The following is a 72,089-nucleotide window of genomic DNA, read 5'->3' as shown; positions in this document are numbered from 1 at the left end:
ACAAACGTGATGCGGGTGAGGTGGATGAAAATCGTTGCCGTTCGTTTGGTCGACAGTCATTTGGTCGACAGGACATTTGGTCGACAGACATTTGGTCGACAGACAATGGTCGACAAGACATTTGGTCGACAGGACATTTGGCTGACAGGACATTTGGTCGATAGGACCATTTGGTCGACCTCGACAGGATTTTTTTTAATAAACAAAATTCTTTTTCGTTTTTATTTCTCTAAAATTCTTTTTAATGAACAAAACATTTTGTAAATAATACGTTCTACTTATACATAATCATAAGTTGTGCGCGACGGCACGTAACCGTAAGTAAGCAACATGGTCATGAAACACGTTAATGTTAGCAACTGGTTTGGAAGGTCTCAAAACAGACCATACCAAGAGGAAGCCGCAAAGAATACATACCTGGTCTCACAACTGAAAGCAAAGAAGTGTATGAAGAATACCTGAACCAATACAACCAGGATCCTTTCAGCCAAGAAGCTCTGAACCTTGGCGAAACAGTCCTTAACAAACTCGATGAAGAAAGAAAAACGCGCTGGAGAAAAATGATAGAGTCAACTGACCTTCGCCACAATAGCAAGAAAGCATGGGCTACCATAAAAAAATTAAATTCTGATAATCAACTGCAAAATAACCTCGCAGCAGTCACACCAAAGCAAGTCGCCCACCAACTGCTCCTTAATGGAAAGACCAAAGCCAAGCACAGATACCACAAACCCACCAGGTACAAAAACGATACTTTACTAAAAAGGGAAACCAACGATCAATTTTTCACACCAGCAGACCTTCAGGTAGCCTTCAAACACTTGAAAAGTGGTAAAGCAACTGGCCTAGATGGAATCATTACTGAACAGATCCTCCATTTTGGTACGAAAGCTAACTCCTGGCTCTTAAAATTCTTCAACAATTGTCTGGCCGGTGCAACAATCCCAAAGATCTGGAGAAAAGCAAAGGTAGTAGCTCTTTTGAAACCCCAAAAAGATCCCTCTTCCCCAAAGAACTATAGACCAATATCACTTTTATGCATCCTCATGAAAGTATACGAACGCCTCATACTAAATAGGATTTCAACGCAAGTAGATGACCAACTTACACATGACCAGGCAGGTTTTCGACCAGGGCGCTCTTGCTGCGGTCAAGTATTAAACCTAACTCAATATATAGAGGATGGATTCGAACAGAAACTCGCCACTGGAACCGTTTTCGTAGACCTATCTGCCGCTTATGATACCATCAACCATAGGACCTTGCTTCTAAAACTGGATCAAGTCTTCAAAAACCCCACAATCAACCAAGCTATTCAATCACTTCTTACAAATAGATGATTTTTTGTTGAGATGAATGGTCGAAAAAGCCGTTGGAGAACCCAACGTAATAGCCTGCCGCAAGGCTCTGTCCTTGCACCTATCTTATTTAACATATACACCAATGATCAACCAAAACCCCCCAACGTACGTCGTTTCATTTATGCCGACGACCTCTGCCCAGCTACCCAATCAAAAAACTTCTCGGTGATAGAAAAGACCTTAACAGGAGCACTCTCCGAGTATTCCACATATTAAAAGTACTGGAGCCTAAATGCAAACCCTTCCAAAACCCAAGTAACATGCTTTCACTTCAACAATCATAAGGCTAGCCAAAAACTTATCATCAATTGGGAAAACACTGCTTTAATACCCCCTTTCCTGTATACCTTGGCATAACACTGGACAGGACCCTTTCCTATAAGACACACCTACTGAAGCTTAAGAAAAAATTATCTGCTCGCAATAACCTTTTGCAAACGCTGGGAAACTCAAACTGGGGAGCAGATGAGCACACACTGAAGCAAACAGCACTGGCTCTCTGTTATTCGACCGCTGAATACTGCGCTCCAGTATGGGCTAGGTCAAGCCACACCAAAGTAATTGACTCTGAATTAAACCAAGCATGTAGAATCATAACTGGCACACTCCGTCCAACACCAATCTCCGACCTCTATAACTTAGCAACTATAGCTCCACCTCATATCCGAAGAGAAGTCGCTACAAAAAAGGAAAGAATAAAACAAACATCCGACCAACGCCACCCTCTCTATGAACACAAACGTATTCCAACAAGACTCAAATCACACAAAAGCTTCATCATAGTCGGCCCATTGGAACACACAAGCGTGACAGCTGCACGACTAGAAATGTGGACCTCTGAGCCTGATAGGACACAACATCCTGCCATCCCAAGTCCTTCCGAAAGTCTATAACAAACTCCCATCCTTGAGAGAAGAGAGTGATGCTGCCTAAACAGAGCCCGCTGCGGAGTCGGGAGAAATAAAAGCAATCTTTTCCGATGAAGATGACTCCTGACCCAACGTGTGATTGCAGCCTAGACAATCAGACGATAAAGCACATCCTCACCAACTGCCCCCTTAGCCCTTCATGTGACGGCAACGACCTCAAAAACATCACAAACAATGCTCTTACCTGGCTCCGACACTGGCGTGACAAGCTATGAATGAAGTCGGTCGTTAACGATCTTGTAACTTTTATTCACGGAAACAGGGCGGATACCGGCTACTAGTTGCTCTAGTATGAGTTCATTCTGGTCCTGTTCTTTAATGATTTTGATTACTAAGCTTCGAATAGTCGGATGGGTGACTCCTACGCGCTTTGCGAAAGCATGGTGCCACCCTTCGATGGAGTTGTTCGTTCGCGGAAGATCGTCCACTACTCTCTCGTTGACATTCCAGAGGGCATGTTCGAACAACGAAAGGCGTCGCCGTCCCCGTTGCATGACACCGATCCAAATAGTCTCAAAGTAGACCAGAAACTCCTCCAGCACTGCATCAGTATCGTCGTCCAGGCGACAACCACATCGTCCGGTGCCACAAATGCCAGAGACTGAAACATTTTAATTGTGAGTGAATGACTCGGGTCTTACCAGGCTTTGAGACCAAGACCTTGAATCTTACGCCAAAGACACTGTCCAAAATGAAACAAACATCTTCGAATGTCCGCGGTTAGAAACGCGGTTCTCAATGCCTGGTAGGCAGCCACTTCAAAATCTAAAAGGACTGATATGGGTGCTAAAGTGGCCCTTCGATTTTTCAAGTAATCGAAAATGCGGCGATATGTATCACGGTCCTTATTCCGACAAATACAATACACTAGAGCAGGGGTCACCAAACTACGGCCCGCGGGCCGGTTCGGCTCGCGAACTGATTTCATCCGGCCCGCCACGTGCTGCGGAAATAATAGCTGCACTACAACTGTTAAGGAAAAAAGTTACCGAACTTTTTGTAAAGGACTGACGTTGCTGTTGAGCTACATGCAACCTGTTAATGATTTTTCCATATTGTTTCTTCTTATGACATCACAATTTTTTTGTTCAAAACACCAATGTTTCATCAGTGCGATATCTCTGTTTAGGTAAATCATACCAGCCAGACTAGACATCATAAGCAGAAGGATTTGGACAGTACCAGTGCTAAATAATTAACTTTTAAGTTGTGTTGTATATCTTTTCGCAATTTGCATCCGGCCCGCAGCTGCTAATCTCGTAGCAATCCGGCCCTCAGAGAAAAAAGTTTGGTGACCCCTGCACTAGAGGCACAGGCCACGAACCAACTAATAGTCAAATATATTTGTTCGTTCTTTATGAATAGCAATGTCATTGGAGCAATGTCTTGATTTAGTTTCTTTGATTCGTTATCTCGTTCAATTTCAGTTATTATGGACATATTAGCGCAACTAAATGCGATGGACGTTTCGAATGTTGGAAAGGTGAAGATGAATGTGGAGCTGGCTGCCCTGGTGAGTTGCAGACATTGACAATTTCAACAGAAATTCGAAATTAAATTTATTTGTTTATTAAATTATCACTGAAATCGCATAAACCCTTTTGAATGAATGTTTGTTCAAGCAAGCAAAAAATCATCAACTTGACCATTGACTAACATCATTAACTTCGTTCTGCGTAAGCAATGGTCCAATAGACACTCTGGTCTAGACCAGAGTGTCTAAAAGTCTTACTTCATGTCATGACGTGATGATTGTTTTTCAATTTGAGTAAAAAGATTAATATTTTAAACGATATACAGACGTAGCTGAGCAACACCACAACATTTAACATCATAATATACAAAAATTAATTAGAAAACGTTTTTGGCTATGCATATACAGGTTCATCAATAATTAACGTTACAACTTCAAACAACTGTATTTATCAAATGGTAGACAATTTTTGAGTAATAACCATTATAATATCATTGTGAAATAAATAAGCATTCAGGAAAAAACGTTTTGCTCAAAGTATCTGCCATTTGCGTCGATAACAAGTCGGAGACGCTTCGAAAAGGACCTGCAAGAGTCATAAATAACTCTTTGAAGGATTTTGGACCATTCTTTTTTCAAATTAGCCTTCAGCGCTTCCAAACTTTGGTGGTGTTTAGTCGAAACTTTGTTCTCAAGGTAACACCAGATGCCAAAGTCTAAGAGGGTTCAGGTCTGGGGATGAAGGAGGCCATTCTTCCTTGGAAATGAAGAACGGCACATTGGCTGAAAGCCAGTTTTGCGTTCTCTTAGCTCCATGTGAAGTGGCAGAAGCTTATTGGAATGACCAATTACGTTTTTTGAAGAGTTTCTTTGCCCAAGGCAACAATGAACCTTCAAGAATATCATATCGATAGTTTTCTTGGTTCAATTTCACGCCTTGGTCCACAAAAATCAATGGACTCTTTCTTGATTCGTTGACTGCGGTCCACACCATCACTGATGCCACCCCTTGTCTCCCAATGATTACCCGGGATTCCATGTCACCATCTCTTGACCAAACACGATCACTCTGACTGTTGAAATGATGCTGGACATCAAATTTTTTCTCATAATTGAACACAAGGTTTGTCAGCGTGCCTCTTTCAATTCGTGAGATCATAATTCTGGCTCTGAAGAGACGTTTCTCAATGGTATTGGCATTTAGCAACTGCTTCTTCATGTGTTTGAATGGGCTCATCTTCAAATCCTTCTTGAAAACTGTGAGCATGGTTCCATAGGCCACGTTCTTTTGCAAGTTTTTGTATGGATCTTTTGGGATTTCTTCGCACCTTTACTCTGGTTGCTTTTATCAATTTTCAAGTTCTGGCGCTTCGAGTGCGACTTTGGCCAGGTCAATTGTTGACATTTCCAGTTTCTTTGTGCCTTTTGAGAGTTCTCCAGACTAACATTCTGTTCATTTTAAGTCCTTGCAAATATCACTCCTTGACTTGCCTGATTTGAAGAGCTCTGCAATAGCCATTCTTTTATACAAATTTTCACTCATGGCCTATAAAATTTAAGCCTAAAGAATATGAGAAATATTCAATTTATTAACATTGCAACGCTAAATATTGATGTTAAATACAGTTGTTTGAAGTTGTAACGTTAATTATTGATGACCCTGTAGTCAATTTCAAGTCTGTAAAAGAAAATAGTGGTGAGCGACAAGTGGCCTTTCGTGCCCCATCCTGTGAGTACTATCTGCACACTAGCAGATGAGAAACAAAACTTGCCAACAAAGAGCCTCCACACGGACGGCACAGCTGCAAGGGGCAACTGATAAGTTCAGACCCCCCACCATCTTACAGCTTAACATAGAAGGCTATACAATAAGCAAGATCAAAGTTGTGGAGCAGCTTGCCCATACCAACCGAGCACTCGTCATCCTCCTCAAGAGATATACTGCACCTCTACAGACAATAAGCTAGATATTCCCAACTACACGGTAGCTGGGTCTATCTTAAGCAGGAAGTACGGCATTGCCACGTTTGTGCATGAAAGCCTGAAGTGGACCTTTGTCGACCAATCTTCAACTGATGTCGAGATTGAGTGGGTGTGCATTTTTATTTCAGACGACAACATTGTCAACATCTACAAGCCCCCACCCTAGCGAATGTTGCCACCATCCTTCCAACGTTTCCCTCCCCCAGTCTCTACGCTGGCAACTTCAACTGCCAGCACATCGACTAGAACTACAACAACACAAGCAGCGACTGAGAATTGCTGACTGACTGGGCCTCTACAAACCATCTTGCCCTCCTATTCAACCCAAAGGAAAAAGCCAGTTTCCACTCCGGTCGCTTAGGAACAGGGACAAATCTTAACTTGGCCTTCGCCAACGTCGACAACTTTCTTCCAGACAGAAGTGTGATTGATAGTTTCTCTCGATCCGAACACCGGCAGTCCCTCATCATCGCCCAAATTTTGTGGCTCCTGTCCCGAGTTCACCGGTGAAGCGATGGAACTTCAAAAAAGCCGATTGGAATCAATACAGACTCTTGATCAATGCGTCTACTGCAAAGTTACCATCACCTAAAACATGCAACGCATACCAGGACTTTTGCAATGCCACCATAACTGCGGCAAAGGCCACAATACCACGTGGCCATCAAACCAGGTATATACTGTACTATGCTGAGACTATGAGTGTAAGGCTCTCTATCGCTCCTACCCAAACGTCACACCTTGTACTGCTTCTGATACCACCGCCGCCAGACTACTTGAGCGGCTGGACGCAAAGAAGCTTGAGCGATAAAACGAAGCTGCCCTAACTATCGACTTTTCACACTCATGCCACAAAGCATGTCGAATTACTAATAACCCCACTGGGCGCTCAGCAAACTCCCCCGCCAGCCTTCCGTTTCTGCAATTGCCATTACTTCCCAGCTAGTGCAGAACGGGGCCTACAAGACGGTACCCGGGCATTTTGCAGAAAGACATTTTGCCGAAACCCAGTTTGCTGAAAGACATTTTGCCGAATGGACATTTTGCCGAAACTCATTTTGCCGAAAGGACTAATTGCCGAAAGGACTAAATGCCGATTGGACAAATTGCCGAAATTATACAAACGTATTATGTATTATCATACCCTTATAACACATAAATATCATTCACAAACAGATTTCAGTACAAATTATGTGCTACAGTGCGTAAGTATCGGACAGAAGTGTCATATGTATCGATATTCTCAACAATGTGTTTTAGTCTATCGTTCACAACCTTACATTTTTTATTTGTTGGCGCCAATTGAACGCCAGCTGATAACTGCTCCAGGATGTGGAGACTGCATATATACTTATAAATGAGACTTGGTGTCACTTCAAAGTAATACTGATTTCCAAAAACTGTGAAGACTGTATATGAAGTAATTTTTAGGCAAACAACAATGGCAAAGTAATTACTATTTCAAAGCCACTGCTTGCACAGTAACGAGATTTGTGTCATTTCAAAGTAATTTTTTTTCCAAATTGTTTCGGCAATTTGTCCATTTGGCAATTAGTCCTTTCGGCAATTTGTCCATTCGGTAATATGTCTTTCGGCATAATGTCCTTTCGGCAAAATGTCTTTCGGCAAAATGGGTTTTGGTAAAATGCCTTTCGGCAAAATGTCCGCGCACCGGCAAGACAAAGAAGCGCAAGGCATCCCGCCTTGTCACCAAGGAAGTATCTGCCCTGTGGCGAATGGAAACACCACAAGAAGAAACAATCTCTGGATATTTCACTCCAGACGAATTCGTCATCGCCTTCCGCCTAGTGAAACCACGTTTCCGCCAAGTCCCCAGGACCGGATAAGATCTGCCCTGAGCTTGTACTCCATGCTGGCCCTGCCCTCAAGTCTTGGTTGCGTAGATTCCTCTCTTCCTGCCTGCACCACCTCACAATCTTAAAGATCTGGAGAATAGCTTTATTAGTTGCGATCCCCAAGCCTCACAACCCACTAGAAGACCCAAGGAGCTATCGTCCGATATCCCTCCTCTGTGTTCCTTTCAAAATCCTCGAAAGGCTGATCTATCCCCGTGCCAACTCAATCATCGATCCGCTCCTTCCAAAAGAGCAAGCTGGATTTCGGCGCGGAACATTCACCGTAGATCAGGTCACACTCTTGACCCAAGGCATCGAGGACTGCTTTGAAGCAAAAAAGAAGGCCGATGCTGTCTTTCTAGATCTCACAGCTGCCTATGACACAGCATGGCATCGCGGTCTTACTTGCAAGCTGCTTCGCCTGCTTCCTGACCGACATGTGGTCCACATGATTATGGAACTTGTCAGGAATCGAAGCTTCACCCTCACCACCGGTAACTCACCGCAAAGCAGACTAAGACGCCTGAAAAACGGCGTTCTACAGGGATCGGTCCTGGCTCTACTTCTTTTCAACATCTACACCCACGACCTGCCAACCACGGTCTCCGCAAAATACGCTTATGCGGATAACCTGGCAATTTTCCACTCCACAAAGTCGTGGGAAATCTATAAGACACCTTGAGCCAGGACATGAAAACTCTCTCAGCTTATCTCCAAAACTGGCGACTGAAACTCAACGAAACTAAAACTGTGGCAGCAGCTTTCCACCTAAACAATCGGGAAGCTGATCGTGAGCTACATGTCCAGAACAACGGAAAATCTCTGTCCTCTTGCCCCGAATCAAAGTACCTTGGGGTGACATTAGACAGATCGCTAACATACCGCCACCATTTGGTGTAAGTGCTCAAGAAACTGACATCTTGCGCTGCGCTACCCAAGCGCCTGGCAGGCTTCAGCTGGGGGGCGATAGCTGACACTTTCCGTATAGCAGCTTTAGCCTTTGCGTACTCTTCAGCAGAGTACTTTGCACCTGTTTGGTGCCGCAGTGCTCACTGTCATAACATCGACAATGCCAACAGCCCCCTGCGCACAGTGATCTGATGCCTGCTTCCTAAATCATTGGACAATCTCGCCATTCTCGCTGGCATCCAACTTGCTGAGCTTTGTCGTGAAGAAGCCACTCTGTCTCTCGGTCGACCGGCACTGGAGCCTAATCATCTCCTCCACCACCAGATCTCTGCACTCCCAAACGAGCACCCCCGTCGACTGAAATCAAGATATTTGATAGAATAAAATTTAAGTTTAGAGGAGAAGTGTTAAAGCAATTTATGCAAGATCGACGGAAGCACAACACGAGATTATTGCAAAAAACAAAGTACAATACATGAAGCAAAACAGGTGACAATGTAATCACGGTTAAGGAGTAGGAGGCTCCGCCGGCAAACAATTGCCTGTTAAGCTCTTGGTTGGAAAATTTAATAATTAGTGACTCATCTTGGTGTTGAACTCGGACAAATAATTACGAACAATCAGGAAAGACTCCAATGAGGGTTTATTATTTGAGCACGATCGGTTGTTCCGAATATGATTTTTAATAGCACTATTTTTACTAAAATTAACCCAATTCAGATGCGCCCCCACACTCGTGGCCAAATGTCGTGTGGTCAAATTCATACCAATGTATGTCAAACTTGCATCATGCGAGCAAGTGAACTTATACACGACGTTTGAACCTAAGCGGAACAGCGTTTCAAATTTCAGCTGAAAATAGTAACCAACTTTAAATGCTTTATAGACGAGAAAAATCTTGACGTTAAATTTCGAAGCAATAAATCTGGACAAACTTGTGGCAAAATGTTTGGATTCCTTACAAATAAACGGGATTGCTAGAAAGTTCTTGAAATCAGGCTCCTCAACCAAAGACGTAGTGGAACTGAATTCAAAACCCTTCAAGATTCTAATTGCAAAACCAACTCAGATAATGATTAGCACCAAAGTATGAACGTAAATTATTGATTTCATTATTTGAAAGAGTCATCGTTTGAGCAAATGTCACGAGCTCGCAAGACAAGGCGTTTGAATAAAGCAGATTTATAATTTATTTATGATGTACAGCAAGGATGCTGGGGGGGGGGGGAGAACAAGCACCTTCTCGTGGTCCTTCTCGTCAGTACCATATCTTCAAGACAGAAAAGAGATATGCGAAGCAAAACTTGTCAGTTGTCACACCCGAAGAAACCAGGCCCGGGTTTAGCGCAGGGTGGATAGAGAAACGCCCTTCTCAGAGCGAGGCAGCTCCTCTGTCGAAAAGTACCGACGACCGATCGTACTGCAGCTGAACACCGAAGGCATTACGGCCAGCAAGCTCAGCATCATCGAGTAGGCTACCTGGCCACAAAACATCAGGCCCTCGTTATTCTCCTCCAGGAGACCTACTGCACATCTGTGGATAAGTTGGTATTTCTCAACTTCACACTCGCAGGCGCAACCATCAGCAAGAAACACGGCCTCGCCACGTTTGTCCATGAGCAACTGAGTTGGACTCCAATAGATCAATCCAACGCCCAATCGGAGATAGAGTTGCTATGCATAGAAATATCAGGCTATAAGGTGTGTCATATTATTTGATTTTTAGAATCTGTATAAATATTCTCTCGGCTACCCCAACAAATGGTGCAAATCTATGCCTAGTACTGGGGAAAAAAGTTTTAGCAATATTGAAGTTTGTTTACCTACATCATTTTGCATCTGAAATTTCGAGAAAATTTGAAGTTTTTTCAATTTTTTTAAAAATTAAAAAAAATTGAAAAAACATTTAAAACACAGCAACACATCGTAAAACACGTAGATAATTGTTGCACAACTACAGAAACACAACAAGAGTTGGCAAAATCGATATTTAAATTGTTCCGAAACTGCCAAACTGGATCAACTTTGCTATGTCTTGTTTGGAATGATTTCTGGACATCAGCATACGGCTAACCTGCTGGGGATTTGATGTACCCTTCCCTTCGTTCTTGTGTAAAAACAGTTGCTGCTGCTTCAGACACCATCTTTACACACCTCTCAACACTTTGTGTGTGGCTAGACCACATGGGAACGTCCATAGGAACAGCATAAAACTTTCTCAGTTCACTGCTTGTAAGAGAACATGTAAGAGGTGGCTCATAAGCCGATGCTTCCCACTTTATCATGTCTGAAATCTTAGTTGCATCGATATTAATCTCTTCTACCCGTCTCACTCGCAATGCTTCATTTCCGACATTGCTTTCTCCTTCTCCTCTCAGTTCAATGATCTTGTTAACGGCCCAAACCCTTTCACTTTCATCCTGGGAACAAAGCATTGCCTGCAAAATTGTCTCGCTGAAGGCGTTCCAAGCTGATCTTTGCACTGCAGGAATGACCAGCTGCTGCACTTCGGTCTTTTGCTTTCTTATCTGTTCTAGCATGAACAACAAATTGGCGGGACCTTCTGTCCATTTATGTTTCACTTTAATATTAAACCAGTTAGGAAGATAGACCCCCAAGATAAATTGAACAATGCTTTGAAGATTTTGTAGCTTTTTTCCCTTTAAATTATGCTTGGAAATCCAAATTCGGCAGAATCGAAGAGCGGTAGTGAGCCAGCGAGCATGATTTACAGGGCCAATTTCCATGCGAGCGAGAGATGGTGAGAGGTTACCAGTTTTTATAGCTTCATGGATTTTGTATGCATAGCACTGATCTGTAGACAGATCTTTTATAATTTCTGGTTGAAGATTAAGAAGTGCTGGACCACCACTAATCGTGGGAAAACTTGGATTTATCTCCATCTCCGTCGCATTGTCCAACATCTTGCCTAGGGATCCAGACCACTTACTATCAGATACGGTCTTTCCATCAAGAGCAATTATAAGATGCCTCAAAAACAGCTCTCCAGTGTGCAAGTCGCAAACTATCCAAACCAGTTTTCTGTTCAATTTAGTTTCCAAACAGTGCATTACTCCTCCTTTCCAACCTGTGTTTACGTTAGTTGAGTCACCGCCGACCACCAAGATAGTTTTGTCCAATCCTCTTTCGACCAACCACTCGAATATCTTCTCAGCAATGATTTCAGCATGTTTCTTTTCTTTAGTTGCAGTGTTTGGTGTAAAATAAAATAAAAATTTTCCTCCTGGCTCACTACACACCGAGTAATGTTCCTCCTTTAACATTCCTGGGTACTTTTGTCTAGATCATTCAACATAGAAACAAGAATTAGTATTGTCTACCTTTCCATCAAAAAACACACAGGAAATTCCTTCCGTTTTGATCTGCTTTTCAAGCTTGGATTCGGTGCTTTTCATCACTTCTGTTTGTGCTCTTCTGAGCTTGTTATGGTCAATCACCTTAGATAGGTCATCCTTTGTTATAATCCCAGCACCCAGCATCCATCCAAGCTGCACTGGCTATTTCAGCTGCCTCTCGTAAGCCTGTGTTGTGTCGTAAAGTAGCTAATGCAATGTTTGGTATTTTTTCTGTGTTACACTTACGTCGCTTTATAGTAGAAGGCCCAGCAGAAGCTTCTGTAACAAATTCATTATCTTGTGGACTTTCATTTGCTTGATAGTCATCTTGTTCTTCTTCTTGAGGTTCGAACATTTCATCCTTCTCTTCTAGTCTAAATTTTCTTTTCTCGCTGGCTTCCATCTTCCTTTTTTGATTTAAAGCACTTGCAATTTGTTTTCTTGTTTCAGGAACATCTTTATGAGACATTTGATGGGGCCTCTTGCTGCTATTTTTTTCCCTTTGTCCCTTGATGTACTCTAAATCCATAACTGGAATCTTGTGTTCACGGGTGCAGGTACAGAAAATATGAACCACTTTTTCACAACCCGAACCACATTGGCATTCATCACATGTTTTTATAACACAGTTGCAATGAAGGATGTCAAACAATGAGTCTATGCTTCCTAGAAACTTTTGGCGTGCTTCGGTTTTTCCCTTACCACTTGCAATCTCATTTGCTCTTTTCCACAGTTTTTTTAACCGGTTCATAATGCTTTTTTCTGCAATAATGACAGGGAATTTGAATAGGGCATTAGCTTTTTGCCACTGTCACAATCAATGTGCATGGTCTTGCGACGGGCTGCTTGTATCTCGATCGAGCGTGCTGTTTTGATTGTAAAATTCTTATGCTATAGGTTATCATCGGTCATTGTCTTGAAGTAACCTCTGATTACGAAATCTGTATTATGTAACGTGTATTCTAGATCATTCAATTGCTACGTGCAAATCTAGAGTCTTCTTTAAACTTGCTTGTTTACGCCGCTCAGTGCAACGTGACCGAACGATGAGTTCGTGTGATGCAACATTACGTAACCTTCTCGAAGTTACTAGACCGAACAAACCTTTTATAAATAGTGGTGTAATTTGCGTAATCATTATTATTATGATGAGTTGATTATTCTTAAGTTATGAGTTATTGATGAGAGATCATTGTTGTTGTAGTAGCAGCTGTTAATAGACGCAAAGATTATTGTTGATCGAGAGTTGAAGTATTGAATACGAGTAAAGCAAAGTTGATGCTAATATAATTTTTGATTGAAATTAGAATCGTATGAGAAGCTGTGAGTGGATCACGTTAGACTCGATCAAAAGCCGCAAGCGTTGGAATATATTGCTGTTTACCATTACTTTGATTAATTGCTGGAAGTGGTGAACCATTCGTTGGAGTCCTTCAATCGTTTTCATATATATATCATTTCACTAGTAGAATTATCCGTGAATTTAATTGACTGCTTTTCGGTTTAACCCATTAAACTGCGTCATTGAACCTTTCCAAGTCTTTTTCCTGGTAAGAGGTAGAAACAAATCGTGACAGCCACTGAGCATACACCTGGTTGTAGATATCTGTAATGAGCTCATTCTGTGTATAATTTCTGCGATTAGTCTCACTTGTTTCTCGTAAAAAGATACCCAGCTTCAGCACATCTCTGACAGTTGGAAGTTCTGATGGCAGCATCTTGCTGCCACATCCTATCATATTACTTAAATGACAGCTGGAAGCACTTCTTGTGTTAGTAGCCATAATGACTGTTTCATTAAAACTGCAGTCAAGTTTTACTAACAGTAAAAATGATCTGGATACAACAAAAACAAAACAATGACTAAACTTTTTGCAGTAGCCTACCTGTAATAGCTTGTGCTTAGTATGTTACTTTGCATGGTAAACCTTAGCTGAATGCTTAGCTTAAGTTATAACTTATATTGTACGAGCACTGTATATCTGGTTAAAACAATGCCTGATGAATCTAATCAAAAAGCGATCTGGATAAGCTTTGAATGACATTGCAGACATAGGCTACTGCAAAATTTAACAATCTTAGGCTACTAACTGACCACTGAACCCAGTGAACAGGTTAGACCAATCTGAACTAAAGCTGCCTTTTGTTAAATCAGCAATCTTCACATTGATTCTATACATTGGTGTTGGATATTGCTCAATTATCTTTGAAAGCCTACTATTTCCTTGGTTTTTCATTCCCAAACAAACTGGAAAACCAGCAACCTTCAAGCTACCATTATCCAGCAACCAGAGTTTATTATTGCATCACAAATGATTTGATGCACTTGGAGAAGGTGTTTTAATCACTTAATCACATATTTTTCTTGTAAACTTTTGTTTATCACTTTATTGTTAATGTTGTTTTAGAATGTAATCATATCCTTTGATATTCTGCAAAACACAAGCATGTCAGGATACTCATTGCCCTCAAATCAGAAAGTCAATAATGTAGACTATTCTTGGCTTTTTTTTTCAAAATTCACTGGTTATTGACATTATTTACAAGAATGTTTTTGGAGGGTAGAGCCATTTAACCACATTTAGGAGGGAAAGTGTAACTATTTTGAGCCATACTGGAGTCGAAAAAGCTGAAAAAAATTGTTGGGTATCAAATTATAAAATCAAGAAAATTTTTAAAAAATGCAAATTTTGGCCAAAATGAAGATTGTCAAGTAAAAATCGATGTAAGTAGACCTTCTTCAAATTCTTTCAAATTATAAGGACTTGCTATTGTCATTAAAATATCACCTTTTTTAGCATAGCCAATAAAATATAATTTTTTGCAAAAGTATGACACACCCTACTATCACATCATCAATGTCTATAAGCCACCACCCTCACGCTTAACACCAACAGCCACTCCAGTGTTCCCCCAACCCAGCCTCTATGCTGGCGATTTTAATTGCCACCACGTTGACTGGGGCTACAACACCACCGACGGAGAAAGCCTGGCCTCATGGTCAGCCAATAATAACCTCACCCTATTGTACGATCCCAAGGGTGCAGCGAGCTTCTTTTCCGGACGCTGGAACACTGGTACAAACCCCGATCTGGCGTTTGTGAATGATGACCCCGATAATTGCCAACCGGACAGACGTGTGCTAGAGAAGTTCCCCCGGTCCCAACATCGACCCTCGATCATCACGGCTCCAACGCTCACAATGCCTGTCCCGAGCAAGCTTGTTAAGCGATAGAATTTCAGAACGGCTAACTGGGAGTAATATAGCCTCCTCACCAACGAAGCCACACATTATCTCTCATCCTCACACACCAACAACGTGGAAGAAGCCTACCAGGACTTTTGTGATGCAATAATATTAGCGGCAAAACAAAGAACTTTGCCGTGTTTATAGTTTTCAATCCCTGCCACATTTTTAGCATAAAAGTATTCTTTTACGCTGATCTATTTATTACTGATTCAATTATTCGTTAATTCAAGTCTTGTGGCGGATGCTGATTGCCAATTTAACTATTTTGTGAACGTGCGTGAAACAAATCGGAAAGATTGCCCAAAAGTGCATTGTGAATGACATCACCCTACCCACTACAAAAAAAAATCGTGGCATAAATCCTTACAGCTTAATTTATGTAAAGGCAAATAGAACGCATTTTGTCTATAATGCAGCCACAATGGTGGAACGAAGAAAAGAAGCAGCCTTTTAGTTGTCCGGTTTTAACATCTCAGATCGGTTGTCCACAATTTCAATGATATTTCGTGCATTTAATAGTTTCATAATTTCGTTAGAGCTGATCTTTCCTTACTCAAAAAAGTTCAACAATGGCGACCTAGAGATGCTGCCTGATTTGTCACAGCAAGTAGGTTTTTACGATCGTTGCTGTCTGACTGAAATTTTCTAAAAATCAGGTTTTTTTGATTTTTTTCTGACCCGTAACAATATGAAAGTTTTTTGTCGCCTTGAGGAAGCAGAAAAAAACGAGAAAAAGTAAGCAAGTGGTAAACAGTCTGACTGAAATTGAATGGGTCAAACTGTTTTCGTTTTTCCAACCCATGTGACGTTGAAACTTAGTGTCAACTGGAAAAAGAGCTAAAACATATAATTATTAAAATTTTCATTCAGACAGTTGCCAAAGTTGGAAAATATGGAAAAGCCTTACAGAATGTAACAAATCAGGCCGTATAAGAGAGCTGCAAAATATTCATTCGCCAAATCTGAAAAATAAATTTGTCTTGAGTTTTGCTGTTACTTTTGTTGTATGTGTTTATTATCCAAACAGATGTACAAGATTCTTCAAACGTAACATTCTACTTGCATTTTACTAGCTGGCGAAAGTTGTCCTCTTTTTAGGAGATGAAAATAAGGTAGGCCTACTGCACTAGTCCAAATCTCCAAGAAATGTGGTTGAACAGCCACAATTTTGATCAATCACGTGTAAAACATTTCCACTTTATGCAAGTCCGTAGCTTTTCACCATCATCTAGCGCAGTGGTTCTCAACGGGGGCGGTACCGCCCCCCGGGGGACGTTTTGATTTTGCAGGGGTGCGATATGATTACCTCGGCTTAAGGGAGGCGTTTTGATTATAGGCATGGCTACCTAAAGATACGGCCTGATTTGTCACTTTTTGCAGATAGCCTATTTCCAGGTTTTGCTAACTTTTTGCGAAATAAATTTTTCTAAAAATTATATTTTTACGCTTTCTGTAGGCTACTGTTTTCCCCAAATGACACAATAGGTTTTAACATCCTCAGATGTGAAAAAATAAAGAAATTTTGATTTCGAAGATTTTAGTCAAACTGGTAATTTTTCAATGACAGTCTGATTCAGCGTTTTTCAACTTACTTTTTTTCATTTTCTACTGCTTCCCCAAGGCAACAAAAAGCTTTTATAGGCTATCATCAGGAGACAGCAAAAAGTAAAAAAATCTCAAAAAATGTCAGTCAAACACTAGCAGTAGTTGATCAAAATGTGACAAATCAGGCCGCATCTCCAGGTGGCCAATGGCCATGTTAGAGGGCATTCTGGTTTAACTCATCTACCGCCCAGCGTAACGATTTCATCAAGAGCTCGTATCTTCGTGGTAGCATTTTCTACCTCATACCTGGAGGAAAAGGGATTCAGCTGTGTTGTTCTGCTACATACCAAACAGCGAAACCCACTTGACATATCCAATTATCCATAAGAGGTGATCTTCGAATGTTTCTCACTGGCTTTATACCGGATGTGAAGAAACTAGCACTTTCTCACCAAGCCCAAGGTTCACATTGACTACCAGTAGGCCTATACTATAGGCTACTGTTTTCATGCTCGCAAATATGCAGTATATTTGCTTTTCTTCAAATATAGTTACTAGTCTCTAAAACCCTTACAGCCTGTTTTACCCTAAAAGGGGGATCATCAAAAGGTTCTTATTGTAATAGAAATAGAATTCTGTTTGAATAAGGACCTTCTAATAACCCCCATTTTAGGGTAAAACAAGCTGTAAGGGTTTTAGAGACTGGTAACTAATAGCCTATAGCTTATTTGATGTAATTCGCTCTGCTTGGCTTTTTGCTTGGCATTGAGCATTTTTTGTAGTATTAATAGTATTTATTGTTTTATATTCGCTTTTCGTAATTAATCATTTTTGTTGGGGGGGCGGAGACATTTTGCCAGTTCATGAAGGAGGCGTTGGGCCAAAAAAGGTTGAGAAACACAGATCTAGCGAGTGGTGAATAATAGATAATTTAAGCTAGTTTGTAGTATCGAATCGCACTTTACAGGAAATTACAATCTCAATTAATACACAATATTTTGACTATTTTTTAAATATCAGTAAAAACGTTGTTTGCAAATATCTTCCAAAGTAAAAACCATTGACAAAAACTAAAGAACCAAATTCGGCATCAGCAACCCCAAAACATGTAGAAACACTGAATAAGATAAATAAACAAAAAATTGTTGTCTTGTGTTATCATTGATTTTGCAATGATGACCCAGTAATGATTCTAATTTTACTCGCCTGCTTTTGTCTGTGAGAAAGCAATTTTTATCATTGTTTTCTTTTTTTTAAAATGCCAGTTGAATTGGTATGATTTATGTGTGTCTCCTGGCTAAAAATAACACATTGTGCAACAACAGGCGCGGGCCATAAAAAAACGTATCTCAGTTGAATTTGGCCCGCGGGCCCGACTTTGGATACCCTTGGTCTACACTTTATTAGAGATTAGCTTGCTGGTAGGCTTGCCATCTTGATAACTTCATAGTTAAACACATTACCAAATACACTGTGACAGAAGCCAACTGCTGGCGCACTGTCAAATAATTACAGACTTTGACCCGAGATTAAATCAGGTCATTGTCAAATAATTACAGACTTTGACCCGAGATTAAATCAGGTTGAATTTTGATTGGAACAAACCAACGCCGACTGATTAATTGAACCAGTGCGCGTCATAAATCTGAAGCAACACAGGGGATATACTGTAGAAACTTCAAATTTCACTGCAATAATGAAAGACCGACGAGAGTTGCATTTATTTGGATCTGATGTGAAATTTGCCTTGCCTGCAGTTCAACAAAGCAAAAACTTGTAGTTAACATAAAAATCTCTATTTATAATAATAGCAGTATAGCACCAACGGCTGCTGGCTGTATATGTCGGCATGCATAGTGGAGTGGTGAGAGCCACCGGACGGCAATCGAATGGGCGCCGGTTCGACACCGCTCAAGAGCATGTGGCTATGTCTCTGGCAGGACACTTAAAGGTATGCCTGAAGGTGGACATTCAACCACCGGGTGTAAACCTGGATACGACAAACAAAAGCACCAACAAACCAATAAAAGGCCAAACATGTTACCAGTTAATTTGTTATTCATTAAAAATGTTCCAGTCGATAACAAGGAAATAACTCAATAAAGTTTGTCTTAATTTCACAATACCAAAAGTCAAAATAACTCCTGATTGGCATGTTGGGAAGTAAATAGATTGTGCATCCTAGTGTTTAGCTGACGTTGTCGTTAGTCTCCATTGTTTTCAATCATGACGTTTCAACGAAGTAAAGATGTATTCCTTTGCTTTGTTGAGTATTCCAACATTTGGTATCTAATTAACCATGTGTCGCTTATTGTTTATTCTTCTTTATTACGAAACTGAACCAAAACCATGAAAATGTAAAATCTCGTCATCACGCGCTTCGGATGACGTCATTGCTTTGGTTATCATTGAGAAAGAATGCGTTTAATTGTAGTTTATTATATTAAATATTTATTCCGATGGTTTAAACGTAATTTTTGCTCAGTAACTTTATGAAACCAAATTACGATATATATACAGTATATTTAAGCAAAAGAATTTCAGTTGAATGTTATTTAATAATCTTGAAGATGTGAAAAGTTAATTATGCAGTTAACAATAAATCTTTATAACTATTTGGAGAGAAAACTTTTATTTATTTTTTATATTTTATAATAAAATGAAACGAATGAACTTCATTGTGTGTTTGTATTACAGAGGAATCACCTTACTGCGATTGGCAGAGTTGCTTTCTGAATGTTAGTCAACCAAACCCACAACTACGAGGTAAATGTGGTCGTCGTTGCGGGCCATCACTCCGGCATGCATGCGATAAAAAGGCAAACTGCCAAGACGAAAGCGATGAAATTTTTTGTCCTCTTCTGAAGCATTGTGACGAAAACGATTCTTCATCACCAATTTATCATGATCATTGTGTGGGAGGCAGGTGAATAGAATAGTGATTGAATTGTGAGAAAACAAATTGAAGTTGTATAATCATAAACAAACAATAACATTTATTGCGTCACATGCACTGTATTGCATTGTAGGTGATGTCAAAGTTGCCAGTTTTGCGGTTTCCCGCAAAATTGGGCTAGTTTTGTTTCGGAGTTGCGGGATAAATTCAGTAGTCGCGGGTTGTGTTTTTGGGCTAGTTTTGATTTGGTTGCGGTTTTTGGGCTGGTGTTTCATATTGCGTATGTTTTCATCGTTTTTTATTGAAAGTGGTGAGCTTACATTTCACGGCGTCATAGGCAAAGCTAATTTCATGCAAAGCTATTATTCTGTGTGATGCAATTGTTTAGCTTTGCCCGTAGTTATGCGCATAACGACAAAAAGCACACCGTTCACTGAACATGAGCAATGATTGCCTTACTCGGTGTCTATAATAATAAATAATTTTTGTAAAGTAGGCCACTCAAAGGTTTTATTTGTTGCTAAAAAAGTTCACAAAATTAAAATCTTTGCCCTGATTTAATTTTGAATTTGTTTAGGATAGTACAGTTATATAACTAAACAAACTTAAAATAGTTAGAGAAGCTTTGGTGATGCGCATAACATGATATACTTGCTAACTTTACAGGCTGCTGGGTTTGAAGTTCACTGGTTGATTGTTTGAATCCTTATCCTCGAACTGAAAGATCTCTCTTGAGTCCTTGATCCTGGCAGTTTCGCAAACTTGTAGTGGCTTTGAACCACCAATGCAGGGCCGGTTACCGACATTGACAGAATGAAGTTTCCGATTGTTGTTGAAGTGTTGTCTGTAAATTATTCCATTCACTTGGTACCTCTGAAAAGAGAACTGTCCTTGAAATGCGTTGCTCAAGCGCATACCCCGAGAGTCGAACCAACACCATTTGATCTTGCAGATTCTTCGTTTGTGAAGTCAAGCGCTCAACCAACTGAGCTGTCATTTTCAATTCGAAGCTTGTGAAAATCCGCAAATATTCCTTTTTTTTTTAACTATTTTATAATGAAGAGATTGGGATATTTTTGGGTTAGTTTTTGATGGCAATTAGGCTGGAAATTTCATAAAATCTGGCAATCTTGTGTGAAGTAGAAGTCAATAATAAGTGGCAAACAGAATTTATGAGAGAATTACTTATAATGGCTCGTCAAACAGAAAGTTTTTATGGGAGGTTTCAATTCATGTAATTATTCTGCTTTCTATAATAGAAATAAGCAAACGATTCCAGAAAGGTGAATGGAATAGTAATTGAATTGTTGTGTAAAACTTTTATTTTAATATTGATGTATTGCGATCTTGTTTATGAACTAGAGTAACTGACAAAGCAGTGATCTAGGAAAGACCAATGCGCCACACCATTCTTTTCAATATGAACCTAACAAACAAAATATCTCTGAGGCTAATTGGCTAGACCATGAACGGATATTAAGTACCACAGACTTTGTCCGGCTGGTAAAGGTTGGATTCTCAGCCGAAAAGCTCAAAAGAAGAGGAAGTGTTAGACACTCCTTATTGGCTTGATGTCATACAGTGTGTTGTGAAATCGCGTTATTATCGCGTTATGCGTCAGTGTTATTGCTCTTTGCGTTTCTCTTATTTTGCTTATGGCTGCTTGATTGCTGCATGACTCTGTTTCACCAATGAGTCTTTCTTACGTTGTAGCGCAGTCGCTCGGAAGTGTTGCATACTGTGTGTGTAATATGAACCGTGGACGACCGATATAATTGCATCTGGACTGAAAGCCAAACGCCGTCCAAGATGAGGCCTGAATAAGATTCTCATGTTGGTGGTTTAACCCTTTGAAGGTTGGGGAGGGGCTGTCAATTCAACTTTTTTGTATCAACAGTTGTATCTCTAAAACCACTGAGGCTGCAACTATGAGATTTCTTGACTTTTCCTAACTTTTATTCCCCTCTGTTGAGCTGAAATTTTGAGCGAATAAAGGTTATGAATTGAGAGATATAAGACATTTCTCAGCACATCCTCTGAAATATTTCATATTCTATTGTTCAAAATTTTCCCACCAACTGGATGAAAGTAATTAATTTGGCCTCGTTAATCAAATGATTCAAATTGAGATTATGTAAAAAAAAAATTTAATCACAACATTGCAATGCATGTTCTTCATTACTCTACAAAAAATACCAAATAATCCAAACGTCATAAGTCACCTCAACATTTCAACGTATATGAGCAGTTCTAAAATTCACATAGTTTTAATTTTCGGATATGCTCAGCGTGAATAATTTTAAAAAGTGAATCTCAAATTTTGAAACCGTGCCTTAAAAAATAACAGAGATATGACTCCTAAAGCATAAGAAGAATCGACAGCCCCTCCCCCAAACTGAGCAAGACTCCAGGAGCCCAACCTTCTTAGGGTTAAACGCCAAATTTGAGAAATTTGGCGTTCAAGCGGATTGGATCATGTTGTAAGCTTTTACCTTTGTTTCCGATTCTTATTAAATTGACCTGAATTCATAAGACAGTGGTTTGAACGTTGTTCTAATGTTTTACAATGTTTAAAAAACATAAACGCTGTCGTGATAAAAAGTTTATCTCGTGATGAAACAAGCCTTTTCAGTCATGACTAGTTTTTCCAACAAAATATTTTGTCAAGATTTCATTTGCACAGCACACAGTGTAGGCCGGCAGGCACTTCAACGTATTCCGCTTTTCTAAAGCAATAACGCAATCATGCGTAACATATGACATATGAAACAATTTTCACGTAAAACCACCTGATTGCAACCAAAGATTCTTTTTGCACTCAGCTCAGTTACAGAAGAAAAAAGTGTAAAGAGAGGAGGTGGGAATTGAACCCAAGCAATCGAAATGACTGTATCGCTTGCTTAAACTCTAGCAAACGTTTACTAATTATTACTAGCCTCTGTTTTGAGTGGCCGGCTAATTCTTCACGGACCTGCATCGGGCCGCGGCCTGGTGGTTGCCGACCCATCTATAAAGTAGCGCTAAGGATTGCAAACGCTCGAAAACCACACACTGTTGGTGAAATATCAGTGAAAGACTGTTTGTGAATTTGCACATGAGGTTTGACTTGGTAATAACAGTTCTTAATGTTTCGTTTGGAACGTGTGAACCGGTACGCCGAATGACGATGATACTGCAGCCAAGACGCGGTATTATAAAGTTCGAGTAGCAGTAGAGTAGACTACAATATTTGCTGAATTTGTGCTGATGATATGTGCAGTAGCGACTAAGTTAGCGATTGAAACACCAGGGGCCACATACTATGTTCTTCGTACAAATACGAGTATTTGTGATTCGTCAATGTGGTATATTATGGTCTTCGCTACGAACAAAACTTACGAATATTCATAGGAAGATATTTTTGTAGGTCATAATTTTTCAAAAATTTTCGTAGAAGCCATTATTTTTGTGGATTTTCAATGATTGGTCAAGACCAAGTGGTGTAGAGAGTAGAGTGGTGTAGAATCATTGTTTGTTTGTTTGTTTTTCATATCTTTATCCTGCATTGCGGGAAAGCGGACTTGAGCGCTATGCATCGGTGTACGCCTTCCGACGTACACCTGACCCACGCTGCAGCCGACAGCAATGTCTGTTTTCCGGTTGTCTACTCTACTTATGACTTAAATTTGGAACTACTCATTACTCGAAATCGATCACTGAGTAGAGGCAATTATCGTAAAGTTTCTTGCCCAGAGAAACAACAGCAAGTGCGGGTGGCTAGAGTCGAACATGCAGGCTCTCGACTGCGAGCCCAACGCGCTAACCACTCGGCCACTGCTGCCGAGCGATCATTAAAGGGATAGTAAAGGAAAAACCTGACTTGGCGATTGCACACGTTCTTTGTGTTTAACATGCTACCATAAAACGATTTTCAATAAAATTTTGCCCCATTGCGGTCTGACCAACATTGCGCGCGTTCTTTTGTCAGAGCTTTCAATACGGATTTGGGTTTGAGCAGCGAAGCGTGCGACTGTACAGTCTACGTCACTATAGACTAGCAATCAGCTTCTTCTTCGTCGTATGAGCTGTTCTTCTGGACTATATGTTTTGGCATGATGTCATCAGCCACTCGACAGTCTCGTTATCCAGGGCCTTCAGTCCAAGCGTTTCATGTGGTGGTTGATGGATTTGGCAGTCATGGACGACATGGTCTACTGTCTAGTCTGTGGAGCCACACTTGCATCCCGGTGAGTGAGCCAGGCCCCATCTGCACATGTCTGAACGAAAGCGACCGACGCCGGTTCGTAGGCGGTTAAGCCGGACCCACGCAAGTCTTGCGAGGGACATTCCAAGAGGGTGGGGATCGACGTCGGGTAGGAAATCACGGAGTTGGGGGTGTTGTTTTGCCACTCCATGTTCCATGTGTAGTTTGTCCAGTGTGCCGCACTTATTCCAAGATCTTCAACGTTGTTCAAAAGCTGTCGTGCGGCGGGCACAAATGGGCGTCTTGATTTCAGTCGCTGCTGTTCTCTAGGTAGGCCCTGGAATCTACTGTGGAGGAGGTGGTCGGTGTCCACTGTCCAGTGCGCAACGAGCAAGGGAAATCATGGCTCCTTTACGGCAAAGCTCAGCAGGTTGGATGCCTGTAAGGATGGGCAGGCAGTCCGTTGGAGTGGGACGCAGGCATCCAGTCACAGTGCGTGGTGCGTCATTGATGGCAGTGTCAATGTGGCGGGTGTGAGAGCTGCAGCACCACACTGGTGCGCAGTACTCAGCGGTAGAATGGACGAGGGCCAAGGTAGCTGTGCGAAGGGTTTTCGCGTCAGCTCCCCAGCCGGAACCCGCCAGCTGCCTCAAAAGTGCAACGCGAGCAGACAGTTTTTTGTGCAGTGACTCCAGGTGTCGTCGATACGTGAGTGACCTGTCCAGGGTTACGCCGAGGTAGGTGGGTTCGGCGCAGTAGGGCAGGTGTTCGTCATCGGTGGTAATATTGATTTCACGTTTTGCTTCCTTGTTGTTTAGATGGAAGGCCGCCGACACTGTCTTTGCCTTGCTGAGCTGTAGCTTTCATTTTTAGAGATATGTTGATATGGTTGACATGTCCTGGCTTAGGTTCCTCTCCATTGACTGCCAATCTCCGGCTGGATGCAGGAAAGCCAAATCGTCTACGTAAGCATACTTCCTGAAGATGGTGTCAGGCAGGTCATAGATGTAAGTGTTAAAGAGGAAGGGAGCCAGGACAGAGCCCTGTGGGACGCCGTTCCTGAGTCGACGTAGTCTACTTCGTCGGCCGCTACCGGTGGAAAGGGTAAAGCTGCGGTTTTGCACAAGTTCCATAATCATATGGACCATGTGCCTGTCAGGAAGGAGACGCAGTAGTTTGCAGGTGAGGCCGCTGTGCCATACAGTGTCGTAGGCAGCCGTGAGATCGACAAACACGGCGCCAGCCTTCTTTTTTACCCTTACTTTTTGTATTGGCATGTTTCTATACAAATATAAAGGGAGTGTTTCTATACAAAGATAAATTGTACAAGCAGATTGACGGAGTGGCTATGGGTTTGCCTCTGGGCCCCACAATTACCAATTTCTTTTTAGCGCATCTTAAAAACAAGATTTTTTTCTGAAACTGATTCCAAATTCTTTTCCAAGCTTTATCTATGCTTCATTGACGACATTTTTGCCATGTTTGACAGTGATGATTCTTGTTCACAGTTTCTTCTAGTACTCAATCCGCAACATCATAACATAAGTTTCACGTTAGAAAAAGCAACTCAAACTATTAATTTTTTAGATGTAGAAATTAAGATAAATGGTAATGGATTCGATAATTGGGCCTGGCGCAAACCTATTTACACTAATCCTTTTCTCAACTTCAGTGGTACGTGGTACTGCTATTTTGCATTGATGAAATACTGGCATTTGCACAACATTCTAACCATTTAGTGTAATATATTAAAAATCGATTTCGCTATAGTAATAGCATCTTCAGCTAGCACATGTAAAAACTAACATTTGAAAAATACGTAAAAGGAACAAAAACAGCAAACTCCGATATTATCAACACGCATAAAAATTCTATTTTAAATAGATAGTGCAGGCCCTTAGGGGCAAAAATGAGCATCTTTAGGCTAAACGTGTTACACGTTGTTTTTTTGCATTTTTATGTAGTTGATGAATCTAACTTCAATTTTAGTAGGTGCCGCAACTTTTTGGGTCACGTGATCACCCTCAAATCGGGGATTTCCCCTAAATCAATTTTGAGATCTTTTCACGGCATTTTTATGCAATTAGATACATTAATTTTTTACATTTGGATTGACTGCCACTACAAACTACACGAGATAAAAATCACACAAAATAATTTGATTGATGACGTCATTGTGACGTCATATATTAATTAATTTTTTGCTTGTTTTTTTCTTATTGTAGTCGCTTGTTTGTTGTTGGTGTTACTTTTTTGGTTACAATAAGTTACTAATGCTAAAGTAATTACCCCCTTCAAACATGACGTCAGCATTGCATCATGAATAACATCATAGTTTTGTTATGTGATTTTTTTCCAGATGTTTTTCTTATAGGTTAGTATGGTAGGTAGGCAATAACTATAGGTATAGGGGCATATATGGTTTGACCCCAAAAAAATTGCAACAAAAGGTTTTTCAACTGATTTGATTAGTATTGGGTGTCAGTACTAACATATTCAAAATCTTAAGGAATCCAACTTCCGGAAAGTGGTTATTTTCAAGATAGCTTCCAAGATGGACGCCAAACCATTGAAATAACAGTAAATTGACCGTAACTCGATCCTCACATGACCAAAACATGTAGTTTTGGTGTTTATATCTAGGCTTTTATACCCTGTGAAGTCAATGAAACCATTCTCAGAATTGTTAAATTATCTGATAGCCTATAATGTCAATATCGCAATCCAAGACGGCCGCCAAACCATTAAAATAACAGTAAATTGACCATAACTCGGTCATCATATGACCAAAACATGCAGTTTTGGTGTCTATATCTAGGGTTTTATACCCTGTAAAGTCAATGTGACCATTCTCAGAATTGTTAAATTATCTGATAGCCTATAAATTCAATATGACAATCCAAGATGGCTGCCAAAACAATTAAAAATGTACAATAGCAATGTATTGTTTATTAAAAAAAACGGTAAATTTCTATTATATTTGGGTAAACTGAGCAGGCATAAAAAGTTTATACGATGTGGTCATGTAGACTCTTGACATAATCAGCGTAAAGAAAGCAAATGGATCAAGTATTACTAATACTCATCGCTGTCACTCTCGATGTCATCGTCTGTAATTATGTGATTGCTGTATGGACACATGAATCAGTTTGTCATGGTCCACATCCAGCATGGTATGGTAGCACATATCTCCAGCAACTGTAGTGAGGTAGACACGATTCGCAATTGCAGTGTATCATTTTTAGTAGGTTGTCCGGGGCAGCTTTCATGTCTGTCATGATTGGAACCATCTGATTATTGTCTGTTTTCCATCCCCAGTCTAGAGCATCCATGCCATCGTCAGTAGCCTACCCATCCTGACATAATCTGGTAGTAAACTCTGAGGCAGTGAAATTTGGAAAAGGATGATGTAGGTGGCAAACGTTCAGGGTGAACAAAGGACTTGGCTGTTTTAATTTTCTTGACCAATGTATTGTATCGCTGTGTTTCTAGATTACTACTGCCATCGTTGCCAAACATAACGGTCCTAGTCATATTAGGGTTTGACCCGGAAAAAATTCGTAACTTAACAAATTTGGTACCAAAAGAAGCGCAATTTTATGTAGATCATCATATTCAAAATCCTCTTCAATCGACTTTGAGCAAATGGAATGGGGGGCATTTGAAATTTGCGTCTAGCGCCCCCTAACGGAAATTAACTATAATCATCTTTTCTAATACTTCCATACTGATTTCTGATTTGTTTTTTTTAAATATCTCAATCTGTAGCTTTGTGAGAACATTTTGGTAAAAAATTCTGGATGTGACGTCATGATGACGTCACAAGAATAATTGGAATATCGTAATTACTCTTCAATACTAGTGGATGAATGGAATGCAAGAATACTCCCAGTAAAGCCACTTTTTTTTTCGTTTTTTACTTTGTTGAATACAATAAGTTTAATGGGGAGTGGTGGGCTACTTAAAACACATGTTGCGCCATCTAGTGCAGAAAATGTAAATGTTGACAATCGAGAATTTCCAGTGAATGCAATCGTTGGTTTGTGCATATTGTTTTGTGTTCACTTACTTGAGTAAACCTTTCAGAGCATTTAGAAAATCAATGAAAAGTAGTAATACTTGCAGTAGCAATGGCGTCATAATGCACTGGTTAAAAGGAATGCTTTATGGACGATCACGAATATCACTGTTATAAGGTAAATAGTAAAATTCAATATCAATCTTTGCAAATGCTTATGAACAATAATCTACATGTCAAACCAAACATATCATATCAGTAGAAGGCGTTTAAAATTAATTAAAATTGTTTCAAAAGTTTTGTTTTCATGATTTCTTTTCCTGACTTGTAAATCGCTTTTTTTTGCAACCAACGCTTCAAAAAGCTAGATTTTGAATAATTTTGACCAAATTTAGATCTGATATTTATTTTTCAACATCAAATATCTTTCTATCCGCTTCCTCGTCACTTCCAACGCTGTCTTCGTCTGATGAAACATCGTCTTTTTCATAATTTTCACAATCTACTCCATTGCAATTACCACACGCAGAAACACATGGTAGCCCGTGCCGCCTGCAGCTGCAAGCGTTGGTACTGCAAGGACTTTTCTTAGTGACGTTACAGTTACATCGTACAAAGCGGAGAATCTTATCAGGAGCCGTACTCAAATCTGTCAGAATAGGATCGTAACTCCGATTGGATAATTTCCAGCCCCAATCGAGCGGATTTAGTTCAACGCTCATCAGTGTTTTCCATTCAATCACCTGCAGATGGATTCGAAGAAAATGATACTTTGCAGCATTTTTGTTTGGAGCGAGAGACTGTGGCTTGATTGTCGTTTTAGATGTTGCTGCTGCCTTCCTAAACTGATGGTAGCGCAAATCTTCCATCGCCCAATTTTCTTTCCCACCATAGCTAAAAAGATAAAAATTGTATATTAAAACTGAACACACTTCTTAAACTTTTATTGATGATTTGGTGGTAGGAACTTGACACTATCGTTATAATACTAATGTAACTTTTTAAGTTACCTAAACATTAACAATTTAAGTCCTATTGTTCTACTTCCTCTGCAGTTGCTGTTTCGTCTTCGAATACTTTAGCAGTTTCTTGGAACACTTCCCTTGTCCCAAACTTCTTCAGGGTAGGCTACTAGTTTTTCCTGACATAAAAGATTATAGATATAAGTAGCCTGGGCATAGCTTAACCGAAAAATTAGTAAAGAACGAAGGCAATTTCGAATATGTTCATCGTGTACAATTATATTAAAAAGAGTACGATAAGGCTTATCTAAATACAATATTTCGTAAAGTAACATTTACATCATTCAAGCAAGTAAAACCAAGTTTATCATGAAAGTTCCTAGTTGCCAAAAACAAATTGTAGGTTACCTTGTCCAAACAATGCACACGTAGTATCGCAACCCGACCAAGCATGGATGAACAAAATATGACTTGTAATGACATCTCCAGTTGATTTGACCAAATCTTCAATTTTCCAGATTTCTTGTCAACTTTGTTGCTAGCATCAGAAAGCATGTAGCGATGCATATCATTTTTCCAGTGAAACATCAACAACACTAGAATATCAGTGTCAGCCGCTACTACAACCACATTTTTGTTGTTATCTTCTGCATACTCCAATGCTGCTGAAACGATTTGAGTGTCCGCATCTCCCAAACTGTTTCGAACATCATGACCTTCTCTCCGCAGCTCGTCTGATAGGAAAGATATGAACTGTGATTTACTCTGCTCGTTCTTCAAAAATACTTCTTGGTTGAATGTTGGGATCATTTCTAAGTTATCCAAACTTACAAAGGCACTCATTTTCTCTGTTCTTCGTTTGTGTTCATGATCTTTTACGTAGCGACCATTAATTATCATATCCATCAAAAACTATACACGATGGTCCATATTTCTTGTTTACATACTTTGTGTATTGATCCAAAATTGACCGATATGGACGATTTTTGAGCCACTTTACTTTATGCAGCAGAGCACCTCCCTCCAGTATATGAAATGATTGATCCCATACGTAGGTGGAAGATGTGACATCTTTCTTTAACCCTTTGCTTTTCAACGTTTTTTTGGAAGTTAACTACTCAAGGGGGGGCCGTTTTTGGATCAAATTCAATCAACTGTTACGTGTGATCCGCTGGTGCTATTTCAACAGAAGTTGCACTGGTTTGAAAAAAAATTATTTGTCTATAAGTTTGAAAAGCCATTATTCTAAAATTTCATATGTTAAACTTGATATTTCAACTTTTGCCAAGGTACCCAAAAACGACAATTTTGTCTTATCTTGCCGCTGTGTAATTACCGCGCTAATCCGATTTCATGCAAAGTTTGTAGAACAAAGAGCTTGATCGGCCGCACGAAGTGTGTGTGCGGTGTGCATACTCATTGCATTGATAAAGGTTTACGACTTTCGAGCAAATCTTATTGTAGGCTACTCATTAATTCTAAAATAGTTACAATCAGAGTACTATTGCTACACGAAATTGAATATTAACAAAACTGCGTTTGTTGTTTTACATTTTTGTCCTAAACTAATGCTTTCCGAAACTCATGGCCAGCTTCTAGTTTTATGGAACCAAACTTCTCATAAGTAACACCTTAGCCTACTTGAATAGCTGTTTACATCTTCGTTTGTGTATTTTAGGTCTACACTCTACAATATTGAGTTTGTAGCATGAACATTTTTAGTAGAGAGAAGACAATTGAACAAGCTGTTGAAATTATCTGAAATTTCAAAGTTCAAATTAGGCGCTTTTGGAATTGTGGATTTGTGTCAAGTCGCATCACAAATATCATGCAGGCCACATCATAAGTCATTTTGCTTACCGGTGTTATAAACATGACTCATAAATTACACCCACTAAAAATACAGCATTTACATCAACAAAGCTAAGTTCGAAGCTCACTTTTTACTGAAGATTGTGTCAATCAATTTGAAAATGCATTTTTAGTCCGCCAGCGTCGAAACAATGCAACAGCGAAGTAAGGAACATGGGTAAACAAAAGAAATGTGAAATAAACCCACAGCCAGCAAACCTACATTAATTTAACGTTTACAATTGTTGAATCAATGTAAAAGGACTGAATTGCTGACTGGGTCGTCATTGTTTGAAACACAAAAAAAACGCGTAAAGACGACAAAGCGATACAAAAGCAAGGCAGCGATTATGTTTCTGGCCAAAAAAAATTAACTTTTCACTTCAAAGATAAAAATGATTACAACGAAGCTTCAAAATTTGTCGTAAAAAATATTGCAGAGATACAATAAACATAATCATTTTCTGCCAGATTGTGAGAAGACTTCCTAGATTCTTTTCAAACATTTGCAGGATTGCAAATTATGTTCTAGAACTTTATATTGCCGAAAAATGGCTTCTTGGTTGAAAAAACGTGGCTACAATTCTAGAAATAATTCTTAGGCCTACTACATTGAAGTAATGAAATGTTTTTTGTTCTTTTTTCTGATGACGTTTTACAACATCCGAAAAGTAAAAAATAATAATGATGAATAATTTCACATAACCATGGTTTGTAAACGCTTCACAAAAATTGTTGCATAGACTTTACTGTTAGACGTAAAACGTTTGTAAAAGAAAACTGTCGGGTTACGTGTTTATAATGTTTATTGCGCTGTTATCCAGTTATAAACTGCCTTTGTTGTCTACTTTTGTGGTTGCCGGCCAGCTTAGAGCAGCATGCAAACTACGCGTTTATGGCATTTGCATCGTGTTATGATTCCCGCAAATTTCCCACAAGGTCTTTGTTTTTATCGTGATATTTTTGTGCCTTTTCTGTCCTAAACTTGAAGTCAGTGTGCTCTACAATCCACATCGCTTTTTAGACTCAGTGTTCATTGAAAATCTTTTGTATGGTACATCATTTCAAGTAGTATCTTCCCCTGAACTGTTACACAAACCGCCCAGAACCAGGTTGATTATTAATATTATAGCCGTTGAGTGGCCGTTATTGTATGTGTGGATTTATTAGATGTCTGACTAAATTCATACCAAAGTCGAGCAAATTCTGCTTTCGGGATCCCTGCGGTTATTTACGGTATTTTTTGTTAATAAGTTTAGGCAGCATTTTTCCAGGATAAATGAAGACATCGGTATTGTTCGTCACTTAGATTTAGTTTTCTCAGCATTGTTTATTCATTCTTTGATCCATTAGTTTATCCCACTTTTGGTATAATCGGATCGTTTATAAATGGCGGGTCTTCACAATAGCCGGCCTCTTATACATTGGCTCAACGTATTCAGATGTTGAATCAATGATCAAGAAAGCTGATTTGTTGTTTGTCTTATGTGACGGTGAGCATTATGCCTCATCTACATTTTAAAATATTTTGTAGTGAAGACTGGGCATTATCATCTTTATTTTGCGCTCTTTGAAACAACACACAGTGCACTGTGAAACAAAAATGCAACACATAACAACAAGTAGGCGACATAAAGCCGCTAAGGGACATGTAGTCATCAAGTAAGCTGCTACGTGATCTCATAATTTTGAGTATACAGAATCTCACAATTACTGTTAGCAAAAACGCCATTTCTTCAGCTTCTTCTAAAAGCATTTGCAGTGATACATTTCCTCAATTGCAAGTTTTGTCAATGAGAGCATTTCCATAGAACGTTTATTTCGAAACTAGGTTTTTCGTGTCATTACCTAAGGGAAGATTTCTTATTGTAACGTTTTTTATTTGTCAATGGATATTTGCTGGTTGAAACAACTGTTTTGAATAGTTTGTGGCCTACATAGCATACTATTTTGATCGTGGATTGCTATTCTTCGTAGAGCTGATAACGCAAAAAACGTTTGCTATTATTGTGTCTAATTAACAACTTTGTGATCACTGGCGTTTCTTTTGTAGCATAAGAAATAACGCGCTTTGTGTTATTGAGGTCAAACCAAACAATGGAAAACAAGAGGATGTTTCTCTCTGCTCGCGCATATCGATGCACGAAGCAATTATGAGCTTATGGCTTGTTATCGCAATGTAATCCATTTCACGCTTTGCTGGAAGTTAGCTAGAAATAGCAAAAATTCACCAAAATCTTGAATTTACAAGAAAACTACACAACTTTCAGCATCAAATTTAATATCATCAGATCCGCTTGGCAATTTTAGGAAAAGTCAAGAAAAACCAAGTGCATGGCGTTACTGTGCTTCAAGTAATCAAAGAAAAGATGAGGGGGGGGGCCAAATCTGGCCTCCCTTTGAGGAGCAAAGTGTTAAAGCCTGCCCCAGTTTTGCTTTGCTTGATTTTCGCATCATCGAATTCTGAAACAGCGAGGTAGGAACAGCTGTCAGCTCATACTGGAAATAGCTTTGTATATCCTCTTCCCTCTCAATCAACACAAGCAACCTGGAAAATAGGAGCAATGGGTCGACATGCACTTTCTCCTTGTCGATTCTTACACCAATCTCTAGTGCTTCTAGCGTCTTGATCTGATCTCTCTTCTTAATTTTTGCTTCTGAATACGAAACACCGTCTATTTAGTTGATGCTGGATTGCTTCACCAACACTTTCTGCATCATCACAATTGATTCTATCTCCTTCTGTTCCTGTAACTCCTGTTGGAATATTTCTCAGTACAGGCGCACTTTCATAGAAGGGGTTATGGCTTTCAATCCAAGATCGAATCTTCACTAAATCATCATTGTCTCGCTTCATACGGTTTGTTCCTAATTCTGAATGTTGATTGCTTGTTTTATGTGTGTTCCCAGTTAATGTTGTCATAGCGTCATGTATTGAAGCGCAAACATGCATCGTGTGTAGGCCTACCCAGGTCAGCATTACATTTTCTGTCATCCCTCTTCCACGGGTTAACACTTTGCTCCTCAAAGGGAGGCCGGATTTGGCCCCCCCCTCATATTTCCTTTAATTATTTGAAGCACAGTAACGCCATGCACTTGGTTTTTCTTGACTTTTCCTAAAATTGCCAGGCGGATCTGATGATATTAAATTTGATGCTAAAAGTTGTGTAGTTTTCTTGTAAATTCAAGATTTTGGTGAATTTTTGCTATTTCTAGCTAACTTCCAGCAAAGCGTGAAATGGATTACATTGCGATGACAAGCCATAAGCTCATAATTGCTTCGTGCATCGATATGCGCGAGCAGAGAGAAGCATTCTCTTGCTTTCTTTTGTTTGGTTTGACCTCAATAATACAAAGCGCGTTATTTCTTATGCTACAAAGAAAAGCCAGTGATCGCAAAGCTGTTAATTAGAAACAATAATAGCAAACGTTTTTTGCGTTATCAGCTCTACAAAGAAGAATAGCAATCCACGATCAAAATAGTAGACTATGGAGGCCACAAACTATTCAAAACAGTTGTTTCAAGCAGATAATATTCATTGACGAATAAAAAACGTTACAATAAGAAATCTTCTCTTGGATAAAGACACGAAAACTTGGTTTCGAAATAAACGTTCTATGGAAATGCTCTCATTGACAAAACTTGCAATTGAGGAAATGTATCACTGCAAATGCTTTTGGGAGAAGCCGGAGAAATAGCGTTTTTGCAAACAGTAATTGTGAGATACTCAAAATTATGAGATAGGCTTCATTTACACGTAGCAGCTAACTCGATGGCGTCCCTTCACTGATTTATGTCGCCTACTTGTTGTTATGTCCTGTATTTTTGTTTCACAGTGCACTGTGTTTTGTTCCAAAGAGCGCAAAATAAAGATGATAATGCTTCATCTACATTACAAAATATTTTGTAATGTAGGCCTACAAACAAAATGTACAATGTACACAATGTACATTACAAAATATTTTGTACTGTAGACGAGGCATAAAGTTAGGCGTCACATAAGACAAACAACAAATCAGCTTTCTTCATCATTGATTCAACATCTGAATACGTTGCGCCAATGTATAAGAGGCCGGCTATTGTGAAGACCCGCCATTTAGGCTATAAACGATCCGATTATACCAAAAGTGGGACAAACTAGTGGATCAAAGAATGAATAAACAATGCTGAGAAAACTAAATCTAAGTGACGAACAATACCGATGTCTTCATTTATCTTGGAAAAATGCTGCCCAAACTTATCAACAAAAAATACCGTAAATAACGGCAAGGATCCCGAAAGCAGAATTTGCTCAACTTTGGCATGAATTTAGTCAGACATCTACAGTAATAATTCCACACATACAATAACGGGCTCTCAACTGCTGTAAGATAACACGATGGTTCTGGTTCTGGGCGATTTGTGTAACAGTTTAGGGGAAGACACTACTTGAAATGATGCACCACACAAAAGATTTTCAATGAAGACTGAGTCTAAAAACCGGTGTGGATTGTGCTGCACAATGACTTCAAGTTCAGGACAGACAAGGCACAAAAATATCACGATAAAAATAAAGACCTTGTGGGAGATTTTCGAGAATCATAACACGATGCAAATACCAAAAACGCATGGTTTGCATGCTGCTCTAAGCTGGCCGGCAACCACAAAGGTAGACAATACAGGCAGTTTATAATTCGATAACAGCGCAATAAACATTATAAATACGTAAACCGACAATTTTCTTTTACAAACGTTTTACGTCTAATAGTAAATTTTCCCTCAACAATTTTTTGTGAAGCACTTGCAAACCACGGTTTTATAAAATAATTCATCATTATTATTTTTTACTTCTCGGATATTGTAAAACGTCATCAGCAAAATCACAAAAAAAATTTCATTACTTCAATGTAGTAGGCCTAAGAATTTCTTATAGAATTGTAGCCACGTTGTTTCAACAAAGAAGCCATTTTTTAGCAATATAGAGTTATAGAAAATAATTTGCAATCATGCAAATGGTTGGAAAGAATCTAGGAAGTCTTCTCACAATCTGGCACAAAATGATTATGTTTATTGTATCTCTGTAAAATGTTTTACGACAAACTTTGAAGCTTCGTTATAATCATTTTTATCTTTGAAGTCAAAAGTTATTTTTTTTTTTTTGGCCAGAAACATAATCACTGCCTTGCTGATGTTGTCGATATTACGCGTATTTTTAGTGCTTCAAACAATAAGGACCCAGTCAGCAATCCAGTCCTTTTACATTGATTCAACATTTGTAAACGTTAAATTTATGTAGATTTGCTGACTGTGGGTTATTTCACATTTCCTTTGTTTACGCACGTTCCTCAATTCGCTGTTGCATTATTTCGACGCTGGCGGCAATTCGCTGTTGCATTATTTCGAATTGATTGACACAATCTTCAATAAAAAGTGAGCTTCGAACTTAGCTTTGTTGATATAAATGCTGTATTTTTTGTGGATGTAATTTATGAGTCATGTTTATAAACACCCGTAAGCGAAATGACTTATGATGTGGCCTGCATGATATTTGTGATGCGACTTGACACAAATCCACAATTTCAAAAGCACCTAATTTGAACTTAGAAATTTCAGATAATTTCAACAACTTGTTCAACTGTCTTCTCTCTACTAAAAATATTCATACTACAAACTCAATTGTAGACCTAAATACACAAACGAAGATGTAAACAGCTATTCAAGCAGGCTAAGGTGTTACTTATGAGAAATTTGGTTCCATAAAACTAGAAGCTAGCCATGAGTTTGGGAATGCATTAGTTTAGGATAAAAATGTAAGACAACAAACGCAGTTTTGTTTTTTTTTCAAATTCGTGTAACAATGTTACTTTGATTGTAACTATTTTAGAATCAGTGAGTAGCTTACAATAAGATTTGCTCGCAAGTCGTAAATTCTAATCAATGCAATGATTCGGCACACCGCACACACACTTCGTGCGTTCGATCGAGCTCTTTGTTATTCAGAAGTTTGCATGAAATCGGATTAGCACGGTAATTAAATAGCGGCAAGTTAAATCAAAATTGTCGTTTTTGGGTACCTTTGCAAAAATTGAAATATCAAGTTTAACATATAAAATTTTAAAATAATGACTTTTCAAACTTATATACAAATGATTTGCTTTCACACCAGTGCAACTTCTGTTCAAATAGCATCAGCGGATAACACGTAACAGCTGATTGAATTTGATCCAAAAACGGCCCCCCCTTGAGCAGTTAACTTCCAAAAAAACGTTGAAAAGCAAAGGGTTAAGCCACCACGTGTCTTCAGTAAGCGCATCAACACTTGTTCAATCGACAGATCAGTCCAAAATCCGTTTCAAAATTGAGCGCTTCGTCGGACAACATGATATCCGTTGAGCGTGAACTGCTCATGCAAATCTGGGAATGTTAATGGGAGGTCATTCATCATTTGCAGATAAAGTCTGGCACTCTTTGCGTAGTTGATATGACCTGTTGCAGCAAATAAATTCAACATTTGTACAGTAGCAGCTAGATGATTTTGCTAGTTACCAGTCCTTTCCGCAGCAATGAATAATTTAATGGTGTTGATACAGCGGATATATTGTACCCAAAGCTTGGCTGTACGGGAAAGAGCACCAAGTCTACTCATCATCTGTTCCATAGCACTGTTTAACTTCTCCAATACTTCACAGTTGTTGATTTCATCAGATGGGATCTCATCATTGATAAGATTGTGGTAGATGGCCTTCAGTTTTTTCAAATTGTCTTCCGATATGATCTCTTCTTGTAGGAGTCTGCCAATGATTGTTAATTGAAGAGCACTTTGTAAGAGAAAATGGCCTCTTGCTGCTCTCGCTATCGCCTTGCCTGAAATCATGCGTTGAACCGCATTTTCACCATAAACCACTTGCAAGCATTTTACAATACCGGATCCTTTCATTGTATTACCAATGCTTCCTAAGTAACTTATCAAAGTGTGGAACCCTCCAAGACGGCAAAGAGTCTTCAGGAACTCTTCTGTTATTATTTCTACTGCTTTCAACCACAACGGCTGGTCGAAGGTGATGCATGGTGTTCCCGTGTTGGCTTTCCTCGACTAGTCAATCACAAATGATAATGTTGAGGAAATACAGTTGTGATTATTTGGATTTAAATTGATAATAGGTAGAAGGGTAACGTCACACTTTCCTGGGTAGGTACCTTTGCGATGTGTCTGCATAAATCCCGACCAGTTTGGTCTGGTAACATCAGAAAAAGTAAACGACATTTCCCAAAGAAGGTCAATGTTCTTTTCTAGAGTTATACATAAGTGAAACTTAAGTTCTCTGATAGCACGAAATATTGAAGAGTAATTACGATATTCCAATTATTCTTGTGACGTCATCATGACGTCACATCCAATTTTTTTACCAAAATGTTCTCACAAAGCTACAGATTGCGATATTTGAAAAAACAAATCAGAAATCAGTATGAAAGTATTAGAAAAGATGCTTATTGTTCATTTCAGTTAGGAGGCGCTAGACGCAAATTTCAAATGCCCCCCATTCCATTTGCTCAAAGCCGATTGAAGAGGATTTTGGATATGATGATCTACATAAAATTGCGCTTCTTTTGGTACCAAATTTGTTAAGTTACGAATTTTTTCCGGGTTGGCCCTTTTTTTGAGCTTAGATGACTACACTAATAGCTTTGTTTCCAAGATCCTTAATGATGTGGTCTGTCTGATTTGGGAGAAAAAAGCATTTTGCACATTCTTTGATTATTGGTTCACCTTTGACTAGTTTCTTGAAAGCGTCTTCTTCCCGATACGAAATATCCTTGACGTTGAATCACAACCGGTAAATGCATAAATGAAGAGGAGCTGTGAGCATATGTGTGGTTCGATGATTGCTTTAAGTTTGTTGATGTCGTGTATCTTGGTTGCGTAAGCTTTGTCGGAGCGGAAGTAAAGGTCTTTAATGTCTTGGTCAGTGTCAGCATAGTGTATAGTAACAATATTAAAAGGTCTGTGTCTTCACCAATTAAAGTCGTGCTATGTCGATGAGAGCAGTCCATCTGCCGCCTTGACGATGTCCACATCTGCATCACCTGGTGCGTTGATCACATTGCAACTTCTATTCCTCAGTTGAGCAGAAATTAGAGAAATTAATCTTTCTTTGTTGGAAGCTCGAGACAAGAACTGCTCCTTCTTTCCAATGAACTCGGTGTCTACAGTAAAGTGAACAACCGGGTGGACGTTCATGCCGCGTCTTTGATGGGTATTGTCTCTGATAGACGGACCGCCATATCCATCAAAGACCACCGTTGCTAAGCGATAATGACGAATGGTAAAATCTGCATACGACTTTACAATAGACCCATAACTGTCTCCAGCTTTCCATGGCACTCGATGCAACAAGAACCCTCCATCAAGGACGTAGTGATCGGTTTTCGAGGCAGATTCTTTCACTTTCATAATCGCCTGACATCACACTGCTGGCATGTTCTGTGATGGCGGTAGCTATTTGAGGCTTATCTTCTGCAAGAAGCAGGCGAGGGTCTGGATGTTAGGCTGCGTGGCTGTCACAAGTAATACTCGTCTTCCTCTCAACTGGTCTGAGTTTTTGAGAAATGACAGCAACAAAACTGCGTTATATCAACTGGTTCAACAAGCTGTGATAACTTCAGTCGATCCAAACTTGTCTAGGATTGTTGTTACATTGTTAGATACAGCTCTTAGCAATCAAACATTGGACATGTCTAAGATTTCCTCGTGTGATCACGAAGAGGCAGACACCCGTATGTTTCTCCATGTGAAACATGGAAAACCCGATGCCATAGTCAAAACAGTAGATAATAATTTGGTAATCATATTGCAATTTCGTGTTTTGACAAGTTAGAGCTCTATAAACTATAGGTTGAATTTGGAGTTGGAGAAAAAACTCGCTTCATTCCAATCCATGACATTGTTTCATCTTTACCTCAATCTCTGATGATTTGCGCTTCTTTACCTTTGTTTTATGCTGTCACAATCTGTGATACTGTTTCGTCTTTGGAAAAAAAGGCTTGGAATTGTTGGATGCTTAATCTTACTGGGTGGCAGCTGACTTTGGTGACCTTTTGGTCTTGGTCAACCTTGTTGTGGGAATTATTTGTGTTAGGACGAAATTTGTACAAAACGACTGCTTCGCAGCGCCACCACTGACGAAACTCCATATTTCACTGCTCTGGGACGACTTTGGTGGTGTTACGTCATCCTGGGTGGGCGTCGTTAACGACGGATAAAACAAATGCTTTCTAGATGTAATTGGTCGATCACAGTTTGGTCGGAGTTGGTACAAGCGGTTACTTTTTTCAAAGATTTATTGTTTTTTGCAGTTTAATAAAACTGTACAGGATACGTTCCTACAAAACCTAAAATATACTTGAAGTGAGAAATGAAGAAATCGTACGAATCATCATTCATATTTAATTCATCATCATTCATAACTATTCATAAATAAATAAAAGTTCGCTCTCTCTCTCTCTCTCATAATGCGCCTTCAGTTGGCCATTAAAATCCGGTGTAACAGCCATCTGGAATTGGAAAATTGTTTCGGATTCTCCAAACAATGCATGAAGGCAGCACAATCCGATTGTTGCTTCCGAGAGCATCACCTTGTAGCCTAGTATCCACTCCAATACATGCCTGTAAGCAACTAATTACCGATACTGCCTGCAAGGAAATAAAATCACTTTTTTTAGTGTGCATTCTTTAGCGTTTAGTGTAGTTTTAGCCTAATGTAACATCCTTACTCTTTTGATAGGTCTCCGTTTTCTCCTTTCGGTTTATTGCTTTTTCTCCAGTTATAGCTTATCCAACACCGTTCAATGTCAAATAAGCTATAACACCACACGGGTGTGGCAGACTTGATGACCAGTTCGGTCCTTCTGCCACTCCCATCATCATCAGCAAACAACCTAGCTTACATTATAATCCTGTATTGTTTTTTTCTTGTTTTTTTTTTCACATGTGCTGATGATGCAAAATAAAAAAAACTTCTTCTTCTTCTTCCTGCTCCTCATAAAAAAAGTCCTCAGAACTGCAAGATGTAAGTGTGCCTCAAAATCCGTCAAATTGGTAACACAGCTAGATGCGTCTTTCTTCAAAAGTTCTTTCGTCTGTGGCACTTCATGGCAACATACACATTCATTGGGCTGGGGCATAGACTCGCACTTGTGGCAAACGCACCACCTAGAGTTCCCAGCACGCCATCCATTGCTGGGAAGATCCAAATCGGGTTGGTGGTGTTAACAAAATCATCTCCAGTAACGTGAAAAGAACATATACGACCAGTTTTGTATGGCCCATCCCACTTTCGAACACTTGAAGAAAACTTTGACTATTTTCTTCTCAGCACCTTGTTTTGTTTGAAAACGTGAAAAGATAGCACACGTCTTTGTCACGACACTGTCACATAAACAGCAATTTGCAGGCATTACCTCAACCATAAATTAAGGGTACTGTCTGTTTGTGAGATACTGCTGTTACACTGCAAATGGCTATAGCCAGATTAGGACAAATAAAAAATTATCAAAATTGTAGCCCTACAAGAGTTTAGAAAAACTGCAATTTCAATTGAATTGAGATGTTGTTTGATTAAAATAAACTCTACCTATTTGATCTAAACCTGATAGTAATAATAAGTTGACTTTTTCATTTCGGTAATTCTCATTTTGCACATGCTTTAGACCAACAGAGCCCCACACATTCACGTTTTGCAGTAGTCGTACCATACCTTACCATGTCATTACAGAGAAAGAAAGTATCCTTCCCACCCACGGTGACGTCACAGTGGTGTTGCCGTTTTTATTTTCGCAATTGAATGAGTGCCAGATTCGCCGAAAGTGAACGAAAGTTTACTAGCGTGTAACTTTGTAGTCTTCTTCTGGTGACTATTTACTAGGTTACCTCCTGATGTTAAAGATGATAACTAGCTTTTGTATTTCCGACGTTTCGTCAGTCAGCACGACTGACTTTATCAAGGTGGCTAAAACAGGTTAACACAACCTGTTCAGCAACGATGGCACAACACAAAAACGTACTGATAAAATGAATAAAGTAAGCAGCAAGAATCAGAATTAAAACACGCAACAAGATACCTAGAGGTTAAACTGAATGCAGTGAATGCCTAAAACCAGTAGGCTGCTTTCCAACAGCGTAAATTTATCTATCTATTGGGCCACCGTCAAGAAACATTGAAAAGTCATCAGACAAGACAGAAACCAAGGGAATTGGCAATAACAATGATAGAGAAGACGCACTGAGAATGGAAAAGGTGAAGTTAAAGTTAAAGTAATTTTTTGTACACAGAGGGAAAATTCTGACCATCTTTCTGGTTGAGAGCATGTTGTGCTTTCTGGTTTATGTACCACTTTTCTGTAAATAATCTTTTTGTGTAATCCTTTTCAGTTTTAAGAATGGTAGCGTTGGTCCAAGTAATTTTATGGTCTGAATTTATAGAATGTTTGCAAAGAGCGGAATGCTCCGGACGTTGAAATTTAATAGCTCTTTGGTGCTCGTTGATTCTAGATTTAAGGTCACGTTTTGTCTGTCCAATGTAGATTAAATCACAGTCATGACACGGAACTTGGTAGATCAATCCAGAAACTTCACCTTCTTTCATGGGGTCTTTAGCCGAGGGAAGGTATTTACCTATTGTCAGATAGGGTTTCATCGCAACTTTGATTCCTATGCCATAAAGGATACGCTGAATTTTGTCGGTTACCCCCCTTATGTAAGGAAGACAAGTAAAAGATTTATAAGGAGGAAGCGAAGGTTTCGGTTTGGGTCGCTGTATGCAAGCAAGTTTTCGTGGAAATCCGTTGAGCATTAAAGTATTGTGAATGTTTTTCTTGTGGTGTGAACGTTCAGAATCATCCGTTATGTGAGTGTCCAGTCTGTTGTACAATGTTTTGGCCACTGTGAGTTTTTGATGCTTGGGGTGATGTGAGTTGAACTGCAGGTATCTGTCTGTATGTGTTGGTTTTTTGTGTATGGTAGTGGTTAGTTTTTTGTTGTTGCTATGGCGAACCACTTTAACATCCAAAAATGAAATTTTGCCGTTGACCTCATGTTCTATGGTAAATTGAATGGATGATGAAATGCTGTTAAGGTGCTTGTGAAAATCATTAACTGCAGTTTTTTTGATGATGCAAAACGTGTCGTCAACATATCTAACCCATAATTGTGGAGGAGTGTGAAAGGTGCTGATGGCTTTGCGTTCAACAAATTCCATGAAGTGTACAAAAAATTACTTTAACTTTAACTTCACCTTTTCCATTCTCAGTGCGTCTTCTCTATCATTGTTATTGCCAATTCCCTTGGTTTCTGTCTTGTCTGATGACTTTTCAATGTTTCTTGACGGTGGCCCAATAGATAGATAAATTTACGCTGTTGGAAAGCAGCCTACTGGTTTTAGGCATTCACTGCATTCAGTTTAACCTCTAGGTATCTTGTTGCGTGTTTTAATTCTGATTCTTGCTGCTTACTTTATTCATTTTATCAGTACGTTTTTGTGTTGTGCCATCGTTGCTGAACAGGTTGTGTTAACCTGTTTTAGCCACCTTGATAAAGTCAGTCGTGCTGACTGACGAAACGTCGGAAATACAAAAGCTAGTTATCATCTTTAACATCAGGAGGTAACCTAGTAAATAGTCACCAGAAGAACGCAAATTACTTTTATTATAAAATGCCTGGTGAACAGTCTCTCTCTGTTTTTACTTTGTAGTCTGTTGATATTTTTTACGATTTGCTGGTCAGGGAAGTTTGTTAGTGTCATCTCTTTGGTATCTTAGGTAAATTTAGCGAATTTATTTTCCTGTCAGAGGCACTTTAAGATTCTGACATTGCATCATCTGGTGTCGTGTATTAATTTGATTTGTAGATCATAATTACATATTATTTTAAATTTTAAAGTGGCATGACTAAAAGGGAAATTCACCCCTGGTAGCTTCTCTTCTGGTGATACCCTTAATGACGTCGTTATTGCGCCATACTGTACTGGAATTATTGTTATTGCTTGCAATTGTAAAATTTTAAGCATTTGCAAAACTTAGGCCAATAATGAGAGTATTTGATCGCTTTTTTCGGAATAAACTTACCTTTGGTTCCTGAATTTCAAGTTGTCTAGTCTTAATAATGTAATGATGACGTCATAAAAGATGCAATCATGACGAAACTACTTTTAGGAATTGTGAAATGGTTTTAGTAACTGGTACTCCAACTAAAACCAACGGCGAACGACCAAAATAGGTTAAAAAAGCAAAAAAAATGTGATGACGTCATAATGACGTTATCAATCAAATTAATTTGTGTTTATTTCGTCTCACTTACTTGTATGTGCTTTTTAAGTTAAAATGTGCAAAAATCAAATATGTAATTGTGTGACGTTTGGCTTCGATCACTTCAATTTATTTTCATAGAGTCAATACTTAGAACAAAGAAAACACAGAAGAACAAGCCCGTTCGCGCACAATTGCAAAAAAATGCCGTAAAAAGAGCTGAAACGTGATTTCTGGGGAAATCCCCGATTTGGGGGTGATCACGTGACCCAAAAAGTTGCGGCACCCACTAAAATCAAAGTTGGGTTGACCAACTGCAAAAATACGCAAAAAAACAACGTGTAACACGTTTCGCCTAAAGATTCCCCTAAGGGCCTGCACTAAGATTGTTAAATAAAATAAAAATTAAAAGCTGCAAGCCTAAATCTTAAACCGGTGTTCTGCCACAATTTCCAACAATATACTGATATAAAATTCAAGAAATACATGAACATATATCATCCATCAAATAAATTACGACAGTTCAACAAGACGAGTACAAAGAAAAACGAAATTTAGTTTAAAGTCCGTTGCAATAAGTTTACATTGATACAACGTCAAAAGGAATAAAGTGTGAATTGGCATGATTGGAGAATCTACTCTACAAAGATCGGAGGTTCCTTGTTCTCACATGGGAGTAACAAAATAGACTAAGTAGTTGGTTGAATAATTTTTTGTACTGTATGTTATGTTAATTTTTGTGCGCTTTGATTTCATTCAGCTAATATTAATCATTTTCTCAATTTCAGTGCTATGCGCCCTTCAAATTATAAATCTGTTTTAACCAAGCGCCTTATCTCGTGAGCTCGAGACATTTGTTCGAACGATGACTATTTTAACATTGAATTTAATAAATTACGCTCATACTTTGGTGCCAATCATTATCCCATCTAGTTTTTTTAATAAAATCCTTCGAGGGTTTTTGAATTCAAGTTCCACTGCGTCTCCAGTTGAGGAGCCTGATTTCAAGAATTTTCTAACAATCCCGTTTATTGGAAAGGAATCCAAACATTTTGACACAAATGTGTCCAAATTTATGTCTCCGAAATTTAACGTCAAGATTTTTCTCCTCTATAAAACATTTAAAGTTGGTTACTATTTTCAATTTGAATTTGAAACTCCCCTCCGCCTATGTTCAAACGTCGTGTATTAGTTCACTTGCTCGCATGATACGAGTTCGACACTGGCATTTCCACGCTGCATTTAATCACGAGAATAAGAGAGCATGAATTTAAATCATTTTTTCTAAGTTAGCAAAATTATGCTATTAAAGATCATATTCAGAACTGTCAATTGTGCTCAAATAAACTTTGTTAGAGTCTTTCCAGATTGCTCGAAATTGTTTGTCCGAGTTCGACACCAAAATTCACAAGACACTACACAGTCGTGGCCAAAAGTTGGTTACCAAACCGCAAATTTCGAGAAAATCAGTTCTCCATCCTATTTCTTGTCGTTTTTTTGCTTATTTCTTGCTAAACTATATATAAGAAAACGTAATAGGCATTTATATTGTATTTGCACCAAAATCTCAAATTTTTAATATTTCGTGTGTCCTCCTTTCGCTTTGATGACGGCCTTGATTTGTCTGGGCATACTTTCGATTAAATTTTTGAAAAGTTCTTCAGGAATTTCGCGGATCTAGACTAATTTGATTGCTTCAATTAAGGAAGGAATACTCGAGAGATGTGTTTCTGTAACTTTATTCTTGAGAAAAGTCCAAAAGTTTTCGATAAGGTTAAGATTGGGACTGTTCCCCGGCCAGTGCAGAAGAGTAATTTTTTTAGCCCTAAAAAACTCTTTTATCATCTTTAAACGATTGCATAGGGCTTCATCTTGCACAAAAATCGTGCACTCGTGCAACGACATGTGCATTATTGTGCAGTTGTAGCTTTCCTTCATTAAGTTCAAATATTTCTGGCCGTTCATCGTAGTTCCTGGTTTTAGAAAAAAAGAGTTCCACTGTACCTTTGGTCGAAATGGCTCCCCATATCATCACACCTGGTAGATATTTCATCTTTTGCCGGGTATACTTTTCATCAAATTGTGTTCCTGAGAGGTCGACGGACATTTCTTTTTCTTGCACCAAACTGTTGGACACTTGATTCGTCCGAAAATTAAACATTAGACCATTGGGCAGAAGTCCAGCCTTTGTGCTGCAATGCAAACAGGAGGCCCTTCTTCTTCATCGCTGGTGTAAGCCTCGGTTTTCTTGCTGGTTTTCGTGACTTCAGACCTAATTCTACAACTAAACGGCAGCTAACAGTTCTCCTGCTGACTGGAATACCAGCTTCATTCAAATTGACCCTGATTTGTTTGGCTGAACATGTTGGAGACTTCACCACTTCCCTTTTCATGAAGGTGTCATCTCTAGGAGTTGTTTTTCAAGGATAACCACTGCGTTTTGCATCAGCATAAGTTCCTGATTTTTTAAATTTCAATAATTGCTTGATCAAGATCAACATTACCACCGATGACGAACACCTGCCCTACTGCGCCGAACCCACCTACCTCGGCGTAACCCTGGACAGGTCACTCACGTATCGACGACACCTGGAGTCACTGCGCAAAAAAGTGTTACTAAATCTAAGCCGATCACCAATTTGACGTTCTGTGTATCCTTCCCTGTGGAGAACAACAGTTTGACATCACTGAACCTCCGAAAGAGAGCACATTTTACCCATTTTAGACAGATAAATAATACAGAAAAGTAATCTCTACTGGCTAATATTCAATTGATATTTGCTCAATAATGACTGATTACATCAGATTTCGACCCAGAATAAAGATGATGCAACTGAAACAATATCTGATGCAGTGTTATGAAGTAATACAAAAAACGTCATAAATCAAGTGTTCGAGTATTGTGCTTTGTTTGTGCAAATATCAGTGCAAAATCAAGTATCAGCAAAATCAGTATTTGTGCAAAATCAAGCTTCAAGTATTGTGCTTTGTTTGTGCAATTGTCTCGTGTGCGCTTCTGTCCATCTTGCGTTGGTCTAATATGCTTGTACATGTCGTATCTGAACAATTAATTTTTTGTCCTTCAAATACTCGGTCCGTTGTGCTGCATTTCCAGTTTGTCATTTCATGTAAGCAAAATAAGTAGTTTGTTTTAATGTTTAGAGATCAGACCATATTTTTGTTATACTATGTTTCTCAAGTAGGCTACTTCTTACTTATAAAATGTAATATTTGTTTAAGGCGTGATAAGGGCTATATGTGTAGCTGAAAAGGTACGTTTTACTTTTATTTTTTGTACGGTATTGTTAAATGTTGTGTTGTTGCTCAGCTATGTCAAATTCGGTGTGGGTATGGACCTGTCTACCTTAAGTTTGGTCTGACAATATATTGACGGTGATGATATTTTCTGTGGGTTGTGTTGTTGTTAGTTGAAATTGTGCTGGATCCCACCTATCCGCTTGGAATTACAACAAACCATTATATGAAGAATTACAGGCTTTATACTGAGATCATCCCTACCACCACTGTTGTATTAACAGCTGTGTGTGAGCGGACCGGAAAACACTCTGCGTCCACTACAAGCCCAAATAAATATGTTTTTAAAAATTATTATAACGTTTTAATGACATTGTATCTCATGTTGGATGACGTTTCATATAAAAAACTTTGCTTCGACCAAAAAATATTTATCTTGAAATTGAAAGTGTTGTTGGAACCTCAGGGGAACTCCTGCAAAGTTTTTCCAGTTTCATTCACAAATTGTTGCGTTATGTCGTCAAAACGAATCTTTTCTATTATTTACTCACTAATAGAATAACAGTTTTCCAATAATCACAAAAATAATAATCGTTATTTTATGGTAAAAACGCTGTCTGCTCTGCACTTATTTGGTGTTTTTGATCGCAGTGTATTTATGCAGATACAGTAAGTGTATTCTGCTTCCATAGCAAGAGATTTTAACAATACCTTGGATAGGCTAAGGCATGGCCACCACAATTAAATTAACTGTTTTGCAACACTTGAAAAACAAACTGCGATGTTATTTGCAACTCACACAAACAGTGTTTGGCTGCATTCTGCAGTTACTTTTAAACAAATGTTTTATGCTAAACATTAAAATATTTTCCCTTCGAAAGTTATTTTTGTACTTTTAAAATTTTCTTTCTGACTACGTCACTGCTTTTAACTCTGTACTATCGGTACCCGGACATTTTGCCGAAAGACATTTTGCCGAAATGACATTTTGCCGAAACTCATTTTGCCTAAAGGACTAATTGCCGAAAGGACTAAATGCCGAATGGACAAATTGCCGAAATTATAATGTATTATCATAACCTAATAACACATAAATGTCATTCACAAACCGATTTCACTCACAAATTATGTGCGGCAGCGCGTAAGTATCCGACAGAAGAGTTATATAAGCAAACGTCTAATACTGATCTCCAAAACCTCTGGAGACTGCATATATACTTATAGATGAGGCTTGGTGTCACTTAAACTAATACTGATTTCCAAAACTGTGGACACTGTACATAAAGCAATTTTTATGCAAATAACAGTAGCAAAGTAGTTACTACTTCAAAGCCACTGCTTGCATGGTAACAAGACTTGGTGTCACTTCAAAGTAATTTTTTTCCAAATTGTTTCGGCAATTAGTCCTTTCGGCAATTAGTCCGTTTGGCAATTAGTCCTTTCGGCAATTTGTCCATTCGGCAAAATGTCCTTCGGCATAATGTCCTTTCGGCAAAATGTCTTTCGGCAAAATGGGTTTTGGTAAAATGTCTTTCGGCAAAATGTCCGCGCATGGTACTATCGTATTATATATCTTATATAAATTAAAATTAAATTAAATTCAAAATATTTTCCACTTGCAAACTTATGCTTACAGATGCAACTTTGTAAAGGAATGCGACAATTTGGCCGATGAGTTGAATTGTTCATCTCTGACACATTTTTATTGCGACAACGACAAAAACATTCTTTATTCCAGTAAAGTATTTGATGGAGTTTTTGATTGTGAGGATTACACTGACGAATGTCTTGTCACAAACTCAAGTATTTCATCACAAACCGAACTTATTGGAAACACATTCTTTTATGTTGCTTTGTGGATCATAATGATATCAGCGGTGGTGGGAAACTTAGTTGCAATCATCAAAACATCTGTGGACATTAGTGAAGCCAAACGAAACGCAAACGCTACTTCAAGTACAGGTGGACTCTGCTTTAACATTATGCTCGTAAACTTATCAGTGTCAGATTTTCTGATGGGCTTCTATCTTTTATTTATTGCCTTAAAGTCAGTTGAATTTTCTGGAAGGTATTGTGAGCAGAAACGAAATTGGTTACTCAGCAATCAATGTGTGTTCGCTGGTGTCCTTGCTGTAGTTTCAAGTCAAATGTCGGTTTGCATGTTGATTGTGATGTCATCCTATCGATTGTATGTAGTTAGGAAACCTTTCAAAGCAAAGTTCATGAGTTGGAGGCGTCTCAGTTCCATAATCGCATGCTTGTGGGTCTGGTCAATATTTCTTGCTGTCATTCCAACTTTCCCATCAATCTCCAACAACCTGGCAACTGAAATTGTCATAGATCAACCTTACATACCACAGTCCGTCAGTATAGAGCAACTAAAGAATTTGATTGAAACTTCAAACAAGCTTCCTGGTGAAAGACAAACTATTCCAGAAGTCACATCTCTGTCCATTTCAAGCTTCTGCAAGATATTCAACAAGTCTTCAGTTGTTCCTTATTATTGTGAGGAGTCCTCCCAAACCACATTCGGATCATTTGGTTATTACAGCACAGATGGAGTATGCTTGCCAAGGTAAGTGACAAAATTTAAACACCTTTCCTGAGTAGCAGAAGATCTTTCAAATAAAAACAACCGACTTTGATTGAGGGGCGTAACTACCGCCAGTGCTGCCGGTGCAAGGCATCGAGATCCCAGGGAAAGGGGTAAAATATTTATGTTAAAACTAAAGTAAACTTGTTGTCACTTTGTTATGAATCTACACGCAGGCTATCGTCTTTTTCGTCCATGAATTTTGTTTATTACTTAGGTTTTTGTCGTAGCTTACTTAGGGCCCCACTTTAGCCACTTACTGTTTCTGTTTGGCTCGGCTCATTTTGTTTTTGTGGAACTTATATGTTGATACCAAATCAAACAACAGGTTCATTATTTGTAATTGTTATTTTGTGACGAAATAGTTACAAAACATCTTCTCTTTGGAAACTAACTTGCAATTTATGCCAAATTATGTCTAATTATACCTATTGCTTATACTACCGATATGTTTTTGTAAGCCTACATCTTTATTTTTATATTTATCAGATATTACGGCGCTTCAAACGAACTGGCATTCGTCTATTCGTTTGGGATCTTAATGATGAATTTTGCAGCATTCTTCTACATGTTCATTGTCTATATGCTACTTTACTATTCTGCAAGTCACCAAAAGAAACAAGGTAATGTTCTCTCCCTGATAAATAATAATGAAGGTAGACCTATTGCTTGTTTATTGTCCACCCGATAGCTCACTTGATTAGCGCGTGACTTCTGGAACGAAGAACCTTCAAAATCAAGCGGCGCTGGTTCGACTCTCGGGGTGTGCGCTTGAGCAACGCATGTTAAGTACTGCTCTCCATTTAGTGGCACCTTATGGATGGAATAATTTCCCGGAAACAAGACTTCAACAATCGGAAACTTCACTCTGTCAATCTCGGTGACCCGCCTGCGTAAATTACGTCAGATTCAAAGCCTCTACAAGTATCCGAAACTACCTGGATTAAGCTCTGCAAGAAGCTGTCCTTGTCCGAGGATAAAGATTCAATCAATAAATTATTTTTGCTCCGAAACTGCTGTTGTCATTCATGACTGTCTCTTTTTCCACTGGATCATGTTTGAGATGTAAGATAATTTTAACAAGATAACTATTTGTTCGCTCTGCTTCTCTTAAGAAAGTGCACAATTGGTAATGATTTTAAAGTTGTTTGGATTCGAACCCTGGCCCACTGGTATTATTATTGATCGTAATTTAGTTATTTAACATTATTTTAATTCCATGAACAACCTTCCAACCAAAGACTACGTTGTATGTTGCTGTTTTGCTTGGCTTTGCTTACTTGTTGTTTAATTTACATTCATACAAAAAGTAATATACTGATCCTCCACTTATTATTATTATTTATAGCTGCACCTGGACAAAGCAAAGTCAACACCGTCGTTCAAGCACAAGCCAAAAGAAGCAAAGATTTATCGGGAACAATCATGAGCATTATGATCACCGACTTCTTGTGTTGGATTCCTATTTGCATCATGTCCTTCCTGTCGTTTGGTGGATTTGAAATACCAGGCATGGCTTACCCGATAACTGCCATCTTTCTTATCCCGATCAACAGCGCAGTGAATCCGTGGATATACTCGTCGTTTCTAGCAAGAAAGATGAAAGAGATTCCGTCATCGATACGCATCCAAATGCACCAAAGACAAAGTTCATGAGCAACAAATCACATGAACATGTTGATCACCATCAGTCAAAATTTAAAGTGTTGTTCATGAATATTGATAGAACAAGCGTGATTAACAACGTTTTCTGACGCTATACTGGTATTTTGCATGCAGATGCAAACATATCTGCGGGATTACTTGTGATTTATGTGATCAGCAAATCACATGAACATGTTGATCATCGATCATTAAAAATATAGATGTTGTTCACGCTTATTGACAAATGATGCTTGATAAATAACATTTTATGACGTAATATTGATGCTTCACAGCCCACGCATGTTTATAAATTGCTTTGAGATGGCGTGTTCTATACTATTTTTTTTTACATTTTTGTAATATTATATACATTGGGGATCGACAACCTTTTCAATTCAAGTTGCCAGTTTATAAATGGCGTCAAACCAATTTTAGTTTATCTGTTCATCTTACTTTGCACCAAAATAGAACAGTCATTTATGTCATCGCTACCCGGAATCGAACCTGCGCGGACAAAGTTTTACCAATCGTGCCCAAAAATGGCCAATCCACAGAGCACCAGACGCTATTGAAGACCCAGAACCTTTCGGACATGTGAGGTGCTCGACATCTTGTACTGCTGTATTATCGCACAGTGCCATTCACTTTGCTTTGTTGCGTTTATTAATATTGGTCTATCGTTTCAATGCGTGCATATTATCCTGGAGGTGTTACAGTTAATTTTCCATTTGATTTAAGTTCACTTGTGGTTTTGTGTTTACATTTTGGATCATGGCCAGTATTTGAACACTTTGATCTTCAAGCATTTATCTAAGTGTCTCTCCAGGACACTGCCATGTGCTTTAGACTTGCGTTGAATCAAGGCCTGGTTGGACTCTACCTAATGACTTTACTGAAAAGCACAGCAGCCAGACTATATGTAGTAAAATAAGATTACAAGGATCAATTTACTTCTTGACTACTGTGTTTGAATGCATTGCCCTAAACACCAGATGTCAACTTTGGATATAGGACATAAGAACAATTGAACAGAATATTAGATCTAATGACATTCACAATTTACATCTTCGATGACACAAACAACCATCTAAGTTAAAATAACAAAAACATAATTATTGTCTCCTTTTCAAACGCGATAAATTCCTCATGTAAAACTTTCCCACTTTGCACTGTACGATAGAGAGACACCTTGTTTTTTGATGGATCATTTTAATTTTTTCTATTAACAATAGTAGATGTATAAAATATGAAAAACAAATTAAAAAAATATACAGTATATGATTTTTTTCCGCTGTTACAATCCATGACTTGTTGCTGTTTAATATATTTCGTTGAGAAAATTTGTGAATTCACTTTGAGATTACTTTTGATTGCTATGTGATTGATAAACATTGTTTACCCTCTTATAGCTTCGCAGTGCAATCCTGTGAGGCTGTGAACCAATGTAAACCTGGGGTGGTAAAAGGATAAACCCTCGGCCCCGGAGTCTCTAACAACAAAGATTGATAAATTGTTTACTTCTTATTCTCATATCTGGGCTCATGCTTTAAGGTGATGACTGATGACTTATGATGCCCTCCCGATAGCTCAAGTGGTTGAATGCCAAACTTAAGATCTAGTAGCGCTAGTTCAAATCTGAAAGTGGTCATCGGAGCAAAGCATTTCAAAGACTGCTCTCCATAGCGGCACCTAGTGGATGAAACAACACCAACAACAATCGGAAATTTTGCTTTGTCAATCTCGGTGACCAAGCCTGCGTCGGTGGTTCAAAGCCTCTACAAGTATACGAAACTACAAGGGATATTGATTGATTGGTGTTTATTTGTTGCGAGTATAAATGCACACATTCATTAAGCAAAGTCAAATAATACAAACGATCACGTAGCATGTGTGGATACTCCAATGGGTGGCTGCAAAGGGACCTGGAAGGTTTTCTAGTCAAGCAGCCACCCTCAACAAAAAAAAAAGGTAACAAATTAAACATAAAAGAAGCAATCAAAGAAGCAAAGCAAAAGAATTGAAACATAAGTTTAAGGTATAGTTGCTTGAAAGAACACAATATGCATCGTCTAATAAGAGATCTACATAAGCCTGAAGTCATCAACATTAGTCATACGATAGTAGAAAAATTTTATAATGATTTTTAAATGAGTTAGGTGATTTCTTTTCTCATTTCCAGCGAGATTGAGTTCCAAATTTCCACACTTTTATATTTGAAGCTAAGTTGAAATTTTGAAGATGCGTATTGAGAAACATAATATTTATCCTTGTCAATTGCATTTCTGGTATTGCAAAAATGAACATTTTTTTCATTTTTAAAGTAATTAGAAAAAGTAGCGTACTTGTAGTGAATTGCTTTCATATCTATGCATTAATTTCGCAGTTTCGAGTTTGAACAAATCTTTTATTTTAAGAACATTTAGTTGTTTGAAATATGGAGTCACGTGATCCGACCATCTACATCCTGCAACGATTTTTAATGCTTTGTTTTCAAATGCTTGAAGTTTGTCGACATATGTCTTAAAAGTGGAACCCTATATTGTTATTGCGTATTGTATATGCGGATGCACAAGCGAGTGATAGGCTATAATTGAAGTCTGGTTTTCGGAGGAATGAAAGATTTTAATTTAGACAAGATGCCGACGGACCGAGCAAGTTTCGATTTTAGATCATCAGTGTGGGGTTTAAACGAAAGTTGATGGTTACAAGTTAGGCTGCTCCAAGATATTTAGCGTGGTCAACTATTTCTAATTTATCATCGTTGTAGAGAACATGGATTTTATCAAAATTACTGTAGTTTTTTTTTTTTTTGCGGAATTACTAATAAATTTGATTTGGAGGCATTGATAGTTAATTTATTGGCATTTATCCAGCTATTAACTTCAACTAGTTCCGAATTGAGCTTGTTTCCTAACAGAGTTAAGTTTTCAGCTTTGACAATGAGACACGTGTCATCGGGCAAACAATCTTGGTAGCCTATTGATGATATGCTATTAGACATATAACAACAAGAGCAATGGGCCTAGGGTAAATCCCTGCGAACGCCGTACTCAATAAACTGATGAGTGGAACAGTAGTTGTTAATCTCAACATAATAAGCTCTCAAAAAAGCAGTCCGAGGATAAAGTTTCCAACAAACAACGTAACTTGCAGAGGATGTGTGAGAGAAGATAATATTTTCTGAACTTTATTATATTTTTTCTTTTCTTTATCTCCAACTAATATTGGTTTGAAATAGCATATTAGCTGCTTCGATCGATTCTCCAATACTACTTTTTGGCAATTTTACGCAAAAAATAATTTTCAGGGGAAGGGAAGAATTTTGGACGAAAATTTCATATTTTTTTCCAAAGGTCTAAGAATATACTATTGTATCCTACGAGACTTTTAAGTTGATTAACGTTTAAGTTGTATGATTGACAAATAAAAAAAAATAACTAGATGCAAACTTTTAAATTCCATAATTTACAATTGAAAAATAGTTTTAACAAACTACAAAGTTATCAGTTCCATAACTTATGAACTGAAATTGTAATCTGAAAGTTTACCTCTGAAAACATACACATGAAAAATTATTTTAAGTCACAAACTTAGCTTTTCTTTTACAAACTTAAAAATCTTTTCAACAAATTACAATTTTATTTTTACAAGCATAAGAAACTACAACAAAATATCACAAGTTTCTGTTGCATAATTTCTAACGTTAAAATCTGTTTTCGGAGATTTGTTTGTGTGGTTTTATTATCAGGTGTCATGACGTGTGCAAAACTTGTGCTCGTATTCTACTAGAGTTTGTATTATTTCATGCTTATTGGTAACAATTTGTGATGAAGATTGCGTTGGGTTTGTTGATTTTTTCTAGTTGTCAGATTGTAGAAGTATATGTTGCAACAATTTGTTCCGTAGCTGTTCATTTGGGTTGTCTCATTGCATAAAGGGAATGTTGATTGTTTAGCTGGTATTAGCATCATCTAAAATAAAAATGTAAAATTGTTTCGTACAAACAAACAATAACAAACTTAAAGTAACGTTGTTTTGAAAAAGCTATTATTCTTACAAGCTTTAAGTTTAAGTGACATCAAACTAACAAATTTTTCCAGTTAGTTATATTTGTAGCGGACGCTGCTGTTCAGCATACACGCTCATACATAGCCATCAGTAGGACTGCGACATTCCTGGGCAAAGTCGGCGAGGAATGATCGGACACGAAGTCGTCTTTGCTGCTGTATCGTCCACTGACTCAAATTCAACCGAATAGTGCTTGCTTACAAGTGTATTTGTTTATTGATTTTAATCTTCGAATGAATAGCGCTTTCAAGGAATAGAATCCAGTAACACCAAAAGTAAGAAAAACACCCGAATGACTAACACTCCACCACCAAAATTGGATACAATCTATTGTCGCTTCTACATTGTTAACTAGCTCGATTACAATTGGAATCGACTTGAGAATTGAGTCTTGTCAAAAATCATATTACTGCTGCACCAAAATCATAGCATACTGGTTCTAAATATAATACTATATGCTGCTCCAAAAACGTTATACTAGTTGCAGCGGAAATAGAAGCAATAGCAACAGTCTTGATTACAAATAGAAATAATAACAAAAATAATAATAATAATGCAGAATCATGGTTTAAGCTCCTTAAGAAAGGTTCTGGTTTGGGATTGCGAGCTTTACACAGGATCACACAACGCAAAACAATGGCAAATCTACGTATCGATGAACTATAGTTGGAATTCGGCAAGGTGCCTCTGTAGCGATCCATTATTTCATCATATAAATTCCCTTTCTTTAACTAAATTGAACCATTTTAACCCATGTGTAATTTCCTAAAGAATTGTACTTTTCCATTTAAACTGTTGAAATAAGAAAAAGTGGACTGACAATAAAATGAGTTGTTCGCATTTGGCGAGAGCTCAGATCTAAACAACACAGTAGACCAGTTCAGCTCTCAGAAAACATTAAATTGATTGTTTAGTTAAAAATGTAATAATTCGTAATAACGTTTCCCTGTTCTGCAATTTCACTATTCTGTAATGTTTAAATTCAATTTGTGTTATAGACCTACAATATTATACGAACACCTTCTGATAACTTAAAATTATAATTCGAATAACAATTGTGTGGAAATTAGATAATGGAGTCAGATAGCCAAACTAGATAAATTAGATAGATAGAACTTTCATCAGGCAGTCAGACAGCCTTAAGATTCAATTCAAATATAAACAAAACATTCTTATACGTTAAATATAACCTAAATAACCATTACCACATTCTTTTACTTACACTTATAAATTAAATAAATAAACATAAAACAACAGTCACCACACTTTACAAAAGGTTGATTGCTAGATTGAATTTTCGAGACATGAAGAGCAGTCCGCGGTATGCGCTCAAGGGCCAGAATCTTCTGGAATACAATTCTAGTGACGTGGAGCGTGTGACGTAAGAGGCAGAGCTCTCTGGCGCTAGATATTTATCAAAATTACTATCAATGATTACATAAAACCAATGTTTCAATGATCTTTATCAAACAAATGCTTAGCTAAATTATGACACTGATAAGCTACACAGATTTAAACTGAACAATACCAAAGCAGGGGGTTTTCTTCTTTATTCTGAACGCCTACAATTAAAGGTTTTTATGATGAAGCTAGTTTTGAAAGTTTTGGTATTAAATTAATCTTGTGTCGCCTAAGTCGTCCACTGCAAAAGCAAAAAAAAACAATTAACCACAAAGGTCTTAGCGATTGCGATTAGCAGTAGAGTGATAACATTATTAATCAAGCTGGAATAAAAGCCTAGAAATATTACATGCAAAGTGTCTTTTTAATAAATAGTCGATAAACTACAGTAGCCTACGACTGAAAATCTATGTGCCGCATCATGTTAAAAATGAGTTGATTGTATGGCCAAGTTGTGATAGTGTTTACCAGTAGTTCGAATAGATGTTGACCAACTCCAGTCGAAACCACACGACTGGGTCGTATCGTGATTGTGTCTACCATGTATGGCAATTGATAAACTCGTTGATTAAATTCCAGAAGTAAATCATATCAAAACGACATTAACAGAATAAGATTAACCCTTTGAAGGTTGGGAGGGCTGTCAGTTCAACTTTTTTGTATCAACAGTTGTATCTCTAAAACCACTGAGGCTGTGACTACAAAATTTCTTGACTTTTCTTAACTTTTATTCCCCTCTATTGAGCTGAAATTTTGAGCGAATAAAGGTTATAAATTGAAAGATATAAGGCATTTCTCAGCACATCCTCTGAAATATGTCATATTCTATTGTTCAAAATTTTCCCACCAGCTGGATAAAAGTAATTAATTTGGCCCATGTCTCGTTAATCCTAATTGTTTCACAGCGTGAAGGGAATTGGCTGTATGTAAAATTATGTAAAAAAAATTTAATCACAACATTACAATGCATGTTCTTCATTATTCTACAAAAAAATAGTGTGTAAACTCACGCTACAATTGCTTTAATCCAAACGTCATAAGTCACTTAACGTTTCAACGTATATGAGCAGTTCTAAAATTCACATAGTTTTAATTTTCGGATATGCTCAGTGTGAATAATTTTAAAAAGTGAATCTCAAATTTTGAAACCGTGCCTTAAAAAATAACAGAGATATAACTCCTAAAGCATAAGAAGAATCGACAGCCCCCCCCACCCCCAACCTGAGCAAGACTCCTGAAGCCCAACCTTCTAAGGAGTAAACATGTCATGAAAGACATCCTCTTCATGAACAAATTGCTGCAACAGATTTGATTGAAATCAGGGAAAAGCTTCCTAACACACGTTTTGTCACTAATTGCAACAAAAAGAAAGAAGGCTTAAGCAATGGAAACAACGATTCAAAAATGACCCATCATGAACGGAAATGATGGCTTCACCATCAAAGTTCCTTCCTCCAGGGCAAACGGCCGCTCGGCAAAATGGAAAACATTGAATCGACTCCGAACTGGTGTTGGCTGCATTAAACCTGCAACGGCAAAGTGGGGCTACAACATGGATCCAGTTACATGTATCTGTTGCACCAAGCCCCAAACAGCAGACCATCTTCTTTTGTGCCCTCAGCTCATTTCCAAGTGCAACATTTCAATATACAACTCGGTGGCAAAAGAATCTGTCGATCGGTGGTGTATCAATCAAATTTAGAAGGCTCGATAAAAGAAAAAAGCAAAGCGCTATTGCAAGTCACACTAAAAGTATTTTTGTGTAGCCCTAGTCGATTTTTAATTTATCAACTCCCATTTAACACATTTTAACTAATTGCAAGTTATACTTTGACGGTCTGACAACTTTTTAGAAGTTTAAATAAAATAATCAAAATTTTCACATTTAATTGTTTCAACTCAGAAAGCACTTCTTGTTTGCATTTGAATTCGACAAGAAGGAACTCTGGTTTACGCTACTAAACTGTAAAGCTCAAATTTTCGCAATACGCCTCTGCAAATTACATCGTCATCAAAAGCACCCAAACAAAAATATTCCAAAGGTTTGTTATTTTAAACTTCCATATCAACTGATGCAGGCTCAGTGACCTGAGTTAGCCGTATAGAGTTTCCGCATGTTATTTGCGATTATTTACTCCGCTGGGTAAGCACTTTTACTCTTTTTTTCGCTACGCTAAACCTTCATGCCTGTACAGTTAAGATAAAGCTAACATTACGAAGAATTAATGCATTTGTACTGGCAATTATGAAGACTTTTATGGTATTTAAAGCAGGTAGCTTCTTTTCTGTATGTCATCATAATCAGTGATGGGCATTATCGGCGATAATTCATCGGCGATAATTATTGGCGATAAATTTTTATCGCTTATCGTTATCGCTCAATTATTTTTTCGGTTATCGTTTATCGTTATCGCCAAAGGCAATATTTGATTATCGCCGATAATTAATCGCCGATAAATTTTATTTTGGGTTAACACACAAGTGGAAAGATCATGAAAAGTAATATTTTTACTAGCCACCTAGTTAATGAAACTAAAATTAAAACCAGTTCTTCTTCAGTGCCTGAAGTGTGTGTGCACAGGTCGTTATCAGGAGAGGGGGCACGCCCCCCTGCAGCGACGGCCTTGACAACACAATAATTTTTAGAGTTGCAAATTGCAATGCAATGAAATGCATGCAACAAATTTCTTGTTGGTTTGCTGCAATGGGCAATCGCGAGTGAATTTTAAAATTAAGATATAAGCGCACAGGCGGTACAACTTCCTTTGAAGCGAAGCGAAAGAAATTGGCAAGTGGTTTGTGAAAGTGTCGCAATACAAGGCCGCGTTTACATCGGAAACATGGTCTTTCACGCCACCTCACGATCAACTATTTTATTCTTGTGTTTTCTTTTTCGTTGGAAGTGTTAGTTTTTAGTAATTGTGGTAAAAAAATAAAATCTTTCTCGTCAAAACATGAAACTTACTGTTTTAAGCGCATTAAATCTTTAGATGATTAGATTAACTAAAATTGCAAGAACTTGCCTTGAGACGTGCGGTTACGTCACAAACTTAGATTAAAAGACAAAATTCACACACAATAACAACACAAGATCGGTTATAGACTGTAAGATCGATTTTTTTCTAGCTTGGCGATATAACTTTAATCCAAAAATAATAACCGAATGCATTAGCGCCATTTAACTTAAAAAGTTAACCCATTTGTGCCGAAAGTGAAAGTACTTAAAAAAATTTTCGGAAAATTTAAATATTGCATAATTATGACTTAAAAAACATATCACAATTATTTTTTTCCTAATTGTGTTTGTACTTTTTGAGAAAAAAGCCGTCCTGTATATAAGACGCTAGGCAAATCCGTTATCAAATTTCACAAGTTTCTTGTGCGTAATGCTTAAGCGTTTACGCTTAAGCAATGGAAAGCGTAAACGCTTAAGCAACGAAAGCGTTTACGCTTAAGCAACGCTTAAGCGTTATTACATTTTATTTATCGCTCAAAGTGATAAATGGGAAATGTCTTGTTCATGTCTTGTCATGTCATTATTGTCATCGAGCATTTTATTGAAATGAAAGTTCAAAAAATATAAAGATGAAAATTAGCAAAGTAACACAACATCACTGAAACAAGTCATTGCGGAATATGATATTGTTTGAAGCATTTAACATGCAGACCGACATCACATTTTTTTGCATCTTGTAATAGTTTTTGCATGACAATAGGCGGATCGAGTTGCGTGGTAAAATTATGCTAAATACAGTATAACCTTTCTCATTTACTGTAGCCTACCTATGCGACATAGCCTACCTCAATCAAATATTTTTATTCCCACTAATACAGTGCCTACATTGTAATTCTTATCTCAACAACTCAGCGTTCTGCCATTGCTTTAATGATGGTGTTCACAAAGAAAAAAAAAAAAATTATCTGAAATTATCAGTAAATTACGATAATTATGTTATTGTTCTTAAACAAACACGACTAATTTGACAAGCTTGATGGATTTCACAGTATGCACATTTTTACTACCAATAACGCTTATGATTACTGATAAATTTTCAAGCATTTTGCGTTTTTGGGAATTTTTTCAATTATTGCTGACTTTGCTGTAAACAGCCCTTTAAGCAGAAAACAAAATACAAAGTTTGGAATTTTTTATGGTATTTTCATTTGATTTAATTATTTTGCCTACTGCACGTAAGCGGCAATGTAACTCAATTGATAAAAGCATCCAATTGTCATCTGAAGGTATAATTGTAAGCACGGCGGTTACCTCAGTGGTTTGATTCTGGATCAAGAGGTTGAAAATTCGATGCCCACTGCCGCTATTGCGATTCTATTTATGCATAACTTACAAAAATTTTTGTCCCTTTACAGTATATTATGTTCGATTTTTCGGCATGTTGATGAAAACAGTTCGTGCTGCATGGGATGGGGCAGCGCTAATCAAGAAAAAAAAAATTATCGTTATCGGACATTATCGGCGATAATTTATCGTTTATCGTTATCGCTTAACTTTTTTTGATTTATCGTTTATCGTTATCGCTTTAGGCATTTTTCGTTTATCGATTATCGTTATCGCTTAACTGAAAAATGAGTTATCGCGCCCAACACTGATCATAATTGTGTAATATAAGACCACCGCGATGACAGGTGTATCACGGGAGAGTTGAGACGTTATTGAAGAACACCTGACAATCTTGCACGGAACATTGGTGTTTTACAGTTCACTGGTTAAAAATCATAACAGTATGACCTACAATGGGTTATGTTCAATGTGAAGTTGTCATTGAAGTGCATTTCTGAAGTGCATATACTAAACCAACCTATGGTTGATCATTCAATATCTTCGTTTGACTGGTTTCACAAACTTTTTTGTTGGTGCAACACTAAGGTTATTTAAGTTGACAAGGAAACCCTGATACATCAAAACTATCAAGTAAGCATAAGCGTTTTTTCATCCTAATTGTGCTTATTGAAGTTGTGTACAATGAACAAAATCAAGCAAAATAAAAATAACAACAAACAGTTTAACAACAACCAAGAAGTTTTAGTGAGAGGAAGTTCTTTTGTTTTTTTAATGTAACAACTCTGAAAAGTTTAGCTTAATATTAGATTGTTGGGCTCCTGTATATGATGCAGAGTCCAATCCAATCGGATTCGTTATAGTAGTAGCAGTTCGCACTAGCTCTCGGAACACAGTTCTCTAGTCATATGCAATGACGATATTTTTTTCGTTATAAAATTTTTGTTTAAAACTACTTCATGCTATGTAAGAAGCAGTTTTATTCACGTTTGATTTAGAATTCTGGTAAATCTGATGCAATGACTGTGATGATATTAAGATAAGGTATTTTAGTGCCCAAAATACTACAGAAGACTGGTAGTGGAATCAATAAGTGGATTCAATTCTAGAATATCTTTGACTAAATATCTCAACTTTGAGTAATTTAAAAATATGTTCCGGTTAGTTTATTCATAGCTTCATTAGCTTGTGATGCCAGTGTCCAAGCCAAATAAGAACATTGTTAAAAATGTTGTCATCTTCGTCATAGGCCAGTGAGACAGTTGGTGAGGATTTGGTTTATTTAATTTTGTTACACTATATAGCCTAATTATGAAATTCTATGGTTCAACAAGACAAACTCTCTACCGAAGCTCTATAATTATGAAATTAAATGATACTAACTTTAAAAACAAAATTTGCTCAGAACTGTTTAAACAAACAAAGATGTCGTTTAAGCTGTTTGCTTTGTTATTGTTCCTTGGTCTGTCCTGCTGCAATGCTCAAGAGCAACTGACATGCTTGCGATCATCACCGTCACCTACAGGATTTTCAACCTTCAATAACAATGCCACTGGAGAGCGCTTGCAAGGTCCTCCAAGTAAAAAAGGTCCGATTGGAGCAAGAGGAGGAGAAGGGATGAAAGGACAAAAAGGCGATCCTGGGATTCCGGACAATTCAGTTGTGGAACATCTCCGACGTAAGCTGTTTTTGAAACAATAATACGTTAAACGCTGATGGACACCGAATGCCTCATGACCTTTGCGACAACGAAAAACTAAATTGTAAATTTTTTATCACGGAAACTTTATTTTCCTTTGTGCGTTGTGACCAAAGTTGGCATCAGCTGCATTGCCGACGAGGTGAGAGCCCTGGAACGACGTTCAAAAGGGCACCGGTTCGACACCGTGCAAGAGCATGTGGCTGTGTCTTTGGCAGGACACTGAAAGGCATGCCTGCAGGTGGTCACGAAGATTGATTTCCTTACCTTCCCGTCCACTTAATCTAAATCTTCAATCACCAGGCGTAAGCCTGGATACGACAAACAAACCAAAGATGGTTACCATACAATCAGGAAATTGCTTGTGTACATGAATTTAATAAATCTAAATGTTTATCGGTTTATGTGAATTGTACATGATATATTTTTATTTAGTAATAATTCTTATTTTCTTGTTGAAGTTTTGCATCTAAAATTCATATGAAGTAATTTTCATAGGCTACGGTTTATTTAGTATCAGCCCTCCAACTTCTTGTTTTTTTTTGTATATTGAATAGTTTTATTAATTTTTCAGGTGAAATCACAGCGTTAAAAAGACGACTGGAGTCAGAAGTTTCAGGTAAATATAAATAAAAATAATATATTGACGTGCTTTTCAATGAAGAGTTTCTCAGTTTTGAAGAAACTTGTTCTCAAATACAATTATACCGACAGCACAAGTTTGTACAAGAAAAAAACAAAACAAAGATAACAATGTAAAACAATCAAAAAATCTTAGCAATAAACTGTTTAAAAAATCTAGCGCCTCTGAATTTTGTTGACCAGAATAATGGATAAGGAAACTTTTCTGGGAACTTTTCATTGTATAAAATTAGTTTTTATATTTAGCTTTTTTTACTTTTAGCTTTTTTTTTCCATAATGGGAACTTTTCATTGTATAAAATTAGTTTTTATTTTTAGCTTTTTTTCTTACTTATTATGAAAAGTAGCTAAAATATATTTGGTGGGATCTTCAAAAGTTTTTTCAAATAAAGTCTATTTAAATGATGTACTTAAATAAGGTCCCTCTGAACGTCTTACCAAAGATAGAATCGTCGGTTAAAGTTTTTAGAAAAATATAACAACCATAATGCTTTACTTCACTCTGCTCTGCTTTTTACTTGGCATTGAGAACTCTTTTTGCAGTGTTAATAATACTTATTTTAGCCTATAACTCTATACTGCAGGTGATGTATTTCTGTACTATAGGTAATGTAAAATAAATGTATTTCTCATTCGATTTGTTCTAAAGTGGCCCATTCGGTACTTACAATCTGTATGTTTTCGTTGAGATATTTATATTACAATTATGTCACGGTTGGTATGAGAAGTATTGCTTAAATTGTGTTTTTGTCCCAGCAACTACAGGAAATTATTTATGGTTTGCTTGTGATGTTTTTGCAACGTTTGAACATCTTAAACTCCTTGCGCAATATTCAAGGAAATTTTGGGAAACCCTGGCTTTGCGTACATTAGTTTACGATTTTATGATATGGCAGCGGATATTTTGCATTTGCAACCGCTTATGCTTAATGGTTGAATACTTATTAAAAGATTGAGTCTTTAAAATATCAATAAAGACCAAAAAAAATATAGAACATTTTGAGTGACAGTTTTTGACAATAAAATAAAAAGTAGAACATAGAAGTATTTTTTACAGCGATTCGAAATGGATTTCAAAGATTAGATGATGGATGGATTGGAATATTCAATGGATATCAATACAAACTATCAAGTGCCCGACAAAGCTATGAAGAAGGGAGACAATTTTGTAAACGCAATGGAGCAGATTTGGCTGTTCACGGAGTTCAAGACATGGAAAATAGAAGGTAAATTACAAGGAAGATTTAAAGATTTTATGAACAAACCACCTGTTTTTGCTAAGTATTAAAAATCTGTGTTTTTATAAAAAATAACTTGTCTGTTTCAATGCATGAAGGTTTGAATAAAAATGGAGGTTTTGTTTTCCACAGAATAAGAAACTTCAATTTCATTTCGTTGTTTACAAAACTTAACAGGCTAACAATCAATTTTATTCCTGTCTAGTAAAAAGATATTTTGTTTTCCTGAAAGAAGAAATGCTTTGTTCCTGTTTATTTTGCTTTCGTTCTATTTCAAACTATTTTTTTTGTAAAAAAAACTCTGTTTCAAACTATCGTAGTTAATGCGTAATAGATTGTTTTCAAAATCCGATTGATTGATGACTTTATCACATGATTTCCAAAAATAATGGTAAGAACAATTACATCACATTTAATTCATGCATCATTTGAAGAAATAGCCTGTAGTAGCGAAATTTTCCGTTAGCCTATTATACCAGATAATATTACACAGCCACGAAAATACTCCTTTCACTTTGTTGTCTGAAATCGCTAAATGTAGATAAACAGCAAACAGGCTTGAAAGCAATTGTTAGTATAACTGGTTTATAGCAGAACTGGACAACTAGATAATGCTAGTTGTCTAATTAGAGCAAAATGTTAATTTTAATCTAATTTGGTAAAAGCTTGTTTTAATTGCTGTTCTAATCTAATTTCCGTTTTTTAAGTACTTTCGGTAGGCTATTTTTGGGTTATCCAAATAGAAAAAGACATGTCACAACTGTCACTTTTAATGTAGTTAAAATTTTAATCGAATGTGTGAAAACTTAAGTGTGTTATAATTTTAATTATAATCTAAACTGTAAAAACTTGAATAGCTCTTGTTACAATTCTTTGTGGCAATTCAGAAAATTTAAAAAATAGTTTAGTCGTCCAAGATTGGTTCATGCACAACCATTCTAACAATTTATTCAATGTTGTGTTTTCACTTAGGATTTTCCGAACGGCTTTGAATCCAATTGGATCCACATATATTGGAATGAATGATATAGACAACGAGGGAACATGGAAATGGGTTGACGGAGATCTTGTATCTGATGCTGGGGCTTTATGGAAAAGCGGACAACCAAATGGTGGAAACGATGAAGATTGCGGAATCATCTATCATCTGCTTGCCTACGATGAACCATGCGATAGATCAGGAGGATTACAAGCCTTATGCGAGAAACCATGGAAGTAAACATTTCCTAAAAAAATTTAACTCAACAGCAATACAAATGTCGAGTCGACCATATTATTGTATTAATTGCCTAGTGCAACATGTACAGGTAGCTGGATTGCATCTTGTTCAGCATGATTTAAAATCGTAATTTTTTTTAAGTTTTGAAATAAATTTCAAAATAATGGTTGCCATGATGGACTTGATTACAATAGGTGTTGAAATACCCACTGTACTTGAGCCTCCACTTACCACTCCTATTATCATTAAGTTTTTGGCCAATCAGTCCATAAATCTTGTGCTAGACTAACAAACCCAGAATGCCTTTAACCCCTATCTTCCTGAATCTGAATTTTTTGTTCACTTCTTCAAGGCAGCTTTGGATAGGTGTCACTTGAAAGCAGGGACTCTATCCACTTTTAGAATTCGGGGGGGGGGTGATTTTTAGACAGTGGGCTAAAATCGTCTTAATCATTCCAAACCACTTCAATAAGTGGGGGAGTGATCACCCCTCTCACCCCCCTTTGGATACAGCCCATGCTTGAAAGAAATAAAATCAAAAAAACGAAATATCTTCTGACAGGTGTCAAACTGACAACAGTGTTTGATGTGAACGACTCGGTTACATGTCTTGTAATACAAACGAACTAATTTTCACACGAGTCAGTTCAACCATAAACAGCTAAAAATCGACTTCGATCAGCCAGCATCTAGAATACCTTTTTGTCAACGCGGAACCCCTCATGTACTTTCGCGTTTGTCACGGAACCCCACTAAAAAAAATTTACAAATTACGAATTGCTTGGTCAGAAAATTAAATATTTCGTTATTACACTGTTACACTTCAAAAAATAATTATACATTTCAAAACATAGACAGTTATTACAAAAGTTATAAAGTCAGACATTTAATGACTCTGTTGTTGCTTATCTTTTATAATCTTTTTAAATCGTGGTTCAACGTTGTCCCAATGCGTCGTACCATTTTCTAACCTTGACAATTGAATTACATTTGGTCGGCTTCGGCGGAGGTGTCTCTGTTACAACTGAACTACAAGGCTCATTTCCGCCCACACCTTCGCTGTTGCTATTCTTTGGCTTCATATAAGAAAATATGCTATTTTGTTTCATCTGGCTTGACTAAACAATAAAAATTTGGTTAAAAACTGTTTTTACTTTATTCTCACAAAGGATCAACAGCAGCTCAAGTCTCTACTCAGTCTGCTTGTACTTCTGTGATCTTTACACCGGCTACATCCTATGACTGTGATGCAACAATAACGTTATTGTTAATAGAATAACAATGAACAGCCAGTGACGCAACAATTATAGCAATGTTTTATTCGGTTGGTGACTGCAGTCAACCCCTCGTTTAACAAACTGGCCTACTTGAAGTGTGAATGCGGTGCAGTGATGTAAAAAATCGGAATGACGCATCAGAATGCTGAAGCAAAAAATCAATTTCCCTAAATAAAACGAGGAACCCTTGCGGAACCCTTAAAACTCACGGAACCCCACTGCATGTTCCGCGGAACCCTAGGGTTCCGCGGAACCCCTGTTGAAGAGCACTGATCTAGATCATCATCAGTTAAGCTTATTCAAATAGAATAAGCTTTTATTTGTTTCTTTTGTTGTATTCTCTTTTTAATTCTATTTGAATAAGCTTAACTGATGATGATCTAGCTACTAGTTGATCGAAATCGATTTTTAGCTGTTTATGATTGAACTGACTCGTGTGAAAATAAATTCGTTTGTATTGAAAGAAATAAATGTTCTTTTTGAATAAAATAACTTTTTTGTGAAATATGGATGATTTACTTTTGTCAGTTTAACTGATACTAGGAGCAGGAAGGTACAAGTAAAGCAATGAAAAATCACATTACTTTATTGGTTTTGTGTTCAAATACAAACTTTTTTTAACAACAAATAAGCCAACAATTAAAAATATCAATAATTTGGATTCAAATAAGCAAACAAAAACAATCATTAACAAAAGTAAAATTAATTTAATATTATCACCAAAAGATTTTTTAAATAATTACCTAAAGCTTAGCTTATTACCAAAAAGAACTCATGTCCAACTAAGCAACTTTGTTTATTGCAAATGGTAATTGACAATGGCTTTATTTTATATCTGCATCAGCTTTCAATCACAAATAAACTTACTGAAATGTTCGCGACTATTCAAAATTTACAACCACTTTATCACACCACAATGAAAACAATACATGCAATGCAACAAATTGTGTTTTACCTGTACTCGCCTGCTCCTAAGTCAGTTTAAAATTAAATAAACTGACTGCATGTAGTAAAATAATTTTAAAACTTTTGTAAGTCAATTTAATTTATTTTTCGCATAGAAATGCTTGAATGAAATATTTTTCAGTTGTGTGTAGGAACTTTTCAACATTTTTCACAACTTTTATTCATAGCCGTTTGATAACAGTTAATATTTAGAAAAGTGTAAAAAGCATTTCTTTTAGTTTAGGCTGCTGTAATTATCGCAATAGCCGTCAACTTATAATTTAAAGGATCAAACAATTAGCTAGACTCTTCATTGTCAGATTAACCCAAAACTGGATTCCTGTCGGCATTAGCATGCTTGGCAGTGTTGGCACACTTCTTTTTGTGCCGTCAGTTAAAATTGAAGCTACGAGTATTGGGGAGTATTATTTCGTATCGCCTAGGCTTGAACGGTGAGTAGGCCTATGTTCGCCCAAGGATCCCTCGGTAGTCAACAAGCTATTTAATCACGATGATGTAGCCTACGCAGTAAAAAAGTTTTGCGCTTAGATAAAATTCCCTCATTTCTGACACAGTAGAAAACCTGCCAACAAACTTTTTTCATGTGTTTGCAAGTTGCAAAGCAAAGCTAATCAATGTAATATTGGGAATTCAATGTATAAAAGTATTTTTGTCATTTGTAGAGATTCAAAAGAAGTCAATCGCAACTTAGAAAAAGTATTTCCCGGCAAGCAAATCAGTCCTTTTCTAAAATGATTCAATGTTTGTAGACAATCAAACATAGTATGAAGCGAATGATTTGTAGCTGGGTTCTGTTTTTTCGAAGTTGAGGATATCAGCCACAAATGAAATCAACTAGAAATGAAATAATTATTCGCTTCATCAATTTTCTTTCATTTACTCCTTATCAAATGAAACTACTCGACCATCGCACTATTGTTTTCTCGTAAAATATAATGTCTCTTGTTCACAAGTCCGCTATTGACCTCATTAACATCTACTGACCTGGTCTTGGCCTGCATGTGATGCTTTCATTTTTCATTACTTGGTGCTAGTAGTGCAGCCAACCTAATAGTAGTCTAAAAAAATATTTTTATTGCCACTGTAAAAGTTTAGAAAATAAATTTTATGTGATTAGAATTGTGAAAAGGTTCTAAAATGAAAACTTAAACCCAACTGAAAAGCTAAAAAAGTCAGATAATAATAAGGTACACTACAATTCAGTACTAAATCTTGCAGCCAAATTAGAATATTGTTTGAGAAGTTTAGCCATCAAGATTTAAATTAAATAAAGTAGATTAATTTACTTTTTTTGATTTATTACTGTATAACCATAACCTACAATTCCGCTTATCAACCAGAATCAAAAGAACACAGAACAAATGTAGCATAAAGCTCATGTAAAAAGCTAATCTACGTCATAGACCTCAATTACTTCGATGACAGGTATTAGCTTTAAAAATTATATCCTTTCTACAATATTTGCTTAATAATCCTGAAACTATCACGCTGCATTTGAAGAAAAAAGGTGAATAAGTTATTAGTCACTCGTCGATTTTAGATTTTTAATGAGATGTAGCTTACAATACAGTACTTTGGTTTTATTTGTTTTGATGTCTTTTTATCTGTGTGTCTAAGCTTTTCAACAGAACACAGAAAAATTGTTACTTGACTCAGGGTTACCATATTTTTCCTACAGCTTTGGTGCTGTTTCTCGACCTATTTGTACCCTATAGCACGGAGTAACCTGGCCTGTAAGCTATTGCGTTTTTCTTTTTGAATAGGCACATTTTCAAACAAGAGTTTTATCCTCATTACCATTGAAAAATGTGGTCACAAAGCGCTTCCCTACCGGGTTAGTGTTAGCAGTGGCGGTTCGTGCCATGGGGCTGCAGGGCTGCAGCCCCACCTGAAAGAAAGAGAAGAATTGAATTAGAGGAAGAAAGACTAGCATTGTTCAGAGAAAGGGTCATGCATGGCTACCTACAGATATGGCCCGATTTGTCACATTCTGCAGAATGTTTAGGTTTTGCCAACTTTTGGTGACTATCTAAATGAAATTTTTCTAAAAATTGTTATTTAACGTCTTCTTTACTGTTTTCCCCAAGTGACACAATGGGTTTTTACATCATGCATCAAGCGTTAAAAAACGAAGACAGTTTAATTTCGAAAATTTCAGTCAGACTATTAATCGCTTTTTAATCGTCTGATTGAACTTGTTTTAACTTTCTGTTTTTCATTTTCTAGCGCTCCCCCAAAGCAACAAAAAGCTTTTATATCATTACGAGTCAGCAAAAAGTAAAAAAAGGTTCAGAAAATATCAGTCAGACAGTACTAGTAGCAGTAGCGATAATCAAAATCTGCAAAATGTGACAAATCAGGTCGCATCTCTAGGTGGCCACAGATCATATCATTAAACTTTAAAATACACCGTTTGGGAGAAAATAAAATAAGCTTACACTTTTCTAGATTCAATTTCACCACATTATAATACATCCAATTTGAAATAACAACCATACATTTTAGGAATTTTGATTTAATACAACACAACGAATCTATCAATAGGCTAATATGCAAATACAAATGTATGTCATCAGAAGGGCAATTTTTTTCACTAAAGTTACTTTTTTTAGCTGTACCAATTAACAAAAGAAATGTAGAAAAAAGATTTCATGGTTGTGGGGTCAATATTTAAGAAGTTATAAAGTTACCAAAAATCACTTTTTGTGTTTTTAGGTTACTTTTCATTTGTTAGGTCACCTTATTTTGCATACTTTTTTGCCTAATTCCCCTATTTATCTTCTATTGCTACTGGAGAGATAAATTTACATTCTATGTAATGCCAAAACTTTTAATATTATGCTATCTTCTACTATAGTACGGATTTTAGGTTTGCACGAGCGCATGCTTTGGTTTGGTTTTGATCCTCGGACTGAAAAAGCATTAGATAATTCCTGGTAGTTTCACATACTTGTATGTACAGGCTCTTGACGCAGGGCCGGTTACCGAGATTGGCAGAGTGAAGTTTTCGATTGTTGAAGTGTTGTTGCCGGGGAATTATTCCATCTACTAGGTGCCGCTGAATGGAAAGCAGTGCTGAAATGCGTTGCTCAAGCGCACACCCCGAGAGTCGAACCAGCGCCGCTTGATTTTGAGCCGGGCACATAACCACTGAGCTATCGGGGATTGTTCGTATCGCGTGTATTCTCGAAAACTCATAAAGTAATTTTTTCGATGAAACAAATTGTGTTAACTATATTTAACCACTTATTTTACCTGCAACAGCTAAAGCGTTTGATTGACAAAAACTTCCTGCCAGAGAATGTAAAACATTAGACCTACCATGGCCATCTGGAGATGCGGCCTGATTTGTCACATTTTGCAGATTTTGGTTACAGCTATACTGCTAGTGCTTGACTGACATTTTTTGAGATGTTTTTGCTTTTTACGATTTCTTAATGACAAAAAACTTTTTGTTGCCTTGGGGAAGCAGTAGCAAATGAGAAAAAGTAAGTTAAAAAACGCAAAATCAGACTGTTATTAAAAATTAACAGTTTGACCAAAATTTACAAAATCAAATTTTTTTTTGTTTTTCAACATGTGAGGATGTTAAAACCTATTGTGTTAATTGATGTTAAGACGAGCTGCCACATATCCCTCCCCAGTTTTCAGTTATACCAGCCCTCTCCATCCCTCCTGGAGCAGACCTCTCAAGAAAGGCATGGGTCACATTGAACAGGATCAGATGTGACGTTGGCTGCACTGGAGCTAATCTATTTAGGTGGGGGTTGCATAATGCGCCGATATGTGTCTGCGGAGCGGTAGAACAAACAATGCAACACATACTCCACGAATGCCCCATTTTACGGCCCCCAAGTGGAATCATTGGTATTCGTAAACTGGACCCAACTACCGTATCATGGCTGCACGATGAGGCATTGCCAATCTAAGCTACT

The 72,089-nt window shown here is 37.7% G+C and overlaps 2 protein-coding genes across 2 annotated transcripts; both read left to right on the top strand.

Moving 5' to 3' along the window:
• Positions 1 to 48,450: 48,450 nt before the first annotated feature.
• Positions 48,451 to 51,356, top strand: LOC145782143 (G-protein coupled receptor GRL101-like). Its single transcript, XM_082593937.1, has 4 exons — positions 48,451 to 48,479; positions 48,744 to 49,682; positions 50,190 to 50,323; positions 51,049 to 51,356. Exons 1-4 carry the CDS (start codon positions 48,451 to 48,453, stop codon positions 51,354 to 51,356), a joined length of 1,410 nt encoding a protein of 469 aa, XP_082450063.1.
• An 11,182-nt stretch (positions 51,357 to 62,538) lies between these two features.
• LOC145782049 (CD209 antigen-like protein C) lies at positions 62,539 to 65,911 on the top strand. The gene is made up of 4 exons (XM_082593820.1): positions 62,539 to 62,791; positions 63,387 to 63,431; positions 64,512 to 64,680; positions 65,665 to 65,911. The coding sequence occupies exons 1-4, from the start codon at positions 62,539 to 62,541 to the stop codon at positions 65,909 to 65,911; spliced, it is 714 nt and encodes a 237-aa protein (XP_082449946.1).
• The last annotated feature ends 6,178 nt before the right edge of the window (positions 65,912 to 72,089 follow it).

The sequence above is a fragment of the Aplidium turbinatum genome, chromosome 1 (genome assembly GCF_918807975.1).
Source record: "Aplidium turbinatum chromosome 1, kaAplTurb1.1, whole genome shotgun sequence".
In the NCBI taxonomy this organism is placed as follows: Eukaryota; Metazoa; Chordata; class Ascidiacea; order Aplousobranchia; family Polyclinidae; genus Aplidium; species Aplidium turbinatum.
The sequence above is the reverse complement of the archived record's forward strand: the minus strand, read 5'-3'. Positions and strand labels throughout refer to the sequence as shown.

Bases quoted from the DNA above. Each gene is read 5' to 3' on its own strand.
- LOC145782143 (XM_082593937.1), top strand. From the start codon at position 48,451: ATGGTAACAAGACTTGGTGTCACTTCAAA. The intron at 49,683-50,189 runs GTAAGTGACAAA...TATATTTATCAG, and splicing joins GATGGAGTATGCTTGCCAAG to ATATTACGGCGCTTCAAACG. The intron at 50,324-51,048 runs GTAATGTTCTCT...TATTATTTATAG, and splicing joins AAGTCACCAAAAGAAACAAG to CTGCACCTGGACAAAGCAAA.
- LOC145782049 (XM_082593820.1), top strand. From the start codon at position 62,539: ATGTCGTTTAAGCTGTTTGCTTTGTTATTGTTCCTTGGTCTGTCCTGC. The intron at 63,432-64,511 runs GTAAATATAAAT...TATTTTTTACAG, and splicing joins ACTGGAGTCAGAAGTTTCAG to CGATTCGAAATGGATTTCAA. The intron at 64,681-65,664 runs GTAAATTACAAG...GTTTTCACTTAG, and splicing joins CAAGACATGGAAAATAGAAG to GATTTTCCGAACGGCTTTGA.